Source organism: Ovis aries, chromosome 21 (genome assembly GCF_016772045.2).
Source record: "Ovis aries strain OAR_USU_Benz2616 breed Rambouillet chromosome 21, ARS-UI_Ramb_v3.0, whole genome shotgun sequence".
Taxonomy (NCBI): domain Eukaryota; kingdom Metazoa; phylum Chordata; class Mammalia; order Artiodactyla; family Bovidae; genus Ovis; species Ovis aries.
Genome location: NC_056074.1, coordinates 19,965,888 through 20,032,239, shown reverse-complemented (window position 1 = coordinate 20,032,239; position 66,352 = coordinate 19,965,888). Strand labels below are relative to the sequence as shown.

General features: G+C 38.7%; 1 protein-coding gene and 1 long non-coding RNA gene across 3 annotated transcripts; one reads left to right on the top strand and one right to left on the bottom strand.

Annotated features, from left to right (window-relative positions):
• Positions 1-6,211: 6,211 nt before the first annotated feature.
• On the bottom strand, positions 6,212-27,756 carry LOC121817469 (uncharacterized). Of its 2 annotated transcripts, none has more exons than XR_006057381.2 (3): positions 26,662-27,756; positions 9,123-9,227; positions 6,212-8,512 (listed from the first exon to the last, which is right to left on the bottom strand). It is a non-coding gene; the product is annotated as an uncharacterized LOC121817469 (long non-coding RNA). The 2 variants fall into 2 exon arrangements; XR_006057380.2 differs by lacking the exon at positions 26,662-27,756 and adding an exon at positions 24,329-24,533.
• Positions 24,239-65,009, top strand: SLC17A6 (solute carrier family 17 member 6). The gene is made up of 12 exons (XM_004019439.6): positions 24,239-24,967; positions 27,571-27,823; positions 29,432-29,550; positions 47,654-47,768; positions 48,858-48,945; positions 49,457-49,543; positions 53,334-53,476; positions 57,295-57,444; positions 60,704-60,836; positions 61,230-61,340; positions 61,969-62,096; positions 62,870-65,009. Exons 1-12 carry the CDS (start codon positions 24,882-24,884, stop codon positions 63,203-63,205), a joined length of 1,749 nt encoding a protein of 582 aa, XP_004019488.1. The 5' UTR covers positions 24,239-24,881; the 3' UTR covers positions 63,206-65,009.
• The last annotated feature ends 1,343 nt before the right edge of the window (positions 65,010-66,352 follow it).

Genomic DNA, 66,352 nt, shown 5'->3' with positions numbered 1-66,352 from the left:
AACCAGTCCATTCTAAAGGAAATCAGTCCTGGGTGTTCATTTGAAGGACCGATGTTGAAGCTGAAACTCCAATACTTTGGCCACCTGATGTGAAGAGCTGACTCATTTGAAAAGACCCTGATGCTGGGGAATATTGAGGACAGGAGGAGAAGGGGATGACAGAGGATGGGATGGTTGAATGGCATCACCGGCTCAATGGACATGGGTTTGGGTGGACTCTGGGAGTTGGTGATGGAGAGGGAGGCCTGACATGCTGCGATTCATGGGGTCGCAAAGAGTTGGACACAACTGAGAGACTAAACTGAACTGAAGTTCTAGGACTTGGTTTTACTGAAGCTTGAGTGTATGATTAAATCTGCCTCAAGTTCCCTGACTAGGAGAGTTTGCCTGCTCAATGTGAGGCTAACCTGACAGCTGTTTACCCTAACCGACTGTCTAGTTTGCTTCCTATTGAGCAGGTTCTTGGTGACACAAGATTTTCGGTGGCAAACCGTGAAAGCCCTGGACAACCCAAGGTGTATGTCTCTCTACCTCACTACTGTCGAGAATCAGTCACCACCACAGGCCAAATCTGTTTCATTTTCTCCCTCAGTTGCATTAATGAAAGAGGTGCCAAAGGAACAACACAAAGAGGTTGTTGATACTTTAACCTGGTAACCTGGCCCATGGGTACCTGTGCCCTCACTGATATCTTACATTTCATGTGGGGAATCAAGTCTCTTCTGAGGGAGGAGGAAGAAGGGAGGTGGAGCAAAGAAAGCCAGAGTTCTCCTTTAAAAATAAGTAAATACATCTAAAAGTAGTGTATGTTTATAAATGAAACCATTTTTATCTATATTCACGTAGCATTCCCAGTTATTAAGCACTGTTTGTTATTAAAAGAGAGAATCCATATTTCCTGGGTCATCATACAGGTGAACTTGAAACTCAGTAAGCAGAAAAAAATAAATCTTCAGTGTGCTTCTTTTAAAAAATTAAAACAAAATGTTTTTCTCACTTTATTTATTTATTTTTTTGGCTGGGCTTGGTCTTCGTTGCTTTGCACAGACTTTCTCTAGTTGCAGCAAGCGGCGCCTCCCCTCAAGTTGCTGTGTGGAGGCTTCTCGTTGCAGTGGCTTCTCTTGTTGCAGAGCACGGGCTCTAGGCGTGTGGGCTTCAGTAGTTGCAGCACGGGGGCTCAGTAGTTGTGCCACACAGGCTTAGTTGATCCTCGGCATGTGGCATCTTCCCAGACCAGGGATCGAACCCTCGTCTCCTGCATTGACAGGCAGATTCTCATCCTCTGGGCCACCAGGGAAATCTTTCAGTGCCCTTTTAGTCCAGGATTTGCCTGATGCTGCATCTTATCCTTCAGTGAAATAGCTGTCCATAGTAGGTGAGCCAAGCACAGGGGAAAGAGGTCTGATACCGGTGGCATAGATCTAGCTTTGAATTCCGAATCCAAAATACCAAATCGCAGCATGACCCTTGTCAAATCACCTAATCTCTCTTCTCCTCAGCTTTACCATTTGTGAATTAAGATATTTGAGCTAAATTATCTTTAATTTCTAAAAGTATGTGTCTCAACAACAACAACAACAACAAAAAGTCATTGGTTCAGTTTCCCCTATTTAAGGAAATATAAAATGACTTCAGGAATCAAACTGTCAGCTCCTCTACCCTCCAAAGAAAACTTAAGACCCTGTACGATTCCTGATTCATTTTAAAAAGAAAGTGACATTTCCACCAGAGTTTCAAACCAGGTCAGTCTGATGGCAGAGGTGTACCATGGAATTATCTCTTCTGCTGTATAGGCAAGGTGGACATAAATACTGCTTGCTCTTCAATGGGCATGGTTATTCTGTGAAGAGCAATATATTCTTAGGATAGTGAATAATTTTCTTTTTGATATTGAAGCTGCTTTTTATGTCCATACAACATTGGTTTTCCTCCCTTAAACTGTAGAGAAGCACTGTAAAAGCTGCAAAGTCCTGATGACTTTCTATCCCTTCTCACACGACAGCACTGTTGCCTCCAGACACACACACTTCATCTGTTAAGGACCTGGACCCAGCTGATCTTTTTTCACAGCCCTCCTGTCCTTGTCCATCTCCAAAAGACCACCCTGGGGCTAGAAACAAATTGGATTCAATGAACCTTTTTTTAAATTTTGAATTCTTGCTTTAATGGGATTGTAAAGGTTATAATGGAGAAAATTATTTGGGGCAGTGGTGTTAGGCACCTCTTCCCTTGGGCTTTCTAGTTCGTTTGGTTAGAGAAAATCTCTAATAAGGCCAAGGTCACTGGAACATATTAAATTGCCACAATGTTCTGTGGCACAGGTTGAATTCCTAGATTTGGCCAATAACCTGTCTCATTCATTCAATATTAATTCATTCACTTCCTCAACTAGATGCCAGGAACTGAAAGTAGTACTAAGCAGCAGTTTTTAGGCACTTGAATGTACCAGGTACAATGAGCTGTGCTTTACATACAGGATTCCATTTGATCCATACAATTGCTTCATGCAAGTAATGTTATTAGAGCCATTTCATATGAGGAAACCGAAGCTTAAGCAGATTAAGGGATTTACTCAAGGAAGAAGAGGTAGGATTCTTCCCAGGTAATCTGAGTTCATATCAAACTAGAGAGAGTTCTCGTTCCCACAGAGCATGTACCTCCATAGGGAGCCAGATACTAAAGTTTAATTAGCTAAAGTACATTCAGTTACTATTTGATCATAATAATTAACCAGTCTTTACACAATTGTGATCAAGAATGAGAAAGGGGATTGAGGACTATTCGATTCTATGGAAACGTCAGAGAACACTGCTGAAGAAGTGACACTTAAGTTGAGGCACAACTATTTAGAAACAGTTAGTCAAGTAAAGGCGATGGCACCCACTCCAGTGCTCTTGCCTGGAAAATCCCATGAACGGAAGAGCCTGGTGGCTGCAGTCCATGAGGCTGTGAAGAGTCGGACACAACTGAGCAACCTCCCTTTCACTTTTCACTTTAATGCATTGGAGAAGGAAATGGCAACCCACTCATTGTTCTTGCCTGGACAATCCCAGGGACGGGGGAGCCTGGTGGGCTGCCATCTGTGGGGTCACACAGAGTTGGACATGACTGAAGTGACTTAGCAGCAGCAGCAGCAGCAGTCAAGTAAAAAGTGTGAGGGGTGGTGAGGTTTCCAGATGAAGGGAGCCACCCTGTAAAAATAAAAATAAATAAATAAAGGAAGAGGGCAACATTTATTGACTGATTCAAAACAACAAGACTCTATTAAGTCCTTTATAAGACTTATCTGTTGTAATCCATATAGAAACACTTTAAGGTAGATATTATTATTTATCCTTATTTCATGCAGATGCTGAAACTTGTCATGGGTTGAATAGTGTTTCCACAAAACTCCCTACTCAAACTTTGGAAGGTGACCTTATTTGGATCTTAAGATGAAATCATTCTGGATTCAGGCTGAGCCCTAAATCCAGTGGCTGATGCTTTTGTAATAAGAAAGGACACAGAGACACAGAGAAGGGAATGAAAAGAGAGAGCACAGATTTGAGGAACACATCTATCGTCTTCGTTTTGTTTAGTCGTAAGTTATATCCAACTCTTTGTGACCCCATGGACTGCAGCACTCGTGGCTTCCCTGTCCTTCCCTACCTCCCAGAATTTTCTCAACTCATCCATTGAGTCGGTGATGCTATCCAACCATCTTATCCTCTGCCACCCCCTTAAACACCAGAAACTAGCCCAGATATAAGGCGATTTTCCCCTCACAGGCAATTGGTGCTGACACCTTGAGTTTGGACTTCTAGCCTCCTAAACAGTGAGAGAGTCAATTTCTGTTACTTTAGGCCACTCAATATGTGGTAATCAATTATGGCAGCCCAAGAGAAATAATACAATACTCTTTGGCACAGGGGAGCTCCCAATAATAAACCTTAGGAGGATTTATTTATTCAGCCTTATTCACTGTTAATACTGTTTGTCAGATATCTTGACATGAATTATGAAAGGTACACCTCATGCAAATATGGTATCCACTTTCAAAGACTGCAAAGCAGGAGCTGATAGGTGTCATATAAAAGTATAGATTAATGATAATAATAATAGTAATAGTCACTCTCATGTATTAAGTGTATGTACCAGGCACTGTGAGTGATTACTTACATACATTAATTTAATGTGAAAAAGGTATATATAACTTATTGCATTTAGCAGATAAAGAAACTGAAGCATAATGAAGTTTAATTACCTTCTTCAAGGTTGTATATCTTTGCCAATTCCAGGGTGGGATCTCAATTTCCAGTGAGAGGGTAAAGGAAGGAACTTAAAGAGAATACAAGCCATCAGCAGAAGTTTCGCCCAGGTCTTCAGATTTATGCTGTAGATGCCATCACTTATTTCCTGGGTCATGAATGATGAGTAATGTTGGGCGTTGATGAATGAAAGGCAAGGAAAAGGTTGTGTGGGCATTAACAGTGAGCAAAAAGGCAGAAAAACAGAAAATGGGCATTTTGTTAGTAACAGAGTGCTCCAATTTGTTGGGATGTATGGTACACTGAAAAAGAAACATGGAAATTTATTTGGAATGGTAGATTCAGACCAGTTGTTGACCTATGAGCAAATGTCAGGAGAAGCTGGGAAATTATTCTTTGAAGAGACTGAAGATCAGAAGGATTGTGCCAAACCAAGCAAAATGATCCGATTGCTGCTTCAGGGAGATGAATCCCACAGGATGTGAAAAGCAGACTGGTGGCTGGCACAGACTGATGACCAAATAACCATTTAGGAGCCAAACGTTCTAAGAGAGAGAGGGACAAAATGCATTCACATTCCTCAGAAAGCAGCTCTTAGGCCAACCCCAACTGCTCTTTTATTTAAAAACACCTGTTGAGCCTTTCTGTGCTACCCAAGTAGGGATCCATATGAAAATGTCTAAGATTCACATCATAACTTAAAGGGAAACTTGTCTGGAGCACTTGATATCCTGCAAATGAAGGAGGAGGATTCTCCTTCTTAAAGTTCTTGCAGCAGGAATATACTTAGCAGCTTTCAAATAACTATATCTCTACGAAAGGAAATAAGTGATGGTGTTTACAGCGTAAGTCTGAAGACCTGAGAGAAGCTTCCACTGAGGGCTTGTATGATTAGTGCCACTGAAAATCTGGCTGATAGCAGCATCATATCCTTTAGGAAAACCGGCTGTGGGGCTGGGCTGAAGTTTGCTACTCCTCCCAGAGCCACTTTTATTGCTGGCCACTTTGCTTCTGGAAACTTCACTGGTCAGATCCAGGAAGCCTTCCAGGAGCCATGCCTTCTAGTGGTTACTGATCCCAGGACTGACCACTAGCCTCCCTGCCATCACACTATGTCAGACTCTGCACTTTGCGAACATGCCATCCCCTACAACAACAGTGGGTCTGATGGGAGGGACACTGGCCCAGAAAGTTCTGCGCATGTGTGGTGCCATGTGAGCGTCCATCAGAGCACATCTTATCTCTACTTCTGCAGAATCCTGGAGAGATTGAAAAGAAAGCACAAGCTGCTGCTGGAAAGGCTGTGACCCAGGGGGAATTTCGAGGTGAGAGTACTGCTTCAGCTCCTGGGTTTACTGCATTTACAGCTCAGCCTGAGGTTCGGCTCCCAAGGTGGCGCTGCTGCTGCTGCTGCTGCTGCTGCTGAGTCGCTTCAGTCGTGTCCGACTCTTAGCGACCCCATGGACTGTAGCCTACCAGGCTCCTCTGTCCATGGGATTTTCCAGGCAAGAGTACTGGAGTGGGGTGCCAGTGCCTTCTCCGCCAGGTGGCACTAGTGGTAAAGAATCCGCCTGCCAAGGCAGGAGACACAAGAAATGTGAGCTTGATCCCTGGGTTGGGAAGATCCCCGTGAGGAGGACATGGCAACCCACTCCAGTATTCTTGACTGGGAAGTTCCATGGACAGAGGAGCCTGGTGGGGTACAGTCTATGGCATCGCAAAGAGTTGGACACAACTGAAGCAACTTAGCAAGCATGCATGACCAACTGGAGGTTACAGACCAGTGTGAAACCATGAGCACTCTCTGCCTAGTCACCAGTTCTCCAGGGCAGACAGCAGGGCTGAGCTACTCTCAGGGACTGGTCTGGAACTCCCACTGCTCAGACCACTGAATGGGTAGGAATGACCACTGGGTGGTCTTAAGCTCTTCTTCCACAGGCTCCACACAGAAAAATGGAATACAGTTGACTGAAAATAAACAGCAGTTTATTTAAAACAAACATTCAATGATTAAAACAAACAAACAAACAAACAAGGACCAGATTCCCTCCTAGAGGATTTAGAAGAATGCAGCCCAGCTGGCAGCTTGACTTTAGCTTCCTAAGGACTGTGTCCGACTTCTACAGAACTCAAAGGTAACATATTTCTGTTGTTTTAAGCCACTAAACTGTGTTCACTTATTACCACAGCAACAGGAAACTAAAACAGATAGTAAAAAAAAAAAAAAAAGCCAAGATATTTTTGGGTAGTATTATGATCTAGAGTGAAGAAAAAATTTGGAAGGATAATGACAGTGAACCACTGAAAAGGTTATAACACCTGATCTGTGTTCTTGGTGTATAAGGCAAAGAAGGATTAATAGTTAAAACGGAGATGAAGAGGTGGGCTTCATTAGAGAGGAGACACTAACATTCTTCATGAGCTCATCTAACCCTGATTTGAATGAGGAAATTTAGAATGGGATAAGCTCAGACACTAATTTTTTCTGTGATGAATATTACGTTTTTTCTATGCCTAAAAAAGAAAAACATGGGCCTGCATAAAGTTTTACAAAGTGAAGGAAGGGATTTTTTTTTTTTAATTAAGACTTTTTGTAAAAGAAGTTTAAGGTTCATGGCAAAATTGAGGAGAACTATGTAGCGATTTCCCATATACTCCATTCCCCCAATATGCACAGCCTCCCCTATATCCACATCCCCCACCAGAGTGGTACATTTGTTGGAACTGATGAACCAACATTGGCACATTATAATCACTCAGTCTGTGTAGGTTCTTTAGGGGTTGTTCTCAGTCTCCTACATTCTATAGGTTTGGACAAATGTATAATGACATGTATCCATTAATATGATATCATATTTTCACTGTCCTAAAAATCCTCTGTGCTTCAACTATTCATCTCTTCCCCACAAATCCACCCTTACCCTCATAACCGATGGCAACCATTGATGTTTTTCCTGTCTTCAAAATTTTGCCTTTTTTAGAATGTCGTATAGTTTAATACAATTTGAATCGTACACTCTATAACCTTTTCAGACTGACTTCTTTCACTTGGTTATACTCATTTAATATGCCTCCGAAATGGTAAAGAATCCACCTGCCAATACAAGAGACACAAAAGATGTGGGTTTGATCCCTGCATCAGAAAGGTCCCTTGGAGTAGTCAATAGCAACCCACTCCAGATTCATCCTTGGAAAATTCCAGGGACAGAGGAGCCTAAAGGGCTACAGTTCATTGGGTCACAAAGAGTTGGACACGACTGAGCCACTGAACATGCATGCACACGTATATGTCTTTTTATGGCTTGATAGCTCATATACTTTTAGTGCTAAATAATATTCCATCGACATAAATAATATTCCACAGTTTACTTATCCATTCAACTACTGAAGGACATCTTGATAACTTCCAAGTTTTGATAAGTATGAATCAGTTCAGTTCAGTTCAGTCACTCAGTCATGTCTGACTCTTTGCGACCCTATGGACTGCAGCATGCTAGGCCTCCCTGTCCATCACCAGCTGCTGGAGTTGACTCAAACTCATGTCCATTGGGTCGGTGATGCCATCCAACCATCTCAATCCTCTGTCGTCCCCTTCTCCTTCCGCCTTCAATATTTCCCAGCATCAGGATCTTTTCCAATAAGACAGTTCTTTGCATCAGGTAGCCAAAGTATTGGAGTTTCAGCTTCAACATCAGTCCTTCCAATGAACATTCAGGACTGATTTCCTTTAGGATGGACTGGTTTGATCTCCTTTCAGTCTAAGGGACTTTCAAGAGTCTTCTCCAACACTACAGTTCAAAATCATCAATTCTTCGGCACTCAGCTTTCTTTATAGTCCAACTCTCACATCCGTACATGACTACTGGAAAAAAGATAGCCTTGACTAGACAGACTTTTGTTGGCAAAGTAATGTCTCTGCTTGGTCATAATTTTCCTTCCAAGGAGTAAGCATCTTTTTATTTCATGGCTGCAGTCACCATCTGCAGTGATTTTGGAGCCCAGAAAAATAAAGTCTGACACTGTTTCCCCATCGGTTTGCCAAGAAGTGATGGGACTGGATGCCATGACCTTTGTTTTCTGAATGTTGTGGTTTAAGCGAACTTTTTCACTCTCCTCTTTCACTTTCATCAAGAGGCTCTTTACTTCTTCTTCACTCTCTGCCATAAGGGTGGTGTCATCTGCATATCTGAGGTTACTGATATTTCCCCCAGCAATCTTGATTCCAGCTTGTGCTTCATCCAGTCAAGCGTTTCTCATGATGTACTCTGCATAGAAGTTAAATAAGCAGGGTGACAATTTACAGCCTTGACATACTCCTTTTCCTATTTGGAACCAGTCTGTTGTTCCATGTCCAGTTCTAACTGTTAATTATGAATAAATCTGCTAAAAATGTTCAAGTGCAGGTTTTTTTGTGGAAATAACTTTTCAACTGAGTTTTGTTTTAAATATAAAAGGGATGCAGGCTTCCAATTAAATTGGGATAATTGAACATACTCTTTGTGTTCATTTTCTCCTAGTGGCTCACTAAAATGATAAAGAAAAAGTTTTTTAAAAAACAATAAAGCCCCAAGGAAAATGAGAACGGGACACCAGGCAACAATATTTAGAAGATGTTACCAAGCTTTCAGAAGATGGAAAGCTGATGGACAAGTGGAAAGTGACCTAAAGAGTGAGGAAGGGTGATCTCCAGATGCCTTCCAGTGGAAGCCAACCAAAAGTCATCTGATTCATGCACAAAGTAAGGAAAATCTTGGGAGTTGAAATGAACAGGTAGCTCTGAAAGCAGGGTAGTTGGCTCAGGGTTAAAAACAGGTGCTCTGCTGCAATTGTATATCAAGAGAAGTTAGACCCACCCATACAGGGACATGAACTCACCTGTCATGAAAGGATATGGAAATGTATCTCTCCAGGGTGATCATATGGTTCCACACCTCAAGGAGAGAGGTGTAACTGAGGCCTGGGGTGAGATGACATGCCGTACTGAAATCAAAAGGAAAAATCAAAGTTTTCATACTGAATAGTAAGACTCTACCCCCAGCTCCTTTCTCTATTCAGCTTCCAGAATGTTGGTTACCAGATGTGTGATCTTCTCCAGGAAAAATCTTAGAGGACTCCAATGTAGATAAGAAGGAGGGGAAATCGTCAGGAAGATTAAATAAGAATGTTTACTGATTTGAGGACATAAAAGACTCTGTCTCTTAGTGACAAGCACAAAGAATACAAAATGTCCCTTATTCAATTTTCCAAACAATAAAGATAGAGTACCATAATGTTTCCATAGAAAGATTAAAAAACAAAACACACACTTCTTCAAGAGTCATAATGGAATTAATCTTCCCAATGGGAACACTATAAGATGGAAATTAATGAGACAATTGATCGAAAGTATCAGGGAAAAAAGTGTTATACTTAAAACTCAGGGAAACAAAACTATCAATCAAGTATGAAGGTAGAGAAAGTTAAACTTTCATATTTGCAGGGTTTCAAATAACAAGCCTTGTATTAAATAAATAGCAGACCCCCTATTTATATATAAACAGACTCCTATTTCAGGAAACCATGGGAGTATGTAATCCAGGAAGGATGCAGGATCCAGAAAGCAAGAAGGTGACACAGAAAAGAGTTGGAAAGACCTTTCAGAAGATGGTGACCGAGGACTCCAGGTTGGCATCTATATAACAAAACTGGAAGGCATCTAGATTGAAGTAGAGGACAGAAAGCTCCAGGAGAAATGCATCCATGAAAAAGCAGAATTGATAGATTGCCTCATGAGCTTGATTATATCAAGAGAAATTAGTTCTTTTGGCATATTTTGAGATAGATTAATGACAGGAATATAGAAACATAATAAAACAACGTCAACACATAGAAGGGTACAGTTTTGAACACGAGGGAAAAGAAACTAGTGTATAAGAGAAAGGAAATGAAAGCAAAGTAGCCCTGTGGCTTGGCTGTGAGCAGGGTGAGGTGGAAGGCTTGAGTTGAAATTCTAACTTTGCCATTGAACTGTGTGATCATATGAGTGTTGCTTGTTATTAATATTTTGATTGTTACGTTAACATTACATTTTGATTTAAATAATATCAATGAGAGGATGGGGGATTGCAAGTGTGTGCAAGTGAGAGGGAGAGAGAGGGAGAGATGTGAAGCAGAATTAAATTTAATTCCTCATCTTCCGAAGAAGAATGTTGAAGGACAAGTCAAAAGTTGAAAATCAGCCAACAGCAGTGTAATGATTTTAATAGCTGACACATACAGAGCATACTTATTCTGTATAAGGATTATCCTTTAACACACACACACAATCACTCATTTAATCTTCATCATAAAAGTGGTGTCAGCTAGTAGCAAGAATCATCAGTAGGTGAAATGAGTCAAAGATGGTGGTGGTGGTTTATTCGCTAAGCTGTGCCAACTTAAAAAATATAGTCACAACCTGAAAGTTAGAGAGTTGTTTTATTCAGTAGGAATGTTTAGGACTCCAAGCCTGGGAGATAGCTTCTCAAGTAGCCCTGATAAACTGCTCTGAGAAGATAAGGGAAGGAGTCAGGTTATATAGAAGTTTGCAACAAAGGGGCCGATAATCAATATCAAAAGTAGAAAGTGTTAGTCGCTAAGTCGTGTCTGGCTCTTTGTGACCCCCTGGCCTGTCCATGGAAGTCTCTCGGCAAGAATACTGGAGTGGGTTGCCATTGCCTTCTCCAGGGTATCTTCCTGACTCAGGGATTGAATTGAGGTCTCCTGCATTGCAGGCAGATTCTTTACTATCTGAGCTACCAGGGAAGCAGTATCAAAGAATATCAAAGATTATTGTTACTTAAGGAAAATCAGATATCTCAAGGAATTTAGCACTCTTTTGTGTACGGAAAGATCCAAGCTTCTGGGCTCACTGAAATCATTTCCTTCATAGGCATGTCAGCTTCCTGGGGCCAGCATCCTGCTTTTTCACATCCCCATCTACAGGAGTGGCTGTAGTCTGATGGCTATTAGATAGTAGGTATTTTCCTTCCTGAATTCTTTTAGGGCTTACCAGCTCACACCAGAGGGCTGCAATCCCTAATAACTGTAACATCTTTGTTTACTGATTTTGGCAGGAAATACTCCATGACACAGTCTTGTCGACTTGTTGCAACCCCATGGACATAGAGTCATGTCATGGACATAGAGTCCATGGGGTTGCAATAAGTCGACAAGACTGTGGATTTCCCAAGGAAGAATACTGGATTGGGTTGCCATTTCCTTCTCAAGGGCATCTTCCCAATCCAGGGGTCAAACCCAGGTCTCCTGCATTATAGGCAGATTCTTTAATGAAAGCTAGACTAAATATAAAATGTTTTTGTTTTGTGAATATAAGATGTTTTTGTATTGTCTTACTTGCTGTGATAGAAAAGTGCTTTAATTTCTGTTATTACCAAAATTTTGCTTTCCATGGGGTCACAGAGTCAGACACGACTGAGCAACTGAACAAGGATAGGAAATCATGAGCTGTTGAAAATTGCTCTCCTCTTACTACCTCTCCTCTTACCCTCTTCTGATCTATAGACTCTGAGGTAAGAAGCGCTATAAGAAAGCTGAGTTCCAGTCAAATGGGGGAAACTTTTTTACACACAACTTGCATGTTCTGATATTGTTTCAAGATTCATTTCAATCCTGAAGACCTTCCCCAAAGGAAAAAGAACAAGTGGCCAATGAATGGGGGTTCATTTGCTCCCGAGTCATCTCAGTCTGAAAGGAATGAGCCACTTCAGATCCACTGTTAGCTACTTCTGTCCTGAGGATGAATTCTGTATATTGTCACCCTGCTTATTTAAATTATATGCAGAGTACATCATGAGAAATGTTGGGCTGGATGAAGCCCAAGCTGGAACCAAGATTGCCAGGAGAAATATCAATAACCTCAGATATACAGATGACACCACCCTTATGGCAGAAAGTGAAGAAGAACTAAAGAGCCTCTTGATGAAAGTGAAAGAGGAGAGTGAAAAAGTTGGCTTAAAACTCAACATTCAAAAAACTAAGATCATGGCATCCAGTCCCATCACTTCATGGCAACTAGATGGGGAAACAATGGAAACAGTGACAGACTTTATTGTCTTGGCCTCCAAAATCACTACAGACGGTGACTGCAGCCATGAAATTTAAAGACGTTTGCTTCTTGGAAGAAAAGCAATGACCAACCTCTACAGTATATTAAAAAGCAGAGACATTACTTTGCTGATAAAGGTCTGCCTAGTCAAAGCTATGGTTTTTCCAGTAGTCATGTAAGGATGTGAGTGTTGGACTATAAAGAAAGTTGAGCACCTAAGAACTGATGCTTTTGAACTTTGCTCTTGGATAAGACTCTTGAGAGTCCCTTGGACTGCAAGGAGATCCAACCAGTCCATCCTAAAGGAAATTAGTCATGAATATTAATTGGAAGGACTGATGCTGAAGCTGAAACTCCAGTCCTTTGGCCACGTGATGTGAAGAACTGACTCTTTGGAAAAACCCCTGATGCTGGGAAAGATTGAAGGCAGGAGGAGAAGTGGACGACAGAGGATGAGCTGGTTGGATGGAGTCACCGACTCGACGGGCACGAGTTTGAGCAAGTTCCGGGAGTTGGTGATGGACAGGAAAGCCTGGCATTGCTCAGTCCATGGGGTCACAATGAGTTGGACATGACTAAGCAATTGAACTGAACTGAACTGAACTGACAAGGGTACAAAAGTAAGAGTTGTTAATGGATGGCATTTTACTTTGACATTTTCCTTTTCTCCACTCACTAAATGAAAGTGCTAATTTTTCTTTTTAATGTCTGGGATCATGCCAGGGTTGAAACAGGAGAGTAGGCTAGGGAGAAATAGAATATACTTTTTAGAAATTAAGTTATCTTACAGAAGCAATCTCCCAATGCCATTTGAGTCCACAATTTTCAAACTGATCTAAGCAAGTGTTCTAATGATAGCTGTTGTGTACTATGTCTATGTGTCCATAGGTAATTTTTCCTCAATCCCTGAATGAGTTAAAAGTCTGATGATAAAAGGGAAAAGAAGATTATTATTTTTTTAATATTTTATTGGCTTACATACAGCTATTACAGCAGTTACTTTCTGACCCTTTTATTTATCTTCTATCCATATACAATTCATCATACTGTAGCCTGATAAACTTCTAAGAATATTACTGTGCTTGATAAAATCATAACTTTTTTCCAATTATTCATAAGGAAAAAAATCTAAACTTCTTAATTAGTATCTGAGGTTCTCTGAGAGTAAGAGGGTAAGTATGTGTCTTATTTTTTTCTTCTTCTGTAGTATCCAGCAAACGATTGAGCATGTAATTAAGACTTAGAAATATTAACAAAGATTTCACTGAATTAACTTGAAATTTAAGGCTTTCTTTTGTCTTACCCCAATCTGCTTTCTAATATTTTGTTCTATAATTACTCTTATATGACTCTTCCCTCTTTCTAGTGTTTTTAATTTGTATTTTAAACTTTAGATTTGTCTATCCATCCTTTTTTCATTCATCTGTTTATCCATTCATAGATATTTTCAAAGATGATAAATCAAAATACTCTGAGTTGCAAGTAATGGAAAATCTAATTCCAATTGGCTTGAGTGTTAATTAAATGGCATTGTTACCAAGTCCAAGCTCCTTCTGCTCACCTCAAGATAAGTCAATGAATCTCAGATGAAGTGTTGGCATCACTAAGGGAGCTGGCTGACCCAGAAGATGGCAGCTAGCACCTCACAATAACCATCTTGCAGGGGCTGGGTTGCCAGGTTATTTTATGGGTCAGAGATGGAAAAGAAATGCAAAAAAGCAAAATGGCTGTCAGGGGAGGCCTTACAAATAGCTGTGAAAAGAAGAGAAGCGAAAAGCAAAGGAGAAAAGGAAAGGTATAAGCATCTGAATGCAGAGTTCCAAAGACTAGCAAGAAGAGATAAGAAAGCCTTCCTCAGTGATCAATGCAAAGAAATAGAGGAAAACAACAGAATGGGAAAGACTGGAGATCTCTTCAAGAAAATTAGAGATACCAAGAGAACATTTCATGCAAAGAGGGCTTGATAAAGGGCTGAAATGGTCTGGACCTAACAGAAGCAGAAGATATTAAGAAGAGGTGGCAAGAATACACAGAAGAACTGTACAAAAAGATCTTCAAGACCAAGATAATCACTATGGTGTGATCATTCACCTAGAGCCAGACATCCTGAAATGTGAAGTCAAGCGGGCCTTAGAAAGCATCACTATGAACAAAGCCAGTGGAGGTGATAGAATTCCAGTTGAGCTGTTTCAAATCCTGAAAGATGATGCTGTGAAAGTGTGGCACTCAATATGCCAGCAAGTTTGGAAAACTCAGCAGTGGCCACAGGACTGGAAAAGGTCAGTTTTCATTCCAATTCCAAAGAAAGGCAATGCCAAAGAATGCTCAAACTACCGCACAACTGCACTCATCTCACATGCTAGTAAAGTAATGCTCAAAATTATCCAAGCCAGGCTTTAGCAATACGTGAACCGTGAACTTCCAGATGTTCACGCTGGTTTTAGAAAAGGCAGAGGAATCAGAGATCAAATTGCCAACATCCACTGGATCATCGAAAAAGCAAGAGAGTTTCAGAAAAACATCTATTTCTGCTTTATTGACTATGCCAAAGCCTTTGACTGTGTGGATCACAATAAACTGTGGAAAATTCTGAAAGAGATGGGAATACTAGACCACCTGACCTGCCTCTTGAGAAACCTATATGCAGGTCAGGAAGCAACAGTTAGAACTGGATATGGAACAACAGACCGGTTCCACATAGGAAAAAGAGTATGTCAAGGCTGTATACTGTCACCCTGCTTATTTAACTTCTATGCAGAGTACATCATGAAAAACGCTGGGCTGGAAGAAGCACAAGCTGGAATCAAGATTGCCGGGAGAAATATCAATCACCTCAGATATGCAGATGACACCACCCTTATGGCAGAAAGTGAAGAGGAACTCAAAAGCCTCTTGATGAAAGTGAAAGAGAAAAGTGAAAAAGTTGGCCTAAAGCTCAACATTCAGAAAACTAAGATCATGGCATCTGGTCCCATCACTTTGTGGCAAATAGATGGGGAAACAGTGGAAACAGTGGCTGACTTTATTTTTCTGGGCTCCAAAATCACTGCAGATGGTGACTGCAGCCATGAAATTAAAAGACACTTACTCCTTGGAAGAAAAGTTATGACCAACATAGATCACATATTCAAAAGCAGAGACATGACTTTGCCAATAAAGGTCCGTCTAGTCAAGGCTATGGTTTTTCCAGTGGTCATGTATGGATGTGAAAGTTGGACTGTGAAGAAAGCTGAGTGCAGAAGAATTGATGCTTTTGAACTGTGGTGTTGGAGAAGACTCTTGAGAGTTCCTTGGACTGCAAGGAGATCCACCCAGTCCATTCTGAAGGAGATCAGCCCTGGGATTTCTTTGGAAGGAATGATGCTAAAGCTGAAACTCCAGTACTTTGGCCACCTCATGCGAAGAGTTGACTCACTGGAAAAGACTCTGATGCTGGGAGGGATTGGAGGCAGGAGGAGAAGGGGACGACCCAAGATGAGATGGCTGGATGGCATCACGGACTCGATGGATGTGAATATGAGTAACTCCGGGAGTTGGTGATGGACAGGGAGGCCTGGCGTGCTGTGATTCACAGGGTTGCAAAGAGTCGGACACGACTGAGCGACTGAACTGAACTGAACTGAGGTAACTAAAGACTATTCAAGGACAAGCCTCAGGCAGGGGAAGATGTTAGGTTCATTTCCTCACAGTCCTTCACTGGTGGGAGGCTCAGGTTATCTCCCTGAGGCAGCCCATTATGTATGCCTACAGTAACAACAACAGCAACAAAATACCAGGATGAGGGTAAAGTCACAGAAGCAGATCTAGCATAAATTTAAAATTAACCCTTCCCGATTATAGGATTCATTGACTCAAATATTTGGAAAATCACTCTAGTCAGTTCCTGCCTGGAGAATCCCAGGGACAGGGGAGCCTGGTGGGCTGCCGTCCATGGGGTCGCAGAGAGTCGGACACGACTGAAGTGACTTAGCAGCAGCAGCGACCAAAGCACAATGGATGACCGAAGGTATTGACACTCAGGATCTCCGTGAATGATCACAGTCTCTCCAATTTACACAGTAAAACCTACCCATTATGGTTCTCACCATGCTGTAATGGTGAATCTCCTGCTCATACTCAGTAGTTAAGTCATGTCCAGTCACTAAGTCATGTCCAGTTTCTAAGTCATGTCCAACTCCTTGCAACCCCATGGGCTGCAGCCTGCCAGGCTCTTCTGGCCATGGGATTCCCCAGGCAAGAGGACTGGAGTGGGTTGCCATTTCCTTCTCCAGGGGATCCTCCCGACCCAGGGATTGAACCTGTGCCTGTTATGTCTCCTTCATTGCCAAGCAGATTCTTTACCACTGAGCCACTAATGGTATTTTTACTATTATTATAATCCCACTAGCAGGCACAAACAATTGTGTAGATGGCATAGGATTATTCAACTATGATTTATCAGTGCCCTGCTATTCTTTGTACTAACAGAAAAACCACACATATAAATATTATTTGAAACATGTTTTCCTATTGACTTTCAAAGAATTAAAATTAACCTCCTGGTGTATGTTAGTTGCTCAGTTGTGTCCGACTCTCTGAGACCCCATGACTGCAGCCTGCCAAGCTCTTCTGTCCACGGGATTTTCCAGGCAAGAATACTGCAGTTGGAGGAAACAGACAGAACAGGCTCTATCTTGAAGGCAGGACTCCATCTTGGGCCGGACTGTGGTCTATGAGCCCAGTATCTATGGAAATGACATACCAACTGGGAAACCAAGTCCCAGGATGGAAGAGCCCCAGGGCTCCTACCTAGACTCTCAGTCGCCTAAAAGAATACCCTAATTATCTGTGTAACCGAATAGAATCATGCATTCTATTATGCTTATTGGGGTATGACCACAGGTCTATTGATAATTGTCCGCTGTTAACTACCTAGGCTTAAAGCATATGAATCACGGGTTAACTTTGATTATATCTTTCTTTTTCTTTGTTCAGACTAGTTTCAGGAAATTTGGGGAGGTGGGTTTTGGCATGTACACTTCGGGTGTATAAGATTTTCACAAAAACTGGTGGGGGTCCTTGGCTAAGGGGAGACTCTGCCTTGGGCCCGCTGGTGTAATAAACTGCACTCCACTATCTGGATTGTCTTTCTGAGTGAGTTTGTTTCCCAGAGTGAGTGGTTACAACAGAATAGGTTGCCATTTCCTTCTCCAACCTGCTGTTCAGTTCAGTTCAGTTCAGTCACTCAGTCGTGTCTGACTCTTTGCGACCCCATGAACCGCAGCACGCCAGGCCTCCCTGTCCATCACCAACTCCCGGAGTTCACTCAGACTCACGTCCATCGAGTCAGTGATGCCATCCAGCCATCTCATCCTCTGTCATCCCCTTCTCCTCCTGCCCCCAATCCCTCCCAACATCAGAGTCTTTTCCAATGAGTCAACTCTTCGCATGAGGTGGCCAAAGTACTGGAGCTTCAGCTTTAGCATCATTCCCTCCAAAGAAATCCCAGGGCTGATCTCCTTCAGAATGGACTGGTTGGATCTCCTTGCAGTCCAAGGGACTCGCAAGAGTCTTCTCCAACACCACAGTTCAAAAGCATCAATTCTTCGGCGCTTAGGTTAGCCCTTTCAGCCCAAAGAAAATTCTCTATTTGAGCACTAGAGGGCAGCAGTTAGAGAACATTAATAGCCGCCACTGCATTTCACTACATTTTTGTTGTTTCTTCTCCAAAATTGCTACTTGACCAGAGTATGCTTACAGCAGTTAAATAGTGTATATTTTAAATATTCTATACCATTAACAAACTGTGTGTTCATATATTTACTTTGGAAAGTGTCACTTTAAATATTCTAAAGGTGAAAGCTTTTCACCTTCTGCCTCTCATAACTTACTTAAGAAAAACTTAGAAAGCAGAGTGAAGAAGTTAAATTGACAGTCTCTGGTGTGTGTAGCCAAGTGGGAGATTTCAATAATGTTATATGCTTTCCTTCGAGGAATATAATATCCCATAATCTGGAATGATGATGAAAGCAAAATAGCATCCTTATAGGAGAGAGAGATTTCAATTAGGTAATATTTCATCAGACCATAAAAATATTCCATATTATATAATACTTGTCACTTTGTCTGTTTATTAGTCTGTAAAATACATTAAGGCAGGGTGTTCTCTGTTTTAGACTTCTTCATGTTGAAGTATTTATTTTATTCTCTTTACAAGTGGCACCTCTTATTTATTAATTTTTCCCAATTTTTTAAATTCAATCATACCTTTTACTTTAAGAAAAAAATTTTGAGAGTTTAAAGAAGCGAATGTTTTCAAAATCCTTTTGTAATATATCCCATTGCTCTATGTATATATGCTGCTAGGTCGCGTCAGTCGTGTCCGCTCTCTGCGACCCCATAGACGGCAGCCCACCAGGCTCCCCCGTCCCTGGGATTCTCCAGGCAAGAACACTGGAGTGGGTTGCCATTTCCTTCTCCAATGCATGAAAGTGAAAAGTGAAAGGGGAGTCGCTCACTCGTGTCCAACTCTTAGCAACCCCATGGACTGCAGCCTACCAGGCTCCTCCACCCATGGGACCCTCCAAGCAAGAATACTGGAGTGGGTCGCCATTGCCTTCTCCGATAGTATGGGATTCAAAACAAGGAATATGTTTCTGAAATTAGAAGAACAATAGTTGGTCTTCATTCACTTTAACACTTGGATTTTTCCAAGGCACAATGCTGTGAAAGTGAATAAGGATTTTTTCCCCTTGGGTACACAAGGAAAGGAATGGCATAAAATGTATATATCTTTCTAATGGTAACTTATTTATAGAGAGTAAGATGCACATAGAAAAGACTAATATGTATTTTGGTAGTTAATACATATATATATACTTGACTACAGTTTACATTTATTTAAAACTTCCTACTTCCAAATTTTTAATCAGACAGACCACAGGTAAATCAAAACATAATTCATATTAGGCCATTAAATATAGAAGTGCAGAGTACTAAGTTATATACACAGATGTGAGTAAGACAAACTAAATTATTTCTTCTATCTCTGGTTCTCAAGAAATTGTACCATAATTTATTGGTAATTTCTCTAAAGCTAACACTGCAAAGTAAAGTCAAATAAAGCTGAACTAAAAACTGTCCACTTAAAAACCCTTAGTAAGAAAAAAGTCACAGATGAATCCTAGGGCTTATTTGCAATGCTTCAGCCTGAAAGAAGTATGTAATTAGAATGAACATTGATTAAAGAATGCAAAGTCAAATAAAGTCATACTATAAAAAGGCTTCTCAAAGCAGTTTTTTCTTTAAGAATATGCAAGCTGTACAACCTGTATAGAAAGCTATAAACTGTACTAAGTCCATTAGTTTACTATACCCCAGGAAAGCACCTAGCCCACAGTGGGTGCAATATTTGTTGGGTGAATATTTGTTGATAGTAAACAGAAAATATTGCATTCAAAACAGCCTCAGAATTAGTCTCGTTGAAATATTCTTCAAAATAAAATTGCTTTAGAAACACCTTACCAGTGATTGATAAATAACATTAATTATGATAAAAAGGAAACATCAAACATTACTATTTCAAAAAACTTATAGCTATTACAACTTATTCTATTGTGAGTAAAAAACATTAGCCCATTTTTACCCCCATGATTGCCATGTCATTTCTAAATCTTAACAGAGTGAAGTATAATGACTCTTTCATTAACTGAGGGATTCCCAGACAACCAAATTATTTCCAAGGACATTAAGTACCTGGTCACACAATTGGAAACACATTGCCCACAAAGGATACTTCATATTTTTAGGTGTATATCTTAATAAGTACCAAGAAAAGGAGAAGGAAATGGGAAAGGAAGAGTAGAGAAGAAAAGAAGAAGGGACTTCCCTGGAGGTTAAGATTTTGTGCTCCCAATACAGGGAGCTGGGGTTTGATCCCTGGTCAGGATTTCCCCGGTGGCTCAGAGAGTGAAGCATCTACCTGCAATGCAGGAGACCTGGGTTCGATCCCTGGGTAGGGAAGATCCCCTGGAGAAGGCAATGGCAACCTACTCCACTACTCTTGCCTGGAAAATCCCATGGACTGAGGAGCCTGGTAGGCTATAATCCATGGGGTTGCAAAGAGTCCGACAGGACTGAGTGACTTCACTTTTACTTTTGTTTCAGGGAATTAGATCTGACATGCTGCCAAGACCTGGTGCAACCAAATAAATAATTTTTTAAAAAAGGAAGAGAGAATAAAGGAAGGAAGGAAAGAAAGAAAACAGTTTTAATTATTAATACATAGACAATTGCTTCTAAAATGATAACATATCCTTCCACCAGAGGGCAACATTTGCAAGACATTTAAATGATCTCTCAAAAGCATTTCCTAACAAAAATATAAACAAATGCAAACTTATAACACTGCTATTGGGTAATACGTAATTTTGAAGAACACAAAATTTGATGATGATAATAATTATTTAAACAGTTGCTTATAAAACAATAATACCTAGTAAAACACAAGCAATAAATTGACTTCTTTAAAATATAAGAAGATAGAACTTTCAGAAAGGAATATATTGCTCTATGTCATTGGACTTTTTTTTCAGTTCATTATTAGCCATGTAACTCAAATATAATAAAAAAATTTTAGGGTAGAAGAAATGAAAAAATACTGTTTTACATCAATGAATAAATTAATGAAAAAGTCATAGAATTTTACATGTGGAAGGGATGATAGAGATTACATGCAAGCCTTCATTTTTTACAAATAAGAAAATCAGTTTATTAAAACTAAGTAACTGATTCAAAGTTGCGGGGATGATAATCAGCAGAACCAGGATCCAAACACAGTCAGCTGATCTCACATTTTTTACTCTACACCATTGATATTCAAATTGTGATCCAGGGGTGCAGCCATGGAAACTTGTTAGAATTGCTGTACTTTGGTCTCCACTGCAGAATTATTGAGTCAGAATCTGTATTTTAACAAGATCTTAAATGGTGAAAAACTACTCTAATCCATGCTGCTTCTTCATCACTGGTTTCATGACTTCAGGCAAATCATTAACTCTCATTTCCCTCCTCAGTAAACTGGAAATGAATTAAAAAAAAAAAAAAACTGGGAATGAAATTAGTTTGAAAAATCATTATAAAGAGTAAATGAGATCATGTAAATGAAAGTCATTCATAAATTATAACACTACACACATTAGTTATAGTCAATGAAACCTCCTTTTATTGATAACAGTGCTTGGAGAAAGGGGACAATTCTCTTAGAAGAATTGTCTAATAATGCAATTCAAGGCTAAAATTGGATGGAATATTAAGGGTAAGGGAAGGTGTCCAGATAATGGAAGACTTTTTCAGTATTCCTAAATTAATACCATTTGTATACCTATGAACATTTCCTTGCATAAAATGAAAGCTGGTGATATTAAGATCACAAAGGTACATATTTAATGTTCGGATTTGGGGAGCATGAATGAAGAAAATATGTCAGATTAGTAAGTAATATCTGAATATTTGTGTCTTATATTGGGTGTAGCTATTAACCTAAGAATATCCTAAATGGTAGTCTAGTAACAATTCTTGTAATTTTTCACATACAACATTTTCCCCTTGTTTATGAATTTGCTCAAGATATCCCCTCAGCTGGGATCTCTCTAAGTGCCATCATCTTTCCCCACCCAATTTCCTGGACTGTCATCATTTTTATAGGACTAAATTTCTCTTCAATTATTAAGAAAGGAAATATCACTTCCTGAAATATTTTCTATACACTTCCACTTCCAGGCTGGGTTACTTAACTTGTCCAATTTCACCCATAAATAGTTGTAATTGTATTTATGTGTCTGTTTCCCATGCAATTTGTGAGATCTTTCAGGGAACAGTCCCAGAACCTAGTGAAATTTTAAGCACTAAATAATTATTTTTAAAATGAATAAATGAATATTAGCAGTAATTCTGATTCAAACACTTACCCTTTCATCAAGAGAATGGAGAAGAGCCAAATGACAAAGATTTCAATGAGGTGAATGTAATTATTTTACACTACAAACAATGCTTTTGTGTTGGATTTGTATCGCATATATATGACACTGAGCAATCAGGTTTGCTAGTGATTTAGATCTCTAGTTATTTGGGCTGAAACTTAGGCAGGAATTCTTAGAAAAATCATTTTTTATATCACCATCTTAACTTCACAAAAATTTATCTGACTTCTGTTTTGTATATAATTTTCTGGAATTTCAAGATCACTGAAATCCCTAAATGAATTAAATTTAATGAATTTGGTCATGAAAGATTTGAAAAACAGATACTTTGAAAAGCACTAGATGAGTCAAGTCCTGATAAGCTGGAAGAAGGTTGTTTGGAATAAGGTAGTTTAATGTTTCCCCCCTTCTTTTTATGGTTGATCACCTTTGGGGATGGATACTGTTTTGAGGCATTCCAGAGTTTTAGGAAAATCTTGTTTAGTATACTAATAGAATATATATATACACACATACAAATGCACATCAAAATAAGAGAAAGATGCCCTCCAGTTTCCTTTCTTTTATTATATTCTTAATAAAATATAATTTGATAAATGTTAAATTTAATAATAGCAGATGGCCTCAGCTACTTTTGAAATTTTTCCACTATCCATTCAGTACATGCATATTCATTGTTTTATTTGGCCTATCTGGAGAATATTCTTACATGATTCTGTATTTAGATGCATATTTCTGAGACTTGGTACCAGAATCCCTAAGAAAAATCTACTCCCCCTGTTGGTTTAAAGGAAATTCAAGGATTTTGACTTTGAGAATGTAGCTCAAGGACAATCTGTTTTGTAACTATTTGCCTGAATTACATCTAAGAGGTTTGTGATTCATGTCAAATGCATTAATAATTAACATTAATCTTGCATATTTCCTCACTTTGCTTAATGAAGTAGATTCATTGGTGCCATACTTACATACCTGAGAGCAAATGCCTTTCACGAATGTCACTGTAATTCTGCTTTAGAAGAAGATGTTACAAAATAAAAAATTTATATTTGAAAAGATTGTAATTTAAAATAAATCTTGAAAGTATCATCAGCAACAATTTGTTTAAAAGCACAAGGTGTAGCCACAAATGTCCTCAATATATTGATATTTTAGTACTGTGTGTGCTGAAAATTAGTTAAAAGTGAAGAAGCATACAATTCCAAGGAATTTATATTAAACTGCTTGTCTTTTATTCAACCAAGATCACTGAGGAACAACTATTCTTTAAAAAAAAAAATTTCTCTACTCTCTCTCTCTCTCCCTCTCTCTGCCTTTTTCTGTCTCTATTATTCCTTTTTCTTGCTTCCTCCTTCTCTTTCTTCCTTTCTACCTTTTTTTTTTCTCTTACCTTTCAGGGGTTAAAACAAAATATATGAACAATATAATTATGCAGTTTGTGTATATATAATTTATATTAAAGGGAGCCCATGTGCCCCAAATCCCACAAACATACGTAAAATATGTTGTAATCTTCCTTCCCTGAAACAGTCAGAGTTGGCATCAGCATGCTGGGCACAATGTAGCAAACTAGAAGTAACTTGTCAATTTTTAATAAAATCTTTCTCCCTTGCAGAGCTAAATGCACCATTCTCCCTGAAAACCCTGGCGACGATGACATCTTCTCACTTGGTTTCCATAGCATCCATTCCTGAATCCCCAGTATGGTCCTTGGTCAGGGCCATCCTTCCAGTTCCCCTAGAAAGTTGGCAACCTGACCAGCCAAAAGAAACCGCCCCTTTTCCGAAGACTTACTCTGTCCGTGGTGCTGAACCATTTTGCCAAGAAGCGCCCAGACGGGCGCTGTCAGCGGTGCTGAAAAAAATCTTTCCTGACGCTGCCCAAATCACAACAGTGTATCTGTTATTTACTCACGTCCTCAAAGAGCAGCAAGCTTTCTCCATCTTAATTCGACTCTACCGCAGAGCAGAGTTTGCGCTGGCGTGATGGGAGGAGATCATGGGCAAGAAGGGAAAACTAACAGCGGCATCGCTCACCTGAGACCTAAGATGCTCCCATGAGTTTCGGAGGTGCTCTGCTTCTTACAGCAAAGGCACCATTTTAAAAAGTACTATTCTTTTGACTTCGTCCTTACACAAGATTTCTGTGATATTTCCACCCGCGTTAGAAAGGCAGAGGGTTTGTCAGCAACAAGGCTTTTAAAACCGAGGATTTACATTGTTTTCGAGAGGACTGACTTCCAGGACAAGGAGTCATCTGCACCCGCTCAAATACCATGGCACTGCGTGCGCCCTTTGCCACCGGATCCTCCCCTTCCAATGAGACTTTCTGATTGTGTCTACCAACTCTCCTATTAGGAAACCCGTGGGTTGCATGCAGCTATTCTGTTGTATTCTCGTTCTCACTCTCCCTCCCCTCTCTCACTAGCACTCTAGCAAGAGGCACACCGATACCATTCTGCTGAGGAGGAGAAAAAAAAAAAAAAACACCTACAACTACCTTAAGCGATTAAGACAATATGCGCAACTCTCGCCTTTCATAGCGATCTCTGTTTAAATCTGGCAAGAGCCGACACCAAGCTTTGCAAGAATGGAGTCGGTAAAACAAAGGATTTTGACACCAGGAAAAGAGGGGCTAAAGAATTTTGCTGGAAAATCCCTCGGCCAGATCTACAGGTAAGGGAAAGCAAACCTATGTTTGCCTGGGACTCAGCATGAAAAAAAAAAAATCTGCAGAGCTATTTCCTTAAACCCTGGTTGCTTAGATATTGTAATACGATCAGAAAATCTTTCTTTTTGCTCATTGCTGAAGTGAGGCTGCTCTGGAAACCTACTTATTAATTCAGGAATGTTGCACTAAATTAACCTGTCTGCTGTTTGTGTGTGTGTCTGTGTGATTTTTGCTGTGGTACCTGCAGATTCTTATCCTTTCCTACTGAGGATTTATCCTTTTTACAATTGAGAAATGACCTGCACCTGTTCAAAGAGCCTTTCTTTTGTTGCTTATAGTGACACCAAATTAAATTCCTTTAATGCAGAAAAAGGAAAAAATAACACAACCACCTAAAAAATTAATAAAATTCTGAAGAGTAGTGGCAGAAAGAAAGCTGGGTTTTAGTTTCAAAACCACTTAGAGAATCCCCCAGTGGAATCTTCCTTCTGGAGTGAAGGAATAATCAAAATATATCAATAATTGATAGCAATAGCAGTTCCTCTTTGTAAATCTGAAACAATGTATATATATTTTTAATTATTTGATCTCTCTTAAATGTCTATTTCTTGTGTGGGAAATATCACAGTGCTTTTAAGAAGAGCCATAATAATAATCAGCCAAATGACTTTGAAAGTATTAGAAACGTTTTAAAATTTTAAATCCTCTCTGTAGTCACTGTACTATTCTGTAAATTTTACAACTTTAAATCTGTTCAGGAATATGACACAAATACACCCTTTCTTAATAACAGGAGCAAAATCAAGAAGAAAGGGCAGAAACAAAAGGAGAAATGATTCTAAGAGAGTGCTAATCTTCAAACTTGGTAAATTGAATCCTTTGGAAATGTATAGGAAATGTAAAGAAAATGACTAATGCACGTCCCAGTTTTCCCAATCTCTCCAGCTCTGGTGGGCTTCTTGTAGGCACCATCATGCACCTATGCGGCAGTAAATACTGCAAGGGCCCTGCAGTTCCACAGATGCCCTGGAAAGAGCTATCTTTCCCAGCCCAACTGCCATCAGTGGGGAGTTCAGGTGCAGAGTTTAACTTTGCATATATGAGCAAATGAAGCCAATGTGAAAAAAAGAATCTCATTAATGGAATTTTACTCTCCTAAAATAAATACATTGCCATATGCTCTAATGCTGGAATTAGACTTTAGGAATAAGTACTAACATAGCTACAGTTAGCTTTATGGTCTGTTCCCCAGTTTGTATTTTGCAGAATTTGCAAGTCTGACTTTTATTCCTAGTAGCCTCAAATTGCTTAACAGCTGTCTCCCAAGCTAGGTATTCTTGAAATTGATCTATTTTGCTTTCCCTGTGTGTATGAAAATGATTCTGTGTGGCAAGATACATGGTGGATTGGAAAACATCTGCAAACTGTAAACTGAGAGGTTCTTTGTTTAAATATCCATCTCAAAGGTTCACGATGTGTTACCCTTCACATTCTTCTTTTTAATAGAAATTTCACGGATATACTGTGGACCAGAACAGCACTATCAGCTTCTAAGTTAAACCATTCCATCACTCTACTTTCCCCTACCCCCAAGGACAAAACCCAGAGCGATTGAATCAGAGGGGTGAAATCTTGTGAAACACTACACAAGTTAAAAAAACACACACACAAACAGAAACATAAAACTGGTATCTTCTACCTTGATGTGGGACATCTTCCCAGAGTTGATTTGGGGGCGCGTTCGTGTATCTGGGAGTCGCATTGTCTTTGGAAATGGGCCCAGGACATTTTTCGGTGTTTGTAACTGAGATAGTAATGACGCAAGATTGTGAATAATTAATTATTCATGTTCTGGCAGTAGGAAGCTTTGGTGTCGGCCATATGCGGCGGAGGCCTTTGTTTCAAATTCGAGTAAAAAGAGGGAAAAGAGTAAGCTGTGTCACAGGAGAGTGAACGTTGAACTGGCATCCTGGGGTTAGAGGAAGGGGAAGGGAGAGGGCGTGACACTCACGGAGCCTTCGCAGATCTCCGCGGGGGCACTGGACGGGACAGGCCTTGGTCCCCGGGGGCTCCCGGGCTCAGCCGGGGACGGTATCCCGGCGTCCTCCGTCCGGGGGGGTTAACTTAGCCGGAAAGGAAGGGGTACGCGGGTGCAGGAGCGTGCGGGGGCCCGCCGCCGCGGAGCAGCCCTCGGGAGACTGGAGGCTGTAGGACAGCGACTCGGGTAGAGCGCTGCGGCGGGGAGGCGTCTACACAGGTGCTGAGAAGGCGCCGTTCGGGTCACCCTTTTCCAAACTGCAGACCCCACAGGAGAGTCAGGCCCAGGCGATGGATGTGGATCAAGGCACTGTGGGGTGAATCCCCGAGGGAAGGGGGATTGGCTGCCAGAGAAGATAAAATATTGAAAGTTGAAGAGATGCGGCCGCGGGGAGGGAGCCCGGGAGTCCCTGAAGTCTGGTGTGGCCCCAGCTCCCTAACTCCTGAGGGTGGGCAAGGCGGTCAGGGCCCCCCTCCCCCAGCTCTGACAGGTTCCGGGAACTGGGAAGGTCCCGGCGTAGGCGGGGTGCCTAAATCCCGCGTCCTTGCCCCCCCACGCTGTGCCGCGCAGGGTGCTGGAGAAGAAGCAGGACGCCGGGGAGACCATCGAGCTGACGGAGGATGGGAAGCCCCTGGAGGTGCCCGAGAAGAAGGCGCCGCTGTGCGACTGCACGTGCTTCGGCCTGCCGCGCCGCTACATCATCGCCATCATGAGCGGCCTGGGCTTCTGCATCTCCTTCGGCATCCGCTGCAACCTGGGCGTGGCCATCGTGGACATGGTCAACAACAGCACCATCCACCGCGGGGGCAAGGTGATCAAGGAGGTACGCGACGGCTGGCCCGGGGGTGTCGCAGACCCGCTTCACCTGTTTGAGCCTCGCTCTCCCGGCCGAATGCGGAGGGCGTGGTTGCCCCTTCAAGGCCCCCTCTAGCCCTGCCCTTCTAGATGTGGCCGCGGCAATGTTATCGATCCCTGTTCACGTTGGAGCACGCCGCTTCTGTTCTCTGGGCCTTCTTTTTCTCCCCAGCAACGTGGAAAATAGTAAAGTGGAAAAAGCTCAATAGCTTTTTGAGGATAGAGATTTCATACAAGGACTTGATCCTCAATACCGTCCGTAAAATCTAAATCGAACTAGTTTTCTTTTACCCGGAGGAACAGAGCAGCAGATCAGTTATTATTTCCCCCAACTCTCTGCAGTTCTCTCCCAACATTCTTAATCACCACAATGAAACAAAACCGAAAAACAAATCAAAGCAAGTGTGCACACCTATCGGCAGTTTTAGCCAAGAGGTCTTTAGGAGCCGCCCTGACTGGCGGACAAAGAGGAGCTTGACAGGCTCAGGGTCACCGGGAATCGAGTGCCGCCCTCCCGTAATCGTACAATGTGCGTTGAGTGGTGCCTAGAGGGGGCGGGGGGGTCAAAGTCAAGGGCACGGAAACCCGCGGGTCCGGAGACTTCCTGTATAGAGACCTGAGAGAATTTAAGTGGCAGAGCAAGGGTTGGGGGTTGGGATGATAAATTCGGGATGGGCTTGTGGATGGGAAACTGTGAGCGCTGATGGGCCCTGGGTTATTCTTGGAGATCCTGCGAAGGGCGTTTGGTTTCAGAATTTTATTCAAAGGGGTTAGAAAAAGGGTCTCCAGTTTCCCACGCCGAATAAGGGCTCTTTCACCTTTCCTGTGCGGATAGTTGGCCCCAGTTTACTTAAGGTTCGCCTTGGATGGCAAGCCACGCTGGCGAGGGCGGAGTTAGGCCAGGACCTTCAGACACACCCCTCTTCTGCTCGTCAGACTACCCCTGAGTGCCACCGCCGTCTCCACTGACTCCCCCGGTCTCCCTGGGCCTTTTCAAATCTTTCTGGCCCAGACCCATCCCCACTTTTCAGGGACCACCATCCTTCCCACTAGCTCCTCCGACTTCCGCGCGTTCCATCCCAAGCTCCCCAGACCCTCTTCCCCAGCTTTTTCCCAGTTGGGTTCCATTCTCCCAGCGATTCCACCGCTGCAGCCGAACAGGTCGGCCTGGGCTACACGGGCCCCCGTCAGGTGTCTCTGTCCCCCGCTAGCGAACAGAATCTCCTCGCGGAGAGTCCTCATTTCCCAAACTCAAGCCCTGCCGGCTCATCATTCATAGAGGCGATCCGACCTGCCAGGCAGTCGTCGGGGAGCAAAGTCAAGGCACCCAGTTTCGCTATGAATCCATTTCAAACGAGCACTGTTTTTCAGTGAAAAGAGGATTTTCTTCTCTGTAAGAAGGTATAGATTTAATTTTGTTAGGAAACGAACATTAAGCCATCCCCACGACTAGAAGTCAGGGAGTACCTCGGGCGGTGAGGGCCGTTCGGCAGAGAACTACTGATCGTGAATTTCCAGCCCAAAGCCCTGACTAAACGATCTCCCTCCACCTGTTTCTTTTTTCCCTACTCCATAGAAAGCCAAATTCAACTGGGACCCGGAAACCGTAGGGATGATCCACGGTTCTTTCTTTTGGGGCTATATCATCACCCAGATTCCGGGCGGCTACATCGCTTCTCGGCTGGCAGCCAACAGGTAAAGCTCCGGGGCCCGACGGGGCGCAGAGAGGTGGGATTTATACCCCCCGAAGGGTAGCGGAAGCTGGGGCCGGGGCGAGAGCCCCGCGGGACTGGGGAACTCCTGGACGAGGTCTCCTAGTCCCCTGGAATACACTCTCGGGGCTGGAACATGGTGCCTCCTTCCAGAATAAGGCGCCCTCAAGGATGTTGGTGCAGGTTCCCGCCGCCCCCTCCCAGCGCGGGTGTAACCGGCTTCTGATGAAATGGTCGACGTGCCCCAAGGCCTGGTAGGTGCTGAGGCCGGCCGGGGAGCCGGGCAGCTGAGACCGTGCCTCCCGGTGCACAAAGGGTGGGGGCGTCACTGCGCGCCGCTCCGCGCATCCCGCGGGTACCACGGCTCTATGTGATGCTGACCTGGCAGGGCGCATCGAAAGCCCGCCCAGATGGTGCTCTGGGTCTGCCGGATTTGTTTCTATGGAGGCAGCGCCCCGGGTGCGATTCCACCTGTTAATGAGCTCGGCGGAGTAGGGGCGGGGTGGGGGAGGCGCTCAGCTGCGTCCAGCGGCCTCCAGCCTGGCTGCGGTGGTGACGGCGGCCGGGGTCCTAGCGCCAGCCCTCGAGTTCCCCCGCCGGCATCTGCAGAGGCATCCCGAAGTGCGAGGCAAAACGACTGCTGGGGTGGGGTGGGGGTGTCAAGGAGCATAGCCTGGCCCTCCGACGGTGAGAATCAGCCTCTCTTGCTTCATTGTGTGCACTTAAATCTAAGTGTTAAGCTGAGAAAGAGCAGAGGCTCTCGCCTTTCCTGGTATTGCTGCATAGTGGTTGGTGGTTTAGTCGCCAAGTCTCTTTCAACTCCGGGGGGGATAGCCCTCTAGGCTTCTCCATCCATGGCATTTCCCAGGCAAGAATACTGGCGGGGGTTGCCGTGCCCTTCTCCAGGGGATCTTCCCAACCCAGGGATCGAATCCTGGTCTCTCATATTGCAGGCAGATTCTTTACCCTCTGAGCCAACAGGGAAGCCCATTTGCTGCATAGAGACCCCAAATAAAGATTTTGGGTCTTCTTTCAGAGCCTACCTAGGACTTCACCTCTCTCCTTCCCCGCCAAAGGTTAAGTGTTTCTGGGAAGTGATCTAGAACTGGGCACCTCTCTAGTCTTGATCTCCTCTCTGCTTCCCTAACCTGGTCTCTCATCCCTCAGTGACATCTCCCTTCCCTGGCTTTTGTCACCAGCAGTCCCATTCAGGAGAGGCGTTTTCTGGCCCCAATTTTCTCAGTCATCTCCAAGACCTAGGGAGAGATTCTTGGGAATTTATTTTCGGCTTAATGCCCCTAGGGTGAGGATTTTTGTCCTCAAAATGTTGAGGAGAGTGCAATAGACTAGAAATAATGCCCCTTGAATATTATCTTTACCCTAACATTGTGATGGCTAATACTCAGGCTCAACAGGATTAAAAATATACATATATATACTTTTAAAAATGGTATCAGTTTAAACTGAAAATTATTAACTGTGTAGAGAACCCTATTTTATGGATGGGATAAATTTTAAAAATTGACATAAGGCAGAAAAATTTAAAGAACTATTTTCTTAAATATTACTGGCAATAAATATGTTACATTTTGACTTTTATATCCATAATGCAGTGCCAATAATTTTTTCCTAAAAATATTTTCCAAAACAAAATAAACTTCCCAGAAAGTACTCCAAACATACATATGTAAAATATTTTTCACTTCAGTGGAAAACCATGCATAAATTCACACACACACAAGGAAACTCAATAAAAGGCGAAATAAAAATATAATGGCTATGGCTTTAAGTTTTTTTCAGAGTCAAAACCTTCAGCTTGCCAAATGTTAAAATGCTAACATTTTCCTGCCAGGAAAAAACATCAGGGATGCTTTAGCTTTCGCTCTTTCTAACACTGGGAGGTCAGTAAACAGGTTTTTCTAGGTTAAAAAAAATGCAAGCTCATTGCTATCACTTGTGTCATGTCTAGTAAAGAAAAGGCTGATGCTGACTCAGGTTCTAATTTATTTGAAGATTTTCCTCAAGAGAAAATGTCCTGAAGCTTAGAATTTTTATTTGGATCCAAAACCACATTATCTTTAAGTAGATATTTAGAAGAGAGAAACAATATTTTTCATATACAATGTTTTGTGTTATCCAAGGCAGAGAAAACAAAGTCAAATTTTATTGTAAAATATTGTGAACAGATAAGAAAGTGAACCTGTTCACTTTTTAAGATTTTGATTATCTGCTTTATTTTTAATATTTTAAAAAATATTATTAAAAGCATACAATGAGAAATATACACTGGAAACCTCTTGTGAAAACAGGTTTAAAAATGCATAACATTTCCTTTTCTGATTATAAAAGCGTTACATATCAAATAGGAAAAGTATAGTAAAAAGAAAGGACAATAAAAATCTTACATAACTTAATCACCCAGAGACACTTTCATTGACTAGTTGGTAAATGTCCAATTAGTCCTGTACATGCTACGTATAATTTTATCTTAGAAGACTTTTTTTAACATAAAGTTTTATAAATTTTTAGAATTGGCTTGAAAGCTGTGTGTTTCCATTTTCAAAACAGCAAAAGCAACATAGCAAGACCAATTTTCCACCTACAAGCATTGCGCACCCATTCTGCCTTGCCTACAGATCATTTAATAATAGAACAAGCTTTCCCTTGAGTGGGATGCTGGGGACAGAGTCCTTTCCCTCTTGGTGTAAAAAAAGCTCTCTTTGGAAGTGTTTGCCATCAGTGTTGTGGGTGGAACTGGAGTAGAAGAGCTGACGCCTGTGGAGACATCTCCCCTAGAGAGAAGGGCTTCTGGTCACACCTCCTGGCAGATTTCTCAATGAAAAACAAACAGCAATGATTTGGCTGCTCCATTTTATGAATTAAACAAAAACAGCCCCACTCTTGGTCAGAACACAGATTTCTTGGTTCTTTTTCTGGTCCAATTCTCAGAATTCTTGCTTTTCTGCTCATTGAGAAGAGGAAGTAGGGGAGTTGTGAGGGAAAGGAAACTGGGTCTCCAGGAAAGCTCCTGAATCATTATTTTCTTTATCTTGCCTTAAAGGGCTATTGCACACCCTGGATAGGAGAATTTGGTCAACTCCCTCTATAGAGGGTTTTAAAGTGGGGAATCAAAGGAAGATTTCTTACAAAACCTGTAATGCTTTTAGATGAGAACATATTTCATACAGTGATTAAAAAGTATTGGGGGTAAATTAATTTTGTCTTTAAACAATAAGACTGTAGGGCTTATGGTAACTCAGATACTTACAAATGTGAAATTACTAAAAACTATCTTTATCTTGCATTTAGAGAGTGATGAGGAGCCTGGTCAATGACTTAATGGAAGAAACAACAAAATTTTTGCAAAGGCATAACCAAAGAAGGTCAGATTTATCAAAGGAAGTTTGGTCAACATTATGTTTTTAGTGGATGATGTTGTATTCAGAGACTATTCTTGCCTCTGTCTAGGTGGAAATATTACTTAAGCACTATTTAAAAACATTCCCTATTCTGCTCCTGTTCTCCTGATTTCCCAACTCTGCTTTAATTTTTTATGTAGCACCACTGCCAGCTATCATACCAGTATTTTTCTTAATCATCTATAACTAAGAAATGACTGCTTTCTACAGTAAAATGTGAGCTCCAGGAGTGCAAGTAGCTTTGTCTTATATTAACACCACTATATCTCTAGCATCTCAAAGAGTGCCTGGCTTATGATAGATACTTACTGAGTAAATGAAATAACATCTCAACAAAGTGTTTCACACTTTAACTACAGATTCTAAAACCATTAGGGTTGTGTTCAGACTCCTGAATGTACTACTTAATAACCGAATGGCATGAAACTTCATTTAAACTCTCTGAGCCTCGGTTTGTATTTCTGTAAAAGGAGTTGTTAAACTATTTACCTGCTGGGAGTATCATGACGGCTAAATAAGAGAATATGTGTAAAATTCTTAAGCATGCCTGGTACTCAATAATTGTTGACTGTTACTTATTTCTAATAGCATTTTATATTCAGAAAACAATGAAAGAAAAAGACCCTGATCATTCAGTATCACTTGTTTTTAAATTTGCCTTAAGAATTAGTAATGCAAAAAGATTATTTCTCTTGTGATAAAAATAGCTCTTTTCTCATATCAGATTTCTGCCTTTAAAATTATTTTCCCATATATATTATTCATAGTTAAAATTATTGTTTGCTGAAAGTGCCATAAGTCTCATGTAAAGGCTTGTAAACAGCTGTCTTTAAAAATACTTTTAGCCAACAGTATAGGGATTATAGAATTTCAGTATATGGAATCTTTGAATTCTAGCCAGGCATTATAAATGTGCTTAGAGAAATCCATATAAGTTTGAGGTTAGACTTCTCTGATAAAAATTAAAGATTATTTCCCACACCCCTATCCTTTATTCAAAGAGAGTTCAGTTCCTAGTGGAACATTTTATCTTTTCAGGTATTCTTGGGTTTCTAACTTGACTTTTGCTAAAGAGAAAACAGTTCTTTATTCAGATAACAAACTGACCATCACATGTATCTGTAGCATGTAGTGAACTCCTGATAACAGAAAAAACAGCAAGTGAAGAAGAACTAAAGACCCTTTTGATGAAAGTGAAAGAGGAGAGTGAAAAAGTTGGCTTAAAACTCAACATTCAGAAAACTAAGATCATGGCATCTGATCCCATCGCTTCATGGCAACTAGATAGGGAAACAATGGAAACTGTGAGAGGCTTTATTTTGGGGGGGATCCAAAATCACAGCAGATGGTGACTTCAGCCATGAAATTAAAAGACGCTTGCTTCTTGAAAGAAAAGCTATGACAGACCTAGACAGCATATCAAAAAGCAGAGACATCATTTTACCGACATGGTTTTTCCAATAGTCATGTATGGATGTGAGAGTTGGACTATAAAGAAAGCTGAGTGCCAAAGAATTGATGCTTTTGAATTATGGTGTTGGAGAAGACTCTTGAAAGTCCTTTGGACTTCAAAGAGATCTAACCAATCCATCCTAAAGGAAATCAGTCCTGAATATTCATTGGAAGGACTGATGCTAAAGCTGAAGCTCCAGTACTTTGGCCACCTGATACAAGGAACTCTCATTTGAAAAGACCCAGATGCTGGGAAACATAGCAGGCGGGAGGAGAAGGGGATGACAGAGGATGAAATGGTTGGATCCCTTCACTGACGCGATGGACATGAGTTTGAGTAAGCTCTGGGAGTTGGTGATGGACAGGGAGGCCTGGCGTGTTGTAGTCCATGGGGTCGCAGAGAGTCAGACACAACTGAACTCAACTGAACTGAGGGTTCAACTCATTTAATCCTCTCATTTTATCTATTGGGAAAGGAAATAGAAAATCAGGGAGGTGGTGACTTGTTCAAAGTCACAAAGAGATTGTGACTAAAACTCAGGTGTCCAGTAATACATGACTACAACCTCTCTCAGCATTGAAAGTTGACATCTCTGCCTGATATTATATGGCTTATTGCAATATTCACTTTCAGTAGCAAGTTGAGCCCTCTACTCTCTGAATGAGTGCCTACAATCCATCATACCCTAAATCCAGGACAGAAATCCATGAATTAGAGAGAGAAGCCTTTAGCAGGCCCCAGGGATTCTTAGATTTTTGTGGCAGGAGAAACATACTATATCTGTGTGTGTGTGTACTGGCTCCCAAATGATTTAGCCATAACCCAAGTGATTCTATTCTTTTCCCTGCAAAAGGCAAAATGCATACATGATAATGACTTAGACAAATAGTGTGATTTTTCTGGAGGGAAAAAAACATGGTATTTGGAAGTTTTTCTACTGACCCAGCCCTTTGGCAGTTTGAGCTTCTAGAAGATTGTAGAGATTTGAGCATGACTGGGATAGTTTAGACCCTCTGTCTAGAAGAAAGAGGTTCTTGCTTGCAACTCTAATTGATACAGCTCAATTTGTACTACCGCTATAAAGAAAAGAGGATTTATACTTAAAAATTAACAAATTCTAATGTACAGATTATAGAACTGTTTACTAACATGCATTTGCATTTATATAAGTGGAATTTGATATACTTTAGGTAAATATTCTGGCTTGCCTGATTATGAAAACTCCTCTTGTGAGAATGATTTTCAGAAAGAGGAACAAAGGTACTTTAAATACAATGCCTTCATACTTTCAGCCTAGAGAGAAATAATGTTACTGGTACTATTCTGTCATTTTCTTTCACAAAAATAAAATAATGAAGATATTTATTATAATAAGCATTGGAAATAGATCCTTAAGTCTCATCACCAAACTCTCTCTTTCTCCGTCTCTCACCTGTTTATCATCTTTTGCCTTCTACACTTACTTAGCCATTGCAACACTGATTGCCTGCAGGAGTTTCTTAACTCTTCCAGTGAGAAGCATTTACAAATTCCTTTTGGTGAGAAAATAATTCAGACTGTGACTATAAAGCCTGCTGCAAAATACCACCATCTTGCTATGAGGGAACTGGTTCATAGTGATCCAGTCCTTTAGGGCCAGAGGTGACTATCTCTATTTCAGTCATCTGGCTGCCTATCAAACATCTAGCCATTTCCCCATTGTGGGCTCTATAGGTTTGGTATCTGGGGCAATGCAGAAAAGGTCTTCTTTTCTTCTGACAAAAGAAATACCCTTTCCAGGAGATGAATAGATGTATTGGGGAGGAGGGGTCCCTGAGGGTTTGCACGTGGTTTGCTGACATGGGCTTCTCTCGCCTTCCAGTCTCCTCTCCTCCCGCCCTTACTAGGTCTGGCTTCCGCTGCGGCTGCCACATCCCACTACTGCAGTGCAGAAGCAGCCTCTGGGGGGAGGGACATGATTTTGAAGGAGGAGAGTCAGGTGGGCAGCTGGTAGAATGATGCGTCCGCTGCCATATGCCACTGTTGGGGCTGTCTAATTTCTCTGTCATGAGTGATGAAGTCATTTTTACAACATAATGAGGTACCAAGGGACCCAGAGGGCTGGCTTGCACTTGTGTATTCCTTTTTTAATTTGGGAATGGGAGCATCAGATGTGACAAAGGGAGGCACCCAAGCCCTGATTTGATTAGATTAAATCCATTAAACAGCCTGGCTCAGTCTATTCCTACAGATCCTCTCCAAGAGGATTAGTGCCCCACCTGGGGTGAGAAACACTAGATCCTTGTTAAGTGACAAGCCACTACCCAAATGGAAACTGATTGATTGATTCCAGGAAAATAGATATCATCTGTAGAAATGACAAGTCACCAGTGTTCCTGTCACCTCTTCCAGGCAAATGCTTGTCGGGTGGGCTTGATATGTGAGGTTGTTTGTGGCTATGGGTCATAGGAAAAAGAAGATGACTGGGAATTTCACAGCGAACTCACTGTGGGTCACACTGAATGTTAATCATCAGGCAGGTTGTGATGCTGGTTTTCAGAACTGCCTTTGCTTCTTCCGATGTTTCTGTATCAGGGATACTGTATGGTTCTCAGTTCTGGTAATCTGTTTATAATATAGAACATCCTCTGTCACTCACACTTACACAGACACACAGACACACACCTTTCCTCTTTTTTTTTTTTTTTGTCCTACAGTATGAAGTGATTATATTCTCTTACATATAATCACTTTAAGAAAACACTGGGAGGGTGTGTGTGTGTGTGTGTACATGTGTGTATAACAGAGGAGAAACAAGTAAAATGAGGTTTTAACTTAAAAATAAGCAAATCAAATTCATCTTAGTATGTCATTTACTGCAAAGGAAATCATGAGGAAAACAATTTTAAGTAGCTTTCAAGTAGTTCATCATTTTGAAAAGCAATCTTAATAAGCAAATGGCTGTTATTTCATTTCACAGATATTGTAATAATGCTCTTTGATACATTTAGAGCATGAATTAGTTTCTAATCCTGTTCATCAGGCATAGAAAAGTCAAGATTTTTTTATATTTACTTTTGCATATTTCTTTTCCTTTTTCCCTCAACCAAAATGTATACCAGGAGTGGATTTTTTTTAGGTAGCACCTTAGTTGCCAATTATAAGGACAAAGGCTTTAAACAGAATAAAATATTTAGTTGAGGTTCCTCTTATTACTTGGAACTTCATCAATATTTATCTAATTAATGATTTTATATATTGACTATTGTTCAGATAAAGCAATATTTTAGTTTATTTCATTGCTAAAAAATTAGTAGAATTTGCATTGATTGCTTGTTTTTATATATAATACTAATATAAATATACTGACATAAATATACCACCTGATATTACATATACTGATATAAATATTGTCTGATATTATTGATAATGTACATTTACAAGTCAGAAAATTAAGCAAGTTATTTTAAAATGAAAATATATTTATTTGGGGAAATTTATTTCTACAAAATATTTTATGTAAAATATAATATTTACTTTTCTTCTCATTATTCACCTTTATTTGGAAGAAGATATGATCAGACCTTACATGAGTTTCTTAATTGAAATGGATTATAAAGCCAAAAAAAAAAAAAAAGGAAAACTCAGGCTGTGGATCAGAAATTGGATTAATTTTACAAATGTGTAATTGATTAATTATATTGAATAATATCTTAAATGTATATTCTATAATCAATTCATTAAAATATTCTCATATAAAATACATTACTGTTTACAGTTTAACATTTTACCTATGGTGAGACATTGAAAACCCACCTGCAAGAAAGCTACAGTAGAATTTCAAAAGACAAAGGTGTTATAAAAATGAACCTGAAAAATAAATATTTCCTTTGAGCTCCTGAAGCCAAGCAGTAGCATGGCTGTTTAACTCATATGATACTGTAGAGTACAACCTTCTCCTAACCCATAGTTAAAATGAATCCAGAAATCTAGCTCTTATATTAAAATGGGGGAAAATAGAAAGCCAGCTCTATTGCATAGCAACACAGAAGAGACACTCTAATCATGTAGAGTGGAGAGGGGGTGAGTGAATATCAGAAGAGCTTTTCAACCAATGTGAGGTAGATCATTCAGGTATAAAATTTTTCTTCTCCCTAAACAGTGCAAACAGTACATATGTATTGGGGGTAGGAAGAGAGAGGATATGAAATATAAATTGTCTTCATAATTTTCTTAGTTCTCCATTTTAGGAGGCAGATACAATTGCAATTAGAATTAAATTAATAAATAGACATATCACTAAACTTTTTATATATCATCATTCTTCCTTACAGCAGCTCTATAAAGCAGACATTCTTATATATTCAAAGACATTGTGTTACTGATCAGAGGACTGAACAGAATAGCAGAGTAACTTTCCCAAAAATCACTACCTGGTAAAAGGAAGAGAAGTCTTTTGATCAGAGGATAAACTTGAAAAACAGATGATGGTGGGTATTATTTTCAAATGCAGTGGTATGTCAAAGTCGAGACTAGTGCTAGGGAAATAAAACACACGTGAGTAGTAAATGTTTCTTAGTACATAATCTATTTACTATTTCTTCAACTTCTTTATGTTCAATGCTTATATTTGTTGGTTTCTGTAACATCAGGCCAAACAACAGTGATAACTGTCAAGCATAATACAACAAGCACAACTACGTTAAATACTGATAAATGGAGAAATTCTTTAGGAGGACAGTATATCACCTCTGAAACATTACCACCTAATTTGATTTTGAAAGCAGAGCTTAAAGAGAGTCATTTCAGAAGCTGATGATGTGCTGAATGGAAAGTGTAATGGCAGTTGATTTTAGTATATCCACAGTGTTGTTTTGAAGACTTAAGGATGAGGCCAAACTGGGCCACGCACTTGCTATTTCAAGTGCAGATTGATCCACAGGAATATTCTCAATTCTATTAGTCCAGAACTACTATCCTACAGTTATTCTAGGGAGTAACTCAGCTTTTTAGGACTGTTAGAATACCCAGAACAGTAGGTTGTCCCCATTAAAGACTCAAGAACAAATAAATGGTCAACTGATCTTAAAGGCTATTGGGATAAAGAAGGCTCAAGGAAGAAAGACCTGTCATCACCTACATTTAGGGAAGGGAAGATATCACTTCCTCAGATTTAAAATCTTTATACAAAAGGAGCTGGTGGTGGGGTTTCTTAAGCACATGCCACATGCAAAGTATTCTGCTACCATCTAGGAATTGGAAGAAATAAAAGACCTAGACTGTGTTGTCCAAGAGACACAAATAATATGGAGGATCTTGGGTTAAGTCTTTTGAAAGTGATCTACAGCGCTTTAGAAATATCTGAGAGAGACAGCTGGAAAATAAAGGTGTGTATGTGTGTGCATGTGTGTGTGTGTGGTGGGTAGGTATCGAAGGCAAGTGTGTAGGGGATACCAAGACAAGTAAAACTGATCTGAAGAAGACTGTCAATTTCTGTTTGCTTGTTTCCTGTCAGATATTTTAAATAGACTGTTGAGGTACAGATCAATGTACTGATGTATTTCAGTCCATACTATGTGCCCTCAGAATGGGAGCCAAGATTCAGGCACTTTAAGCTTCCAGAATTTCAGGATGACACAGAACAACTTTGAATCCATAGTCACAGAAATAGCATTATTAATTAGAGCAAAAACATTCTGGAGAAAAAAGACAATAACAGTTCTCTGGAGAACTCTGTTGAATGTTAGGGAGTTTCTATATCATGATAGCTGATATTATAAACCACTTACTGTTAACCAGATACCGTCTCCTTTCATAATTGATTCATTTAATCTTCATGATAATCCCTTAAAGAATGAAGATACACTATCTCCACTTAACAAATGGAGAAGGTACGGCTTAGAGAATTCAAGTAGTAACAACTGCACAAAATCAGATCTAGCAAGAAATTGGAGTTGGAAGTTGAATTCATACAGTCTAACCATAGAACATGTATTCTTAACTAATGTTATGTTGTACTGTTTGTATGTCCCAAAGAAAAATATGGCAGGCACTCAATCAGTTTGGTTAATGAACTGAAGTGAAAATTGCTGTCATGTCCGACTCTTTGCGACCCCATGAAGTATACAGACCATGGACTTCTCCAGGCCAGAATACTGGAGTGGGTAGCTGTTCCCTTCTCCAGGGGATCTTCCCAACCCAAGGATCAAACCCAGGTCTCCTGCATTGGAGGTAGATTCTTTACCAGCTGAGCCAAAAGGGAAGCCCAGGAATACTGGAGTGGTAGTGTATTCTTTCTCCAGAGGATCTTCCTGACCCAGGAATTGAACCAGGGACTCCTGCGTTGCAGGCAGATTCTTTACCAACTGAACTTTCAGGGAAGCCCCCAATTTGGTTAATGAGGACAGTCAAAACAAGGTCAGAGGACTCCTCTTTAGGCCTTGATCGAATGATCTACGTATAATCTGTATTTTATCAAGGAGATTGCCCTTTTCAGCAGGTGTTCCCACTTCACCCTTGCTGCTCCCCTCTATAATAAAAGGCAAGGCTCTTATTTCAGCTATGACAAGCTCCATTCTCTCTGGGCCTTTCCCTTGCCCCAGATCTGTCTCTTTTGTGAAGGCTGGGGGGAATATCTAGCAAATTACTGCTAAATCAGTTATTCTCATATCAGGAAAAGCAACATCAACACCACCAGGGTACTTGTTAGAAATACAAACTCTCAGGCACCATACCAAGCTAGGAAATCAGAAGCTCTGGTCCAGCCCTCTGTGTTTGAACATCCTGAAGGTGATGTTCATACATGAGGAACTCTGGAAATCACAGTGCTAAACTATGTTACATTCCAGAACTTTTTTTCCATCCTCAGTTTTCCTATTTCTTTGACTTCTTTTCTGAAGCTTAGATTTTGTTCATAAAAGGACAAAACCCTCCTCAAATGAGCTCTCTATTTAACTACTTACTTCAAATCAAACTACTAGGTATACATTAAATGTTACAAGCATGGAAAACACATCACAGGAAATATGGGCATTCGTTTATAATGACTTTGCATGAATTTTAATCTATAAAGATATTGAATCACTGTGTCCTACACCTGAAATAGTATAATGTTGTAAGCCAACTATACAAAATAAATAAGCAGACAAACCATAGGAGGGACAGAATAGAGCTCTTCTCTCACTCCCCACCGCTGTGGCCATTCATCTTTCAATAACATTTTGGTCTTTCAGAGTTTTTGTTATTTTATCTGCTGCTGGCACTGTTAGGGCTAGAATTAGTTCTGCCTCTATTAAAGTACAATATAGCTTAGGGGTTAAGTATTTAGAACCTACAACCAGACTGAGTCATTATAAGACATAGATCTCCACTTAAAGTGTCTATGTGACTTCAGCAACTTATTTAACTCACCAGGACTTGGTTATTTTATCCATGAAATAAGAATGGTAGTAGTAGCCCTCCAACATAGTTTTTAGTTTAAAATGAAAATCTGGAACAGTGAGTGGCACGCAACTAGCACAATACCATTGGGTGTGATTATTTCTCCCTGACTGACTCACATTTATGGATTTATTTTTATATGCCAGGCACCAGTCTAAGCCTTTTAGGTATATTGTCTCTTTTAGCCTCACAACAGTCCTATGAAGTGTGATAGACTAATACAATCATTGACCAACTCCTAACACCTTTTAAATGCTTAGGATATGTCAGACATTCTTCTGGGTCCTTAACTGGTAATAAATCATAGGTTCTATAAATATCCCTGTTTTGTAGATGAGGAATGAAGCATAGAGAGAAAAGTACACTGTTCAAGATCACTCAAGTAGAAAGTGACAGGAGTGGACTTTGAACCTCAGACGTCTGGCCCTAGTAAACACAATCGAGGCCATTACATTCCTTTTTATAGACAAGAAATCAGAAGCCAAATGAGGCTAAGTAGCTTTCCAGTCACATAGTTATTAACCAAGAAAGCTAGAATCTTACAAAAATTTCTGTACAATACTGATATCATCTTTTCTTCCTCTCCCACTTTAGTGACTTTGACTGCTTTACTCCCTTGCAAGCCTTCCTCTTATCTGAACTCGCATGTATGCTTCTCACCTTCTGACTCCCTGACTTCATCATTTCCTACCCCCTCGATTTCAGTAAGCTTTTCATGTCTTCTTAACTTTAGGGGCATAATTGCGTTCCCTCTGTGGTCACCCTAAACTCTATCAGCTCCAAGATGCCATGGACTTATGATTTCTTCTCTTGCCTGCCCTACACCTACTTAAACCCTCCTTACAATTTCCCTGTTCATCTCACTCCTGATGTTCTTCGACTCACGTGTATCACTATGTTCAGCCATTTTCAATTCTGCCTTCGTTTTGGATATGTAATGTAATCTCTTCCATGTTTTGAAACTTTGCTGATTCATTTCCTCTTTGGAATTGCTTCATATTAATCTTCCAAAGCCCAACTTTAAAGGTTCCCCCTGAAGGACTTGCTTCCTTGCCACGCCAGCTGAGATGGACTTTTCCCTCCTTTGCTTTCCATTTGCACTCTGGTTATGGCCTTTAGCGTAAGCTGTGTTTTGGCTAGTTGTCTTTCTTTTGCTCTCCTACTACACATAGAGCATCCTGGTCTTTTTCTAGGTGCCTAGTTGCATCATGTGGGCTCCCCTGGTGGGTCAGCAGTAAAGAATCTACCTGCCAATGCAGGAGACGCAGATTTGATCCTTGGGTTGGGAAGATCCCCTGGAGGAGGAAATGGTAACCCACTCCAGTATTCTTGCCTGGGAAATCTCAAGGACAGAGGAGCCGGGTGGGCTGCAGGCCATGGGGTCACAGAGTCAGACATGATTTAGCCACTAAACAGCAATAACAACAAGTTACATCTTGTAGATAAAAGAGCAGAGATTTATAGATTTCCATGTCAGAGAGTTTGGAATTCAGATACCAGCTCTATCGCTTGCTTTTTTCTCTTACACAGTCTGTCTCTAGTCTCTGATTTGTAAAATGAAAGGAAAGTGTAACTCAGAGTTGTTGTGAGGATTAAATGAATTAATGTAGGTGGAGAAAGTATAGCAAGTAAATTTTGGCTCCCTTTTCCTCCTTAACACAGTACCCTAAATATAGTCTCATAGAGGTTTGAAGTGTGAAAGCATAAATCAGTGTTGAATGAAGTGGCTGTCTCAATTTTGACTATCTGTAGTACATTAAGAAAAATGTAAAAATGTTCCATATTGGCCAAGAATTTTGATAGTCATCATTTTAACTACTTGGATATTGATTTAGATATCATTTTCATAAAATTAGAAAAAACTAGATTCTGAAAAGTTTTATGAATTATATTCTTAAATAGTTGGAAAAAGTTAATCCATTTTTATAATGCAATGGCCACTAATAATAAAGAGGATAGCTAAACAAATTAAGAAAGTTAAAACTAGGAAGCATTTGGAAATGTCACGGATTATATAATTAGAAATACTATTCAGGGTAAGAATGGAAAGTAAACATTGAAAGCAATCTACCGACATTTTAAATCTCAGGAATAGTGTGATTTCAAGTAACTTAGTGAAAAATGAGTATTTAAATTTTCAGTTTTAATTCTGAAACACATTACTGACTACATATTATGTGCACAATTAGATGTAAATCCCAGCAATAAAACCCACTCACCCTGGAATTATACAGACTAGATTTAAAACAAGATTCTTGTTTTAACTTGGAGCTGATTAACAACTTGGGCAAGTGATATCACTTACTTCAGGCTTAGTTTCTTCATCTAGAAAATGGGTATATTAATAATGTCATGTCATTGGGTTGTTAGATTTTTGGTATGTGAAGTATAAGCATGATGTCTTACCAGTTGAATAGTCACTCATTAAATTTAGTTCTGACTACAATATGAGTTGGGTAACAAATAGTTCATGATTGATTCGGCTTTACTGGCAGATGATTTTGTCCTCCAAGGGATATTTTGTGATTTCTGGGGACATTATTTGTTGTCACCATTTGCAGGCATGGGCTACCGGCATCTTGTGCATAAAGGCTGGGGTGCTGTTTACATCATCATACAGTGCACAGGACTACATCCCACAATAAAGAATTTTGTTCATCTCAAAATATCAACAGTGTGGGGGTTGAGAAACCCTAAACTAAAAAAAAGTAAGATTAATCTCTCTCCAGTTTATCTAGCGATAGCAATGTTTTCAAATAGGCAGAAAGAAACTGATGATTGAAAGATATAAAATAAATGTCATGCACCATTCTTTCAAAATAAGTATTAGAAAAGAAGACACATATTAGCTAAGCCTGTTAAAAAATATATATATGTATATATTTGCAAAGTTTAGCATGCACATGCAAGATTATCACCTGGACTGCTTATTACAACAAATTTCCAGGCTTCACTCTTAGCACAGTCTGCTTTGGAAAGTCTGGAATAAGAAGTCTGCATTTTTAATAAGCACTCCAGGGAATTCTAATGCATCTGGTTCATGGACAACAATTTGAAGGAATTCTTCCAAAGAGCTGAATGGAGTAGTTGGATGTATAACTCATATAAACACTTTCGAAACTCCTTTAGCATTATGTAGCTCTGGTTCTCTTTATCCTTGATGTTGTAAGTAGCCTCAGTCTCATTTTTATTGAGCATAAGAAATAAATTAGGATGGATCTACAGAAACAACAGTAGTTTTCCAGTATACAGAAACCTACCCATAAGCCCAAAACTCCCGTGTCATTTTCTCTCTGCTTTCACCCTTTCTGGTGCACAGGTTCAATATTCAAACTCCCAGAGCAGGGGAAAGACATTGGCCTTTGGGATCAGGTACCATTTCCACTAGGTCCAGGAAGCTTGCTTCACGAACTCCCTTGTATCTAGTTCTTCTCATCCCTAAAGGAAACCTCCAAAATATTTTGGAGTTTGCACATAAAAGCATGTGGATTTCAGCCTTGAGACAGGTGAAAAGTCAACTGAAAATAATCAAGCATGAAAATACATTTTAAAACAATTTGGGGGGCAGGAGGAGAAGGGGACGACAGAGGATGAGATGGCTGGATGGCATCACTGACTCGATGGATGTGAATCTGAGTGAACTCCGGGAGTTGGTGATGGAGAGGAAGACATGGCGTGCTGCGATTCATGGGGTCACAAAGAGTCAGACAGCAACTGAACTGAACTGAACTGAATAATGATTTTAAGTTTTTATATTTTAAAGATAGGATATGGGATTTTTGCATTTAATTTCTGGAAAATAAATCCATAGTTGGCAGAAGTTTAATATCACTGGGCATTTTAATGGGGATAATCATTTCTAGAAATAAAAAGTTTCTATTTTGTGCCAAACATTTAGGAAATAAGTTACTCTGACTCAGAGCCAAAGGTACCTATTCAGGAAATAGGACGCAGAAAGAACAGAAGAGAATATTCACCTCTTAAGTGACTGTTTAACTCTGTGAAGAGAAGCCACTGAAGACAGATGGATTATTAGGCTATAGCAAGTAAACAAAAGTTTGTATCCCAGTCTATGATTCATAGAAAAAAGCTGATCTACTTCATCCTTTCATAAAGTCATTTCTCAAATTTCAGTCGCAGATTAATAATGATCAAGGCTCTTTCAGAAACTCACGTCTTTAACAGTTACATTTAAACGTGCTCCTGGAAAAATGAGAACTTTTATGAGGCAGCCAATTTTGACTGAACTCAAGGTTCAATGTTTGCCTTGAAAAAATTTACTGACTAGAGACAATGTGTCCCCAGATTTCTCTGCAAGAGAAGTTTCCAAAGTTACCTGGTTAAGGGGATGTATTTCTTGCTTAGTTTTACATTAGGAAAGATTTTTTTTTGTTAATAATGGAATATAATTTTTACTTGTAGATGGATAAATGTCTTAGCAATTCTATTTTGAATTGTTTGTATGTATGCAGAAAGAGGGGTACCCAAAACCCCTCCACTCAACCACCTACACAGAAAGACAAACCTGAGGTAGATATATGAAGTACTAATTTTTTCTATTTTAAAAATATGTCCTGTGGGAGCTGATCATTAGATCTGGGGAGCATTTACATATGATTCCCTTCATAAAATTTTATGAATGGAGTTATAATTTCCGTACTTCAAGGTATCAGACACAACTAGACACAACTCCATTTAGGCACTTACTATTTCTTCAGCAGCTCTTCAGTGAGTGTCTCCTATGTATCAGGCACCATGCTAGGCATTAGGGATACAGCAGTGTATCTGAAAAGCAAGCTCTTGCCCTTCAGCAGCTTACATTGTAGATGATATATAGACTCAAATAATATACAGTGTTTAATTAACTATTTACAATTTGTAATTATATCTATGAAGAAAGTGACTAAAATTGTGTATAAACAGATTTATTCAGTTTAGTTCAGTTGCTCAGTTGTGTCTGACTCTTTGTGACCCCATAGACTGCAGCATACCATGCTTCCCTGTCTATCATAAACTCCCAGAGCTTGCTCAGACTCATGTCCATCGGGTAGGTGATGCCATCCAACCATCTCATCTTCTGTTGTCCCCTTCTCTTCCTGCCTTCAGTCTTTCCCAGCATCAGGGTCTTTTCCAAGAAGTCAATTCTTTGCATCAGTTGGCCAAAGTGTTGGAGTTTCAGCTTCAGCATCAGCCTTTCCAGTGAATATTCAGGACTGATTTCCTTTAGGATGGACTGGTTGGATCTCCTTGCAGTCCAAGGGACTCTCAAGAGTCTTCTCCAACACCACAGTTCAAAAGCATCAATTCTTCAGTACTCAGCTTTCTTTATAGTCTAATTCTCACATCCATACATGATTACTGGAAAAACCATCACTTTGACTAGACAGAACTTTGTCGACAAAGTAATGTCTCTATTTTTTAATATGCTGTCTAGGTTGGTCATAGCTTTTCATCCAAGGAGCAAATGTCTTTTAATTTCATGGCTGCAGTCACCATCTGCTGTGATTTTGGAGCGCCCCCCCCCCCAATAAAGTTTGTCACTGTTTCCTTTGTTTTCCATCTATTTGCCATGAAGTGATGGGACCAGATGCCATGATCTTTGTTTTTTGAATGTTGAGTTTAGTGCTTCAAATGATGTAGCAATTCAAGATAGTCCAATATCTATTTAAAATGGCTAGCCAATCCAGTTCAGAACATTCTTATTTTTTTAGAGAAAAACAAAATTCTATCTTGAAATTGCTTGTAATTAACTTGATCTGAGAAATGTAGATCTGTTAACTCCTTTTATTTTTCAGAGTTTTCGGAGCTGCCATACTTCTTACCTCTACCCTGAATATGCTAATCCCATCAGCAGCCAGAGTGCATTATGGGTGTGTCATCTTTGTTAGGATACTGCAGGGACTTGTTGAGGTATGGAACTACAGGATGACGTCATTTTAAGGTTGGCATGCTAATAAGAATCAGAAGATTATCTTTGTTTTGACCTACAAATAAATATATTGTATTAGGTTGTGTCTACACAGTGGTAAAAAAATTGGAAAAGTTAGAAACCAGATATCTTTAAATGATGATAGACCACCACTGTGGCTGTTTACCCCCACTTCTCTGGAATTGAGTGATGATGAAGTGTTTCGTGAATGACATAAAAAAAATTAAAAAAAGAACAGGCAGTTTTGTTAATGTGCTGTGATAAAAATTTTGAGTCCATCCTCTGAATTAATATGTTTGGAGAGTTTTATAACAAGTCCCTCTTGGCTTTACCTCATGATCTGAATTTTCACTGAAAAAAACCCAAAAAACATTTCATTGAATGTATTCTTTGGGCATCAACTCTAATGATTGACTTTTGCTCCATTAACCTGTAGTCTTTGAAGGAATATCATTTAAAAACTTGACAAGGGCATACTTATTGCCCTTTCTCTTTTCATGAAATACGGTGAGAGTAGATAAGTCAGATAAAGTATTAAGGCACTGAAAACAGCTTCTTGTCTTTCCAAAAAGAAAGAAAAAAATGATAGGATCAAAACAATACAAAAAAGAATATCTTAAAGATTTTAAGTTTTAGACACTCATTTCAGGAAGTATAACAACCTTCAAGGATCTAAGCTGTACCTTCTTCAGTAGGGATTCCTTTAATTTGGGAATCACTAAGTTTAACTCCTTACAAAATTGTCTCTCAAATTGTTCAGAATTGCAGATGAACTGAATAGTAGAGGATCTTTTCTCCGGCCTTAATCAGAAGAAAACTGACGTAGAAGGAAGTCTTAAAGGGTGGGAATAACTTGAACACGTGACTAAAAAGAGGTCATGTCTTACCTGGTCTGGGCTGAAAGTTTTTAAAATGGAATTTTATGGAATCAGCAAAGAAAGGCCCTCACATGGCAACTGGAGACCCTGTGCCCATTCTAAGAAAACAGCGTCACATCAGAGAAGTGAATATATTTATTTTCCTATGACCCAAGATTCTAAACAGTACTGATATATCTCTTTCCATCACAGGGTGTCACCTACCCAGCATGTCATGGGATATGGAGCAAATGGGCTCCCCCTTTAGAGAGGAGTCGGTTGGCAACCACCTCCTTTTGTGGTGAGTATTATGTGCAGATACAGTTATGTGCATAAAAGCTTAGGAACAACTTTTGTAAGAATTGCAAGTTGGTAAAACTCATCTGTAAAACCATTTGAGGTATGTCTGTATGTGTACATGAGGAAAGGTTTTTGACCCACCATTCGATTTCTTTAATTATTACTGGTCTACTGAAATCTTCAACTCCCTCTTACATTTTGTATTTTTCTCAGAGTTTATTCATTTCTTCTGAATTTTCAAATATATTCATTAATTATTTTGTTATAGTTTTTTGAATTTGTTTTTTATTATAGTGTTGTACTATTTTTATATCTCTGACTTGGGTGTGTAGATTATATTCACTTGTGTAGTCTTGTACTCCTGGATATGTGTTTGAAGTATGTGGATGAGAGTGGATATACATCCAAGTGTGCAAGGATGTGTTTGTAAGACCCAGTCAAGGAAAATGAGATGAAGTCAAGAATGTCTATTGATTTCACTTACCTTTCTCTCATTTTCTCTTCTACTTTAGGATCCTATGCTGGAGCTGTGATTGCAATGCCTTTAGCTGGCATTCTTGTGCAGTATACTGGCTGGTCTTCCGTATTCTATGTCTATGGTATGTAGCATTTCTGTACAATAGAATTAAAAGAAATGTGCCTAAACTAAAGCAGTGTGATAGATCAATGAATATACTTCTGTGTTTACTCATTATTGTTTTTTCATTGATTCTTTTCTTTATAATCTAAGATCAAGGGTAATATTCTATATCTGTGATTTTCTCTGCAATGTTATTTATTATTTTTAAAAGCAATCACATTGCTGATGGAAACTTTGTAATGTACAGTATGTGATGCCCTTGACTATGAAAAATTTAATTTAGCTCTTGATTCAAAGCTGATTAAAAGGAAGAAGCTAGGCAGCACCAACTTCTCTTTTGATTCTTGCTTTCTCGGTCATTTCCCTGATTCTATTTCCTTGAGACTCAATGGGATAGGAAGCTGAAAGGCCATATTAGTGTTAAGGCAAACATTCAATCTTGTGATGAAATATTAGCAGTCGCTGCAGGGGCAGTACATTTTAGTCCACATTTCCCCAGGATTAAAGAAGATTAAGCCCCCAAGGAAATAAAAATGACAGGAAGCCCAAAGTCCGAACTCCCTTTCTATTCACTTTCTAACCAGAATATGGAATCTTACCTCTTGAAACTATCCCATAGTCTCTTGCTAAGATACACTTTTTTAATAAAGAGAAAAGAAGAAAGATAAGAGATCTGGATTCCAACTGATGTTGTCACTGATTAATACCAGTTTTGGACATGGGCAGGAGAATCTGAAGATTAATGAGGTCATGTAGGAGAACAGAACAGAATTTGGCTGCTTCCAAATGTGCTATGATCCATTTTCATTTTGAAATATTCTCATCAAAGCAAATTCTTATATTTGTAGAATATAAATAGTGGAGGATCTTATCCTGGTTTAAAAGCCATAGTTGGGTTTTGAATTCATGAATATCCTAAATGGTGAGCTATATATGCAGTAGAACATATTTTTGTTTTCTAGGGAAATTTTGTTGTTGTTGTTGATGTTTTCTTTTCTTTATTTTTATTTTATTTTACTTTACAATACTGTATTGGTTTTGCCATACATTGACATGATTCAGGAATGGGAACTCATGTACACCTGTGGCAGATTCATGCCAATGTAGGGAAATTTTTTTAACAGATTTTAATCCATAGCTTTTGTTTGATTTTATTTTAAAGCCTATAATTCAAAGATATTTAAAGCACTTACTTACAAGGTATATAGTAAAGTTGGTATGCTGCTGTTGCTGCTGCTGCTAAGTCGCTTCAGTCATTTCCGACTCTGTGCAACCCCATAGACAGCAGCGCATTAGGCTCCCCCGTCCCTGGGATTCTCCAGGCAAGAGTGGAGTGGGTTGCCATTTCCTTCTCCAATGCATGAAAGTGAAAAGTGAAAGTGAAGTCACTCAGTCGTGTCCAACTCTTTGCGAACCCGTGGACTGCAGCCCACCAGGCTCCTCCTCCCATGGGATTTTCCAGGCAAGAGCACTGGAGTGGGTTGCCATTGCCTTCTCCAAAAGTTGGTATGGCCATCCATTAAATTTTCTGATTTGTGCCTTAGTCCATTATTTAATTGAAGATGTGATGTGACTTTAAGAATATGAATTTTCCACAAAGGACCCAAGAAAACCTACCTCATTATTTCAAGTTATATCTCATCTAATACTTATCATTGAATGCCTTCCCAAGTGGCACTGTGGTAGAGAATCCGCCTGTTAATACAGGAGACATAAGAGATGCTGGTTCAATCCCTGAGTCAGGAAGATCCTCTGCAGGAGGGCATGGCAACCCACTCCAGCATTCTTGCCTGGAGAATCCCACGGACAGCGGAGGCTGGTGGGCTACAGTCCATAGCGTTGCAGAGTCGTACACGATGACTGACGTGACTTAACACGCATGCGCAATCTGAAATATCATAATAATAGTACTTACTTACTTGCTGTATACGACAAAAGCTTGGTCTTTGAGCCACATATTCAATATTCATTTTTTTAGTTAATGAGATAAGACCCATATGGCAGCTTAAGTTTTAGAAAGATAATGCATATATAGCAATTAGCTGAGTGTCTAGCACTTCAGATGTATTCAGTTAGTGGAAATTATAATTATTACTCAATTACAGGAGTTCTCATTTATTGAGTGCTTATCTTGTGCCATCCACTATGCTAGTTTCTTTATGTATTGCCTTCTGTAACTTCTGTTTGCAAAAATCTTATTAAAAAAATGAATTATCTCATTTGGTAGTAGAGATTTTCAGAGATTTAGTTACTGATTAGAAGATGTAGCTAATGAGTGACACAGTTGCAATTTGAATACAGGAGAACCATATTCTGCAACCACTACACTCTACCAAACTGTCACACACCATCTGATTCCAAATTGTGTTTGCTATCACATTCAGTATTTAAAAGGGCACAGTACATCAGAAGTTATAATATTAAGAAGCACTTAGAGATTGACTAGCCCCCCACCAAAAAAAAAAAAAAATACAGCATTATAGCGATCAGGGATTAGATTGTTACCCAGGGGAGAAATAGAACAGTATGAGGAAAAAATGAAATGGCCAGTTGATGAGAATCAGGATACATTATATGAATTTTTTCTGTTGTTGATGCTTCAGTTTTATATTGCACAATAAGGGCATATTTTAATGGTGAAAGTGCTAAATAAAGGGATGAAATAGAGCTTGCAGTAGCATGTTTGTTGTATTAGAATGTATAACTTTCATCTGTCTAAACAGTGATCCATAGGCAATAGTATATGCTGTGGTATACAGTCACATAAACTGTTAAGTATTACCACATTAGTTACAGAAGCCCATTTTTCATGTACAGTATCTATTCAGGCTAAAATATTCTTCTGAAAATTGAAAGTGAAAGTCACTCAGTTGTGTCCAACTCTTTGTGACCCCATGGACTAGTCCATGGACTTCTCCAGGCCAGAATACTGGAGTGGGTAGCCTTTCCCTGCTCCAGGGGATCTTCCCAACCCAAGGATCCAACCCAGGTCTGCCACATGGCCAGCAGATTCTTTACCAGCTGAATCACAAGGGAAGCCCACCAATACTGGAGTGGGTAGCCTATCCTTTCTCCAGGGAATCTTCCCAACCCAGGAACTGAACTGGGGTCTCCTGAATTGAGGCCCAATTCTTTACCAGCTGAGCTATGAGAGAAGCCCAAGACTATTCTTTTAGATTTTATTTAATAGTCTGTTTACTAGATCTGGGAATTCCATGGACAGAGCAGCCTAGTGGGCTATCATCTATGGGGTTGCAAAGAGTTGGACACAACTGAGCGACTAACACATACACACATTACTAGATCTGCACGTCCTAACCGGAGAGGGGAAAAAGCATTTCTTTTCCTTGGAAATGCAGACCACTACCCACATTAAAGACAGACATAAATAAAAGGATTTACTCCCAGCAAAATTTTTTGAGGATAGGAATTTTTTCTTGTTTATCATATTTCTCTCATTCAGCAGAGTACCCGGAAAAGTAACTGTTCAGCAAATATTTGTTGAATGTACGAACGTGTTCCAAACTATACCATTCAATAATTATCTATTGTGAGTTTCCTGTGTTTCAGCATTGTTTAACAGTGATAAAGATTAAATTACAGCACTAGTCTTCAGATTGCATGAAGTCTAGTGACAAAAGACAAGTAGAGATGGCTAGGTTCATTTGGAGAAGCATAAGCTCAAATTCACATTTTATAATCCTGTCACAAGATTACTGTAGTTTTATCCCAGCTACTGACTGTTAAATGGAAGTAGTTAGGGGAGTATGCCTTTCCTTGACTTCCTCCTTTTGAACTCTTGCTTTCAGGAAGCTTTGGAATGATCTGGTACATGTTTTGGCTTTTGGTGTCCTATGAGAGTCCTGCAAAGCATCCTACTATTACAGATGAAGAACGTAGGTACATAGAAGAAAGCATTGGAGAGAGTGCAAATCTTTTAGGTGCAATGGAAGTAAGAACTTTATTATGGTGTATATTCCTATTCTCGTTCTCCATCTCACATCTCTTCAACCAAGCAGATTGTTTTATGTGTCCCTATTCAGCAAAACTAATTTGGTATCAGTCATGATTGCTTTTTTTTTTTTTAACTCCATGAATATTCCCTGACTTATAAATGATTGCTCCTTCTTCCATCTATGATTTCTTTTTTTCTTTAACTTTTCTTAAGCACCTTCAAATTTTCACTGGATTATAGCTTTAATACTGTAGCTGTAAACCTCAGTGAATTTTTTAAAATAGCTCAACATAGCTAACTGAAACAAAATTCAACCAATATTTGTTAAATTTAGATTACAGGAAATGTCAAATCACCTAACACAGTCACGAAAGGAGATATTTTTATTCATTGAATATTCTAAATCCAAGTCTTATACATGTGTATTTCTACATAATTTAGTAAATACTAAAACATTAGCATGCCAACCATAGGTAGCTAATCTGAAAAATATTCTTAATATAATATAACCCTTTTATTGATAAAATATTACCATTTTTAGGATTAACATATGAAGATCGAGTATTATAATATTGTAAAGCCTTTTTCTGATTATAATTTAGTTTCTTGGGCAGGATTTGCTGATAGGGAAAGAAATGCACTTCTATATCAGTAATACAAATATTTTAGTACACATATTAAGACATCATAAATAGCAACTAATGAATACCCATCTGATGCTATAAAAATAAAATAAACCCCTTAAGCAAAAATATTGTAGACAGTCTCATTAATTCAGGACCTAATCAACTCAATTTCTTTTTGTTAGGAGTTGAAAGTTACTGTGCATTTAACCAATGACTCTTATGCATTATGCTTCCCTCAACTTTTGTATTTGATTTCCGCTCTGATTCTCTACTTCATTTATTAGGGAAGGCTTGTCCTTGGCATCTCATTCTAGAAAAAAATGTCTGTCACCCATTGTTGCTGAGGGCATCTTGGTCTTTAATGAATAAGAAAATGCCATATTGGGTAACATTTGAAATTAAGCCGGTACTTAAAAAAAAATCTTACATTGTATTTGTTCCATTAGCTAAACAGGTTGGCATTAGAATGCACCCCTTCCTGTTTTCTTCTGTAAATAGACTGATAATTTTTTTTCTGATGGTAGCTACTCAAGAAACAAGTGATGATGTGGGGGCGGGTTCATACTTAGCTTCCTGTTCTAGTCCAAAATATTCTGATTAGCCCATATCATCATTGATAAAATATGCTTCTTTTATTTACCAGTTCTTGAGAGATTGTGTGGTGTTGAGGTGAGGTATATGTTTTTTAAAACAGCAAGAAAAGTGAAAACCAATTTCTGGAAATGACTCAAAAGAGAGTAATCGGTAGATTGACAAAACAGTATAGGTAAACTCAAATGCTCCATTTCTTAGACTTTACTATTTTTCTAAACTCAATATTTTACTTCTTACTGATTTTTTTTACTCTCCTGAAATCAATTTAAAAATGAGATCAAGTGGGAATAGAACTTGTATTTTAATTATTTTGAACTTTTTATTGTGATCAAGTTCAACATTTAACAGAAAGAATAAGTAACAGGAATATCTATATATCCACTGCATAGAAACAAAAGTTTTTAACATCTTGCCTGATTTACTTCACTTTTCTTTTTGTTGAGCAATTTTAAAGTAAATGAGATGTCATAATACTTTACCCACAAATACATGCTTCTCTAGAAAAATAATATTCTCCTTTATAATCTTAAGTACAATCATCATACCTAGTACAACTAAAAGTAATTCTCTAGCATTATCCAATACTAGATCATATTGAAATTTCAGATGCCCAGTTCAATCCTAATATCTAATCAATTTTCATGTCTTTTGTAGCCATTGTTTGTGGAGTTTGGATCAAATTAAGGATCATATATTGTAGCTGATTCTTGTGTCTTTTAAATCTGTTATTTTTCTCTACAAAATAATTAAATATGTGAACAGAAAAATATACAAACATAAGCAAATAGCTTGCTGAATTTTTACAAATTAAACACACCAATGAAGCAAACAACCAGTTCAGTAAATAGAATGTTATCAAAATATCATAAGTCCCCCTACAGCCACCAACAATTTTCTAAGAGAGATGAGTAGACACTTTCTTTTACATTTGGTGAAGTGCTTTGTGGCCTGAAGAAAAAGTACTTAATGAAGATGATCCTGATATAAATTTAAAACAACACCTTCTCGGCAAGAAAAATATTTTCTTCTTAAAATCTTCTGAACTTATTACTTATTAAAATGCAATGCTATAATAGACATTCCTGTATTTGGTCATTTTTATTATCTTTGAAATAAGTATATTTATTTGGCACCATTTTTCTAGAACTTATCAGGAAAAAATTCTTTTAAATTTGCACTTTTTGAATGCATCTATGATGGTGTCACTAGAAACTTTTACCTAAAGCCAAAATACTCACTATTTATTATTAGGACAGGTTTTTGTTTTTTGATTTGTTCCCTGTGATCAACACAATGTATCTTCCTACTATGTCACTTTAAAGTGATCTGTAAAAAGTTTCATTAGATTCACTACCACTGCTAGTAATTATGAGGCTCTACACTCAGCAATAATGACTAAATCTTGTAAAAAACTGTTTGCCACCTCTTTTACTAACTTATCAGTTTGAGAATCCAAGACAGGGCTTCCCTGATGGCTCAGAAGGAAAGAGTTCACCTGCCCATGCGGGAGACGCGGATTCGATCCCTGATCTGGGAAGATCCTGCGTGCTGGGGAGCAGCTAAGCTCCTCCTCCTCACCAAGAGACGCCATCTCAATGAGAAGCTACAGCTACAGAGTAGCCCCTACTCGTCACAACTAGAGAAGAGCCTGCCCAACATCGAAGACCCAGCACAGCCTAAATGAACAAATAATATTAAAATAAATAAAGCCAAAACAAATAAATAATACTAAAAAATTCCAAAACTAGTGATAAACATTAAAGAGTATTTCTGTGTTCAAAATAAAGAATTGAGGAAGTGTTTGGAACTATGAGAGCTTTTTTAAGGTCTAAAAATATTAATCTTGAGGGAAGATAATTGCTTTCTATTGGGCATACACAGCATCTTTAAATATACCAGGTGTAATTTTTTAATGAGCGTCATAAGCAAAGCCAATCATATTTAAGTTAATTTTGAATCTCTTGCATATCTTAAGTAGCTAGTTATGGTGTGCTGGGTGGCCAAATGCTTAACCCAGATGTATACCATGTGAATTTTAGAGACTCTTACACTCCAGTGTCACAGAATTTATACTGATATCCACTGGCTACCAAGAGAATTTGTAGTTAGGTAATGTTGTCATTAACTCTTGATGGGGTCTAGAATGCTGCACATTTTTCTTATTTTTCTTCTCCTAACTACGTTGAATTTTCAACATTTTATATAAAATATGTCAGATACCAACAAGGTCATTGATTTGGCAGCGAGTTTTAGCTGAGGCCTGATCTATCACTGCCAAAACAAAATAAAACAAAAACCTTGGAAACTAGGGTCTATGCATTTGGAATTACTTTTTGAGAAAAATAGAATCTTATATATTTCTAAAACTGAAACAATTTAATCAGAAGGAGAACCGTATCTTCTTTTCTTCTTCCAACAATTATTTATGAAGCTAAGGTTAACTGGACTGTTGCAATTAATGACTCACTGCCTCCTGCCTATCTCCTACTCATGCTTCAGCATACACATCATAAGAATGCAAAGGTATCTATGATTCTCATTTAAGTTAGGAAATATTTAAAATGATCAGAATGGCTCTTTTTTTTTGAATTTCAGAAATTCAAGACTCCATGGAGAAAATTTTTTACATCTATGCCAGTCTATGCAATAATTGTTGCAAACTTCTGCAGAAGCTGGACTTTTTATTTATTGCTTATTAGTCAACCAGCATATTTTGAGGAAGTCTTTGGATTTGAAATCAGCAAGGTATGTAAGAACTATCCTTCTTTAAATAGAGCATTACTTTTGTACTTTAGTGACTATTAAGTTCCTTTGCCAATATTTTATCTCCTAAATTTTATCTTGCAAATTAGAATTACAAATGAATTCTAGTAATCAAAGACTAAGCTAGGCATCTGAGTGCCTACTACATTTAAATGCCTGCTAAAAACTGTTGCTGGGATAAACAAAACAAACCTAGTCTTTGCCCTCACAGAGTTTACCTCTTGGTTGGGACGGGCAACAACATAGTCTTTTTCTTGTAAACAAGCATAATTCCCTTTAAGTTTCAGGTCAAAGGCAATACATCAGTGAACAAAAAAATATTTCATTTAAATGGAATTGAATTTATATAATTATCAATTTAACTCTGCTTCGACACCCTCAGAAATCTATCTGGTTAAAAGATTTGAGGATAGCAAAAATATCTGAAAACAATCTTGTATCTTATTTATCCAGTTTAATCATTTGGCAAGCATTTGTTGAACATGATATGTGAAGATTTATGTGTTATATTGAGAAATAAAAATGTGGTTCCTCAAGTGTTCACAGCTTGGTGGTGTAGACAAAAATAAAACATTTCCAACTAACAGCACAGCATGCTCAATGCTACAGACATTTATTTGTAGGTATGAAAATATAATCATTTTAAGATTCTTGTAAGGATTAAATGAACATAAAATACTACAATATAGTGAAATTTACAAGCTCTTCTCATATTCATGAATAACGTATATCGTCCACCAACTGAATAACTATCATCATCTCTATTGAAATGATGGAGAAACAGAAGCTAGGGAAAGTATTTAAATTATCAAAGGGCAAGCTAACAATAAGCAGCAGAATTAAGTTTAAGCCCATATGCTTCGGTTTATGTTTCAGTTCCCTTTACTATGCCATTCAAATTCAGGTAAACCATAATTCATTTCAACATGAAGCAAGTATTTGCTCAATGCCATCTCTGTGACAAGTGCTTTGCTGAATACATTTGTCTGCATTGGCCGTGGACTTGCCATTTCTCTTCATGTCATTACATAAGTCCAGCTGGGCTCGCTATTCATATTATGCCTCTTTGAATGACTATCTGAGGCCTGAAACTGAAGAAAACCCGAGTTTAGGAGTAGCTATTCTAAGAGCTCTTTTGTAATCCCTGTTTCTAAGGAAACTGCTTCCTCCATGCCTGAGAAGAATGACTGCTTTAGACAGGGCTCTTCTCTCTGGAGCTGATCAAACATTGCACGGTAGCCTTTGGGAGCTCTGAGAGGTGTTATACGTCTCAACAAAGGCTGCTGGAGGTGTGAGTCCATTTTCACAATCTAGGACAAGTATGACACTGAGAGGCTATTAATAAAGTCTAGTCTCATCAGGGAGAGTGAGGGAACCAACTGATGTTAATGAAACTGTGTGGTCATTCTGGCCCTTAGCTCCAATTAACAGAAAATGCCTGAGTAAATGATATTTTGCAAAACCTAAATGTAATCACCATTTATGTTGATCTAATTCACTTATTATATTTTAATTACAATTTTGATAAATTCTACACACACAAATCCGCCTGAAGATTTTGATTATACTGGTTTTTAAAAATTACTGACTTATCTAAAGTATGTGAAAAGGAAATGATGGAGGCAATAAAACACGAGGTTTGGATCCAGGCTGACATGGTCCTAAATCCAAGCTCCACAAGAGAGTATTGATACATAACCTTGGTCCTGTTCTTGAATAACTGTCGCCTCAGTTTTCTGACCTGTAAATAACAATATTAAGACTGTCTTTCACCACAGTATATTAAGTAGAGTTCTCTGTGCTATACAGTAACACAATATTGTAAAGCAACTATACCCCAATAAAAATTAATTTTTAAAAAAGACCATGCTTCAGAAGCGCAGGAAAATTTAAGTGAACTAAAGTATTTATACAGAGTATTGTTTTAATAAACTTTAGTTAAACTGAGTATCCTACAGATAAAACCACAAATGCAATGACTTTTTTGTATGTGTGTATACATACACACACAGACACACACATACACACACAGACACACACATACAGAGATACAGAGTCTCAGCCTATACTCGTATATGAAACTTCCCAACCTCTTGAGAATGGCATAATCCTTTTAAGTCATAGTTTCTTCATCACTGCAATGAAGATAATAATATTAAAAGTTTCTGTCTGGAGTGAAAGAAAGAATAAAATTGCCTGGATATTTAAGCTATTTAGAGTTGTTTAATATCTCAATTAGTCATTAGTCATCCCAAGCCCATGGTCGTGACACCACAGTATATAGCATTGTAAAATAAAACAGAATCTTTTATTAATCCTTTAGGAATCTAGTTTAGAAGGACACATTTATACAAATAATGAACATTTATCTAGTATTTACTATTTTCTAGGAATTGGTCTTCAAAGTATGCTTAGTAAAAATCTTCCTTATATATTGATGTATATGAAATTTACTAAGTCCATATGTGTGGTAATACATAATTGAAATACATTTTATTCACAATTTCTGCCTGCATGATGCCCAGAGGACAGTGTTTTACATGTAATTGTTGATCAAAAAAATGTATGTTGAATTGATGCTGGCAGGTTAGGTTTTAGATTGGGCCCTTTAGTATGAAATTAGTTCAGAAACTAAGAATGCTATGTGACAGTGTAACCAAATATTGGTATTTGACATGGAAAATGCCTAAAACTGAGAATCGATCTGGATTTTTTGAGCTCTTAATCTATAGAAACTAAATATCAAACTCATAAGTTTATCATAATATAAACTCATGCATATTTAGCATGCAATTAAGATTTTATCTTTATTGTGAAATAAAAACAAATTTTAAAATAGTCTCTTCAAGGTTTGTCAAATGTATTTCCCTTCTCTCTGGTTCTGTCTCTCTTTCTCTTTTCCTCTGTTGCTAATAATGAATTTCTACAAATGTATTTAAGACTATAAAATAGGCACATAAATGTGAATCATTCTGTGATAAAATTCAGGATAGTTTACTCAGAAACTCAAGATTTACTGACTCATGGCAGAAAAGAAGTGTTATCATCTGGAAGAGAAAAAAGAATCAAAGTAAATTTACTTAATTTTTTCTCATTTGTTCTGCGGAAGTTATTGCCTACTCTGAGAATGAGTAAGTGGTCATTTACTGACAGTAGTTTTTCCTTCCTTTGTCCATAAAGAGCTTACAAGACCAATAAATTGCCCACATTACTTATTTCTCTCCTTTTTGTTTTTCGTCAGGTTGGCATGCTCTCTGCTGTGCCACACTTAGTAATGACAATCATTGTACCTATTGGAGGGCAGATTGCAGATTTTCTAAGAAGCAAGCAAATTCTTTCAACTACGACAGTAAGGAAGATCATGAATTGTGGTGGTAAGTATGTTAAGAATATGTTTTTACTTAACAAAGTTCGAATCGAAATAAATCAACTTTTTCTATGCATATCACATATGCTATTAAATTTGTACCTTCAATGTTCATTCATAATCATTCTCCCATCTTCAAAGATTCATAACTTCTAGTTTTAGATAATTGCAACTTGACCCATCCCACTATTTAAACTTAAGGTTGTCTTTGTTGTTTTTCTTAAAACACAAAGAAGGCTTCCGTAACTTCTGTGAATAAATTACTGTTATTATTATTTTGAAGATAGAATCCCTGAAGTGTTTTGCTAGGTCAAATAAGTGTGATCATTTTTAATAGTTTTGACTCACTGGAAACATTTACATAAATTTCTGAAGTATTTTTGTATGTCTGTTTCTGAAGGTTTTGGCATGGAGGCAACGCTACTTCTGGTTGTTGGTTATTCTCATACTAGAGGGGTAGCAATCTCATTCTTGGTACTTGCAGTGGGATTCAGTGGATTTGCTATTTCTGGTAAGATGCTGTTTTAAAAAAATGTACTTGTAACATTCTGACTTTTGCTAGTGATAAAAAGAAATTTATATTCTACTTTCCTCTAACATTTTGACTGTTGAGAAAGTTTACTCAACATATTTCCACTAGAAAATAACAACGATGAAAGTAGCTCAGATGGTAAAGCATTTGCCTGCAATGCAGGAGACCTGGGTTTAATCCCTAGGTCAGGAAGATCCCCTGGAGAAGGAAATGGCAACCCACTCCAATATTCTTGCCTAGAGAATTCCATGGACAGAGGAGCCTGGTGGGCTATCGTCTATAGGGTCGCAAATAGTTGTACACAACTGAGCGACTAACACATTGGGATTCATTACTATTTACTACTTACTTACCCCCTGCTTATCCCCCCCTTCCTTTTTTTTTAATGAGCATCTTTGGAGTAAATATCATGTGTTAAGTATTCGATAACAAATCATACCTCTTTCTATTCTCAATATATCACTGAGCTAAATTATCAAAAATAGTTATTAAGCACATGCTATGAACCTGGTGTCTTTTAAGGTGAGGGTGGTGGAGGATACTCTGTAGTCACGTACTTCTGTAAGGTTTGGAATTCTCTGAGTCACACCTTCTGTGTGTATTTCAGGTTTCAATGTCAACCACTTGGATATTGCTCCAAGATATGCCAGTATCTTAATGGGCATTTCGAACGGTGTTGGCACATTGTCAGGAATGGTTTGCCCTATCATTGTTGGTGCAATGACAAAGAATAAGGTAAGACAGATCAAGAGATGTTCATTTGTAGAATATTCTCTCTCATGATTAGGAAAAGCATCTGTATGTTCTTTGTGGCATTCTGCTTGTGGTCCAGTCACCACATCTCTGAGTAGGGGAGATAACAGGCTCAGAAGAAAATCTCTTTCAGAACTCTGAGGGAGCCTGCTTCTCCAACCAATAAAGGTTATACTTTCAACACCTTCTAATACTTCTGGTATCCCTGGTGTGGCAAAACAACAGCATCCTAGCTCATTTGAACAGACAAATGGAAATCTTCTCAGCTTTATTTGTAAACATCAATTTAAACTTCTCTGTAGTAATTGATGGATGAATATTGCCATCAGTATTTGTCTTTATAGGTAGAGTTTCTAAATTAGGGCTTCTCTGGTGACAAGAATATTGTTATCAGTATTTATCTTTATAGGAAGACCTTTTAAATTATGGTTTACCAAAAGGAAATAAAAGAAGTGGGAGAAAAAAACTAAGTAACTCAATGGAATTTAAAGAGAGATTAGGAATTTAAAAAAATTAGCAGACCATAGACATCTTTGGAGTTCTATTTCAGAACTTGAGACTAAAAAGTTTTGAATAATGAGAGTCACAGTAATACAGAATGTTTCTCTCACAGTGTTTGTTTAATATAATCAGAACAAGGGTTTCCCCTGAAGGTAGCATTTTAGGAAACGCTTAATGGTAGAACATTCAGAGAAGATGTTAGGCTTTTTAGACCCAGGGAGTTTGTTCTCACAATGCCACTTTTGTCACTGCAGTCGCGTGAAGAGTGGCAGTATGTCTTCCTGATCGCTGCCCTCGTCCACTACGGTGGAGTTGTATTTTATGCAATATTCGCCTCAGGAGAGAAGCAACCCTGGGCAGACCCTGAGGAAACAAGTGAAGAAAAGTGTGGATTTATCCATGAAGATGAGCTCGATGAAGAAACAGGGGACATTACTCAAAATTATATAAATTATGGTACCACTAAGTCTTATGGTGCCACAACACAGGCCAATGGAGGTTGGCCTAACGGTTGGGAAAAGAAAGAGGAATTTGTACAAGAAGAAGTACAAGACTCATACAACTATAAGGACCGAGATGATTATTCATAACAAAGCTAATTGCTGGATTTATTTTTAGTGTTTGTGATTAAATTAATTGTGATTGCACAAAAATTTTAAAAGATGTGGTGTAAACATGTACACATATCAACCAGGCAAGTCTTGCTGTAAAGATGAAATCAAAACAAACTCATGAAGTTACCATCAAGTGCAATCTATAGAAGTTGTGAAATTCCATCATTTCCATTCAAGTCATCCATTCTTGCATCTGTGATTTAAAGGTTGACTGGGCAAAATTGTAGGAGCAAGTAGTTACTCATTAGATTCATATGAGTTAAAACTCATCACCATTTAATAAAGCACAACTAAAACAATTGGCACATCCCATCCAACAGAGGTTAGGAAGCCAAAGCTACTTGATCATGCAAAATGCACTTACATATTTGTTACACTGTATTGCAAGATATTGTGCAGAAGTCCTGTTAAAAAAAGGTGAAGTTGTCATGTTGGCTGCATCAGGTGTTGGCAACATTTATTGAGTATAAATCATAGAGTTGAGATATCTCTCATGTAGAGAAGAATGTTGTGGGCTAGCAACTAGCAAGGTGTACTAAATAATTATTGTTATTACACAATGTAGACTATTTTGTTGATTCTCAAGAGGAATATCTTGCAGTGTTTTATATGAAATGCTTGGGCACAAACACTTTTATCTGTGAAAAAGAAGTTGTAGAGTGAGGGGTATGCTTCATGTTCTTCCATTCATTTACCTAACAGTATAAAACACTTCACACTTCAATAAAATCTGACTTTTCATGTAGCATATCACATAACTTTTTTGCAAAAATATTCAAAATAAATGGAATTCAATGTATTTTTTATTACAACTTTGTACTGGTTGTAACTTGCATTAGGAAAAAAAAAAGATGCATACACCATAAAGACTCTAATAAGAAATTTACTATGGAGATATAGCCCTTAAAATGCAATATTAACAGCAAAAGAAATAGACATGATAGAAGTATCTTTCTTCCTTACTGATTAAATATATATGAAACTTGTGCCACAGAGCTATATATAATATGAAAAGGTAAACTTAATAGAGATATTGTAAGTAGATGATTTTATTATTTAAATTCCCACTGAAATATTTGTCTTAAATATATAGGACAATAAATTATATTAAAACTATATCTATATATATATCTGTATATCTTATACATATCCATACACATATACATAATAAACGATCTTCACAAAAAACCAAAAATAGCATACACCTAATGTTGGGTTAGGGGACTGCAATTTCTACTTTCATAGAGTCATAGAATTTTAGATGGGGCAGAGGCATTTTGCTTGTCATTTCTTAATATAACTCAACAGAAATTGCAACATTTGTGTACCGAGCAATAAGTGCAATGCATAAAATTTCCTGTCTGTATATTATCTTCATTTTGCTTGTGGTGGCTGTTCGGGTGGTTGGAATGATTTTCTTCCTTTAAAAAGTTAACATCAGACCTCTTTATAATGTTTGAAAATGACAATGATACATTTCCCAATTCAACTTAAAATATTATTGATGTGTTTAATTGTCTATTCTGGATATTTGATCTGTTTATTGTATCGTGCTAGTGACTGGAGGCCCTGCTACTGCAAATATAAAACATAAAAGTTTGTTTTAAAAACGCAAACCATTCTTGACCTTAAGATAATAAAAATATCTTTTGCTTTGTGTCTCAAAGTGATGTAATGTGATCATCGCTTTTACTGTGTTGAATGAAAAGATATGGACTATCATTTTGTTGCTGCAAAAAAAAAGTTAATAAAATGCTCTATTTATCCTTTTGCACAAAAACAGTACATTAATTTGGGGTCATTTTTGTTGTTGTTGTAGCTTAACTTTATATAGTTTAGCTTGTGTACCCTCCAGTGAAGTCAAACGTAGTCTCAAGAAGATTAGCTTTTTCGGCTGCTTGAGATTTAATGGAAGAATATGGCATTCTTTAGATTGTGTGGGATTCTGCAAAGAGAGTTTTATATCAAGAAATAGGTCTCTAAGTCAAATTCTATCTTTCAGTGCCTGGTTTCTCATAACTAGTGCTGAGCTTTAAAACATTAGGAAAAAAACTCAAAACTTGTCAGATCAATGATACTACTGAATTTTCATTGTACATGTACCTTGTGCTTGAACTGCTTTAATCATTTGTGTTGAGTATTTTATGTAATGCCGCAAGGACCCTCCAAACTGGGTCCTCTTTTTGTTCCCAGGTTACAAATGAAGGAACCGAAACTCAAAAAGTTTAAATAACTTTCCCAAAGTTAAATTGAGTCATGACATGTTAGTAGTGTGTCAGCCAAATCAGCAAACATTGAGCAAGATTTCTCAGTGAAGCCAGAGGAATGTCTGTGTCACTGGAAAGATGATCATTTGCTCTGATTCCCTATTTTACAGATATGTAGGAAGGGATGACCATCATTTTTACAGATATGTAGGAGGGGATGATCATCATTACATAAGACTGGTAACTGAGACCCATAGAACTTACTATTTAAAGAGACTTATGGGATGACTTAGCTGATACCTCTTATTTAACAAATGAGGACCCTGAAGGTCCACAAGGGAAACGGACTTGATCAAGAGGACACAGAGGATATTATGGATTTGGAAAGAAGTTGTTATGATTAGTTATGCTTTTGCCTTTATCTTTTAGGCAGGTTTTTATTTAAGGAATTAAGTAAGAATATTTACTGGTTCAACCACTACCTTGTATTCACTACTCACATAACCTCTGAGTGGGAGGTGAGGGAGTGTATTTTCTCTTCCTGTAATCTTGTATATAATGAAACAAGAGAGACCTAGTTTAATTTTTAAGGAGGCCCACATGCCATCTTTATACAACTTGATGGCAAGAATGAAAATGTCATAATCTAACACTCTATATAATTTTTTCAGTTCCCATAAGAAAATGGTTCTAATGATGCCTCTAAATGTTGCCACAGGCTACACTCATTTACTTTGATCTTAAACATTTGAAGTCATCTTCCCTTTCATTTTCTTCCTCATCCCAATGCCCTTCCCCATCTACACTATTCTATGCATCTAGTATTTTGCAGTTTGCAAAACGGTTTTCTATGCATTCTCTCATTCCATCCACACATCTGCTTTGTAAAATTGAAAGGCCACATATCCGTATTTGT

Coding starts and splice junctions, on each gene's coding strand:
- SLC17A6 (XM_004019439.6), top strand. CDS start 24,882: ATGGAGTCGGTAAAACAAAGGATTTTGACACCAGGAAAAGAGGGGCTA. Junction 29,551..47,653: donor TCTCGGCTGGCAGCCAACAG/GTAAAGCTCCGG, acceptor TTTATTTTTCAG/AGTTTTCGGAGCTGCCATAC. Junction 48,946..49,456: donor GGCAACCACCTCCTTTTGTG/GTGAGTATTATG, acceptor CTTCTACTTTAG/GATCCTATGCTGGAGCTGTG.